At 34.1% G+C, this 72,089-nt stretch overlaps 4 pseudogenes; 2 read left to right on the forward strand and 2 right to left on the reverse strand.

Annotated features, from left to right (window-relative positions):
- Positions 1-28,665: 28,665 nt before the first annotated feature.
- Positions 28,666-29,373, reverse strand: LOC149143325 (calmodulin-like protein 3 pseudogene; annotated as a pseudogene).
- A 906-nt stretch (positions 29,374-30,279) lies between these two features.
- LOC149143326 (uncharacterized) lies at positions 30,280-31,200 on the forward strand (annotated as a pseudogene).
- Positions 31,201-48,129: 16,929 nt separating this feature from the next.
- LOC149143327 (uncharacterized) lies at positions 48,130-49,255 on the reverse strand (annotated as a pseudogene).
- A 175-nt stretch (positions 49,256-49,430) lies between these two features.
- On the forward strand, positions 49,431-55,747 carry LOC149143328 (dehydrodolichyl diphosphate synthase CPT3-like; annotated as a pseudogene).
- Positions 55,748-72,089: the final 16,342 nt, after the last annotated feature.

Genomic DNA, 72,089 nt, shown 5'->3' on the forward strand with positions numbered 1-72,089 from the left:
GAGCTCTTATGCGAAGTTGTCCAAGTTTTTTTGATGTCCAAATGAGGCTCCAACGCATGTAATATATATGTGTATCAACATGGGTGGTGGCTCTCCAGCCGACCCCCAAAACTGTGTTTGCACACCCCTTGTGAACACCATATGTATGTTGGCCCGCCCACACTCGCAAGTCGGCCTCCGCCCATACTTCTCCGCGCTCATCGGGTATAAGTCACCATCGCACTTGCCTTAGTCATTTTTATTATTGTCGCACGCAGCTCGCCTTATCGTCGCATCTCTACCCACACTCCACCCACGTTCAGTCGTGCGCGCCCTCTGTCGCATTACCTGCCCGGGTCATACACTGCGCGCCCATGCTCATTCACCGCATGCCCGCGCTCATTCACCGCGTGACCGCGCTCGTTCACCACGCGCCCGCGCTCGTTCACCACACCCGCGCCCATGTTTACTCCAACCACGTGCCCTGCCCGCTTGTGTGCCCGCGCTCGGTTAAAACTCAAGGAGCTTACACGCTCCATTGCTGGGGAGATGAATCTGTTTGCGCCATCGGGAATGCAGTCGGCAAATATATTGTTCGCAGTGAACTAAAAGAAAATATGCAAGCCTGTGCGCGGATCTGTGTTGAAGTGGACCTTGGCAAAGGCCTCCCGGAAGCCATCAAGCTCAAAGTGGACGACTGGAGCCATATTCAGCAGCTGGATTACGAGCAGATCCCTTTTAAGTGTAAGGTATGTCATGAATACGACCACTTTGCCAATAGATGCACTAAGCTTATCAATGTAGAAAATGGACCACAAGAAGAACAATGGGAAATGGTAAAAAAAAAGAAAATAGCCTCTTCAGTAAAAACTCCCCTTGATGCAGGCCCTTCGGCCTCCTCTGCAGCTCATCCCACCCCTTCCTCCCCTGCCCCCTCTAAGCCTCCTCCCCTCTCCTGTCCTCAAACCCTCCCCTCATCCAACCCCTTCTCAGTTCTTTCCCCCCTTCATCCCCAGGAGTCCCCTCTCCCTGAAATCCAACACCAGGACACCATCAAATCCTCCTTGCCCCTTATCATCTCCTCTCAGCCTCTTCTTGATCCTCCCCTCAACATAATTACTAGGAGCTCCTCCAAAGATCACGGGGGCTCTAGTGAATCCTTCAAGAAACCTGGGCCGGACAGGAAATCTGCCAAGCAGCATCGAGATGAGAGCGCACAAAAAGACATAGCAATAGGAGCGCAGACACCCATAGAAACTTACATTCTGGGGCATCATGACAAAGAAGCAACAAACAAGGACCAAGGGGAGCGAGCCCCCCTTGGTCCTAGGCCCTCGCTATTCCAGAGGCTAGTACACTTGATTTTAATAGATAATTTACCTTTATTGGGTGATGAAAAGCATTGTGGCTAAAGCCTTGGCAACCTCTTTCGTAAATGTGTATATAATTTCATTTTTTGATGGTTGAAGTGGACTGTTCTGTAAATTTTTTTTATTTTTTTTTAATACGATAAGGAAGGTTTGAGGATGGAATTAGTTTTTAGAAATAAATTATTTCCAAAGATTATGATAATAACATTTTATTGATATCTCAGATTTTAAGATTTTATGTTTTTGTGAATCATGATATCAGATTTTATGTTTCTGTGAGTTATGATACAATGTTCAGATTTTTTTTAAGAAATTATATGGAAAATAAAAAGTTGAAACATTTGGAACCTAGATGTGTAAATTATTTCAAATCTGAAATAATTTTGGTTCACATAATTTTGATAATAATATTTTATTATATTTATGGCTGGTTAATTGGCTATAATTTTTTTTTGGTTAAACAAATTTAATTTATCCAAAATTTAATATGGTGAAATAAAATTTATTTTTTAAAATCAATTTATTTTAATAATTGAAATATTTCACTTTTTACTATAATTATTACTGATTTCGATATATTGCATTATTAATTATTACTATATTGTTTACATTCTTTTTATTTTTAAAATAAAATTTAAATTCATTTATCTCAATAATTGAAATATTTCATTTTTTACTGTAATTATAGCAGAAATCTTAATAGGGATGATGGTTGGAAATTGAGTAAATGTTAGATTCCAGCGCTCCCCTCTATCTTCCTACTCTTCCTTCCTTTCTTCTCCTTTCTCCTTTTTAATTTATCTATTTATTTTTTTTTAATTGATTAACTAAACTAAATTACGTATGCACTTAATAATATTTAATGAAGATTAAATAATTTTCTAATCCTTTAACTATAGTTATATAGTTTATCCTGCTTTGATTTTATTTTTTATTTTTATGAAATTTTGAGAGTTTCTCTAAATTTTTTGTTTGTTTGTTTTTTTTATAGAGTTTGTTATAGTATTTCAATTCTAAATAAAGTACTTTATAACAACTAATAAATAATTAAATTTCTAAATGGACATCTAATTTTTTAATATTTTATATTTAGTTTTATTTCTGATAGCTAGTTTTTAACGAAATATATTTTATTATTTTAATAAATAAATATTCGTCTTCAATAATTAATATTATTTTACTTATCTAATTAACTAATTTAACTAATGGACCACATTAGTTCGTTCGTCGACCAAATCCTATCAATGTGATTAATCGAAAATACCTATTCTATAAATTATTAAAATTTAATGTAAAATGAGAGGGCGATCGATGTCGTAACATGTGAAAATGAAAGATTGCTCATTATTGACCGAGTTGTTCATGAATGATGTATTGTTTTTTACAAAAGTGAGAGTACAAAACTTTTGATCTGGACAACCTTCTTTATTTTTTTTAGAAATTAAAAAAAAAAGGTAATGATTAAAAGATCCATAGTTTTTATTTTAGTATATTTTAAAGATTCTATAAATTAGCTTGGGAAATAATAGAAATCCGGATAAGATTATGATAAAATTTGGCAGTTTTAAAATATGAGAAAAGGGTTAAAGATTTTGGATGCCACAAGGTTACACAAGGTTATTAATGGTGATGAATCTATTTCTACCATAAAAACATGATTCAACACTTCAGCGTTATTGTCTAAACAAATTTGTGACATCAATATATCTTAAATCTAAATATTTGTATATTTCATTTAAAACATAAAATAAAATCAATAAAGTAAAATGCATTTAATCTTTACTTTCTATATAATGAAGTCAAATATTAATGAATAAAAATGAAATCCCACAAGACTTACCAACCCATATCCATTTATTGTCCTTCAAAATTTCCTTGGAGTATCAAGAAGGTTAAATTTCAATACCTTATCTAACATTCGAGTCATTTGTATAAGTGACAAATATTAGTGAATAAAAATGAAATCCCACAGGTCTTACCAACCCATATCCGTTTATTGTCATTCAAATTTTTCTTTGAGTATCGAGAATGTTAAATTTCAATACCTTATCTGACATTCGAGTCATTTGTATCAACTGACATTCATTTATTGTTATTCAAAATGATACCAGAAATGATAACGATAGAGTGTTATATAGAAATGATTTAGGGCAATATGTTTAGGACAAAGTGGCTAAGTTAGGAAACTAATTAGACTGAGTATTATATTTATAGAGAAATCAAATTCATATATGATTTAAAATTTATTTTGTAAAATTCATATAATGAAAGACTTAAAGACTTAAAGTATAAGGTTTTGTAAAATTCATATAATGAAATATTTAAAGTATAAGGTCACTGGGAGGGTAAAGGTATGGGATTAATTAATTTAACATGACTCAAAGATCATTAGAATTGATCTAAAATTTATTTCATTGGTTAAATATGAAGCAAATGGGTGTTATTCTGGGTGTTATTTATATTTACATAAATTTCATTTTTTTTTAGAAATATTTTTATTTTTAATTTTATTAAAACCCTCATAATGCATATAGTTACATATATATACATACACTTTATATTTTTTTAGACATCTTTTATCAATTAATTTTTTAATGTAGTGTGCATAACATTGATTATATATAAAAATGATTTTATTACCAATATCAGTTTATATATATATATATTAAAAAAATATTATTGAAATTATTGAATTTAGGTTTCTGTCATACACTTTATTACTAATTAATTTAGTAATATACTTTATTATTAATTAAATTATGTTATATCTAGAAATCATTATTGAAATTAATTTACAATACACCTTATTACCAGTTAGGTTACACCTAGAAAATATTATTTAAATAAATGAATAAATCTTATTTTAAGTTTATTTTATTTATATATTTAAATAACTTAATAATTATAATTATAGAGATTTAAAGTTGTTTTTGATAAATTATGGGTTATGTTTTTTTTATTATAAATAGAAAGGTAAAGGGTCTCAACAAAATATGTATTTTGTTAAAGTGAATATTTTGTTAAAGTGAAACTTTATTTGATAATTATTTTAAATGACATATTTTTTATTAATTGTTTAAGAATTTTTATTTCAATTGAAGGTACATGAGGATTTGTTGAATATATATATATATATATATATATATATATATTAAGGCCATAAATTGATTCTCAGGGGAATAAGTTGAGATAGGTGTAGTTTTAATGTTTATAAAAAACTGTAGTGTATTAAAGAGTTTGTTAGGTTGCATTGACTTTTAATAAATTTAAATATTTATATTTGTGCCACCATGTACGTGGCTTCCCATCCCACTAATTTCCTAGGGATTTGAAATTATTCCAATTCTAATAAGTTCCTCCCTGATAAGCTCCCCATTATTATTTATAACATTCATTTATATATAAACAAATTTTATTTAGCAAAATAGTCCATTACTTTTGATAAATTTAAAAAATTATATTAGTGTGTCAAGTGGCTCCCCACCCACCATTTTTCTAAGGATTTGAGATTATTCCAATTCTAATCAATTCCTCCATGATAAGTTCATCATTATTATTTATAACATTCATTTATAATTCCTTTTTTCTTATGTTAAAATTGATTCATAACCTTTTTATACATGGTTAATCTAGTAAATATATACAATAGTTTTTTTATTATATTTATAAAGACTTCAGCTACCACATTAATAATTAATATGATTGTACTAATTTAAAAATAAATGGCAAAGCCTATTTCCACGACTATTGATCCATTAATGCCCTCCTTAAGAGACTCTAAGGACAGTAAGGACAATCTTGGGAAACGGGTTCTGACATCGAGTAATGTTCGTCACTCACATTTCAACGGGATGTTTGGGTCTGTTTTCTGGTATAGTCATGATACGTCATGATACATATCACGATAGGTAGGCATACCGTGCATGATGCTATTAATCCACACCATAGCAGGCCATGTTTCAAATTAAGCGCCATTCATCCACGCCATATCACACCGTGTTTTCAAATTAAGCGCAGGATAGTGAAATTTTGAAATATAGCGCCCTATTGGATCCACCAATTACGCAGAATCTGCATCGTGCCTTAGAGAAGTCTCTCTTATCGCACACAATGTACAGGAAAGGGAGAAGAAGCGGTCGGCCATAGCCGTCCCTCTGTTTTACAATGTCAGTCCTTCTCAAGTTGAGCACCCGGCGGATCAATCTCATGGTGGTCCATTTGCTGAAGCATTCCAGGGGCATGAGAGCCGTGGGGAATACGGCCCGCAAGAAATCGATGAGTGGAAGGCTGCTCTCTTCGCACTGTCCAATATCTCTAGGTGGTCTAAACATGCAGACCACTGGCCAGCAGTTATTGGTATCATGAGCTTCTACTTTGTTGCTGATGTTTATCAGAGTTCTGGTGCTTTGCTAGGGCTTTCCTAGCATTGCTTAGGAGCAATCTGTGAATAGGGATACTAGAGAACAAACTAGTTGGAGATTCTTACAACGTGCTAATGGCAGAGTCTGGCACTGGCACTGGCAAAGCCCGAAGAAGGATGTCTAAACTTCCCCCAAAGTGCGGAAACATCAAAAGGGAGATATTTTCTTCCATTGGTGCAACATATCGCGCGTCGTTCAGAAAGGTGGTAACAATTTTGGCCAAAAGCGTTCATTCTTCCTGCAATTCCGGCTGCTGCACTGAAAAGATCTATCCAAGGAATTAATACTGGGGCGGTGAGGATATGAATTACAGTGAACATTTCAAAAATTTTGTTAATATATACAGGTTATCAATTTGCTTTTTAATTTTCTTATTATCTGTTGCGCTGCTGTTAAGTTCTTCAGTCAGGGCATTGCCATGGAAATAGCTCAGGTTCAAGAGATTCAAATCAATGTGGAGTTTTTGTGTGAGTGAAGTTGTTTGTCTTCCCAAAAACAGTTGCCCTTTGTTACCAAAGAGCTGTAATAATATCAGTAGTGTTAAAGTAAGCTAATCCGGTAGAAAATATTTTCGATTTTCAAATAATTGGTTGGAATTCAACTTAATTTTTAGGCAGGGTTAGAATTGAATCTTAATGATTCAAGTCTCAGGTTGGAACTTTACCCAGAATGCCGCACTCTGAGCTGACCCAGATTCTCAAAAAATTGATCAAAATTAAACTTTATTGGATCGCAGCATTCTGGCAGAGGACGGAAGATTGCTACCTGGTACTTTATCTCTTTAATGTTTTTTCAACTTTCTCGGATCGCAGGATTATGGCAGGGGACGGAAGATTGCTACCTGATACTTTACCTCTTTAAAGATTATGTTGATGTTTTCCCTCCAAAAATTTGTGGGCGCTGCAAAAAAGTGCCATTGTTTTCAAGTTGACTGTGTTACAACCATGCTTGATTTCTTTTCAAAGAAAATGAAAAATGGTCACTGTTTGTGATACATAAATTTTTGTATAAGTAGACTGATTATTTTTAATATTTGATTCACAGTAGTTTTCGGATATTTTTTTTCAAGAAATTACAAATGGATGGATATCATGACATGCTTGTAAATCTGGTTTGGATTCCCACATTGTTTGACATACCAGAAACTCCTTAAATTCATCGGCATTTAAAGACTAAAATTTTCCCAATGGCATGATTTGTCTTCTCAAACACCAAAATTTGGCAAAATTTGTATCAGAGCAGTGGGTTTAATGATAAAGAGCATGTTTCCTAGTTTTTTCTCTAAAAGTCACAGGTTCAAAACCAAAATGGTAAAATATATATGCCTTAATAGACTTGGTAGACTTAGCAGCCAAATAACTATACGACCCTAATATGTAAAGTTATGTGAATGTTAAAAGTTTTATGTTCAATTCCCACTCACTACCAAAGATAAGGTAGATATACCTAAGGGTGACAATGCGTGAGGTTTATCACCCTAGAAATTCTAGTGATAGAGCACTGTGTTTCTTCCAAAGAATCCTTATCTGATCTTCAAACTCTTCCCTCATGAGTAATCTGTCCCACAATTTGGATTATGATCCTCATTTTTACCTCAACTACATTTGGGTGGCCAGAGCAAACAACATTTCCTAGCAGATATAGATCCAACCATAGATGACTAGACTGTGTCTGTGGTTCGCTTTCCCCAATCATTCTGTTACCACCAACCCCTGCAATCATTCCCTAATGAGCATTTCTAAGAACTTGATCACTCTTGTACATCATCCTGTATACTTTTTTATAAGAACCTGCCCCTTATATAATAAAACTTTCTCCTTGCAAAGATCAGTGGGCATATTTGATATGTTTTAACCAATGAGAACGAAAATTTGCTTCAGTGGTTTTAACAGATTCCAGAAAGCAAGACAATGCCCAAAGTGAATGATACTCAGAATACAACCGAAGGCAAAATGGTGTGTTTTCTCTCAAGAATCCTGTGACATTATCTTCATCAATAAAAGCTGCTACACCCACAATTCCTATTAAGGTCTTTACATATAGATTATTTTGAAACAAGTTTCAGAGAATGGTAGAATTCTTAAAAATACTTGTTTTCCTACTTTATTTCAAAAGAATTAATGTGAATTTCAAAACAAAACATACATTTAGAAAATAGAAAAAAGCATTATATGCACAACAGTGATTAAATATATAATTTTAGGATCAGAAAACACAGAAAAAAACATTACATGTACAATAGTGATTAAATATATAATTTTAGGATCAGAAAACAGAGAAAAAAGCATTACATGTACAACAGTGATTAAAAATATAATTTTAGGATCACAAAACACAGAGAAGTGGAGGTGTCTAATAACACTTTTACTGGGATCTCAGTAGTCACCCGGATCAATTTACTTTGAATCTTTAAGCTTTTAAAAAAACTAAATTTCACATGAATATTATGGGCAAAATTATGAGTTCTCATAAAACTGGAACCTGAAAATTGTTGGTAACTTGACTGAGTCAAGTTTATGAGAACCACCCAAAACACCAAGATGGATCAAATCTCTTGAAATGCAAAGAGATTTGACCCCTCTCCGGGTTTGGAAGATCTTGAATTAAGATGGATCTAAGCTAGTTTAATTCTCCCTTTAAATAGGCTATATTCCACATGAATACCATGGGTCAATACTATGGATTCTCGTAAACTTGAAACTGACCAGTAACTTGACCAAGCAAGTTTACCTTAACTAGCCAACAAAATTTAATAAAAATAAAAATAATAACGCAGATTTTTTATTTTTATTTTTATTTTTTACTGAGAAAAAAACCATAATTTTTATTCATTAAAAATGATAAAAATTACATTTTGTATAGGCGCAAAAAACTGTGTGTATACATGAAAATCTCAAAACAAGAGTTTTCTGTGAGATAAACATTTAGCTAAAATAAACGCATGTAAAGTTTGTAGAGTAAAAAAATAAGATTATCTACTAGAGAATTAGATCTCTATTTATATATCCATATACATATTACAAAATATAAGTGTAAAAAAAAAAATCAAAATAACCATAAATATTGAATTTTTATTTTAATATAAAATTATTTTTATTTTATTTTAACAAATTAAATATTTACGAGACATTACCTTGCAACAATATCTTTACTATAACTACCCCCATCATATATTATATTAAAACACACTGCATCAAAAACGAAAGTGCTCCAAAATGAAAACCCATTAGAATATTTTGGAAATCTAATGAATAAAAACAAAATCAAATAATGGATTTTGCTCTAAACTCTATAATGAAGATAAAGGTAACCCAAAGAATACCGGTTCAACACAGACACTATGCATCAATGTGTTACCAGTTCAACCGCACCGAAGAATACCATGTGCATGTTAGCAGATGAGTTGGATGAAGGAGTTGAACTAATACACTAGTTGCAATGGAGGCAAGAGTTCGCTTCAACAAGATGTCACCATGAAGTGCATGCACACCATCACGGATGACCAAGCTTAGCATCATCTCACCACCTTCACCATCACAAGCATGCCAAAGAGTTGGTGTCATCACAATGGACCAAGTGTCGGTGATTTCTTGTGTGGTTTTCTCGATCCATGTTGTCTCACATGATTACATGTGCATTGTACTGTAACGTCATGTAAAGTGTAATTCAAGTGTCAATAGTTGGATGTAACAGTCATAGAGTAGATGAAGAGTCATGAGGGTAGATGAACTATCACAAAGGGGAATGTCAAGGGTCACCCCACCCTTTTCTATAAATAGTCCCTCATAACTCATTGTAGAGGCTTTTTCTCAGCCAAGCTTCCGATAAGACTATCTTAGAGAGAGCTTGGACAATATTGTAACGCGCCTTGGCTTTTCCACTGCACAAAGCTAGTTCATCTCTTTAGAGGAGAAGGTGGATGTGGTTGTAACGTTCCTCTATTAGCGCTAGCGGTTTATATGGAAGTATTGTATGATTGGAAGTTACACTTCTTTATATAATAAGATCCAGCATGTTTTCATGCATATGTTGTTATTGTAGTTGGATTATTTTGGTTGCTTTAGCAATGTATGCTGTTTAACTTACGTAGTTGTGTATGAATTTTTTTGTATGCAATTATATGAATCTTGTTGCACATGTGTTGTTGGTTTAACCATATCTTTGGATTGTCGGCTGACCTACTTTCCATCTTGTGATGCATCTTCCGTCATGTGTTCCCTTTCCAGCTGAGTACTATTACAGCTTGCCAAGGGGTGCACTCATCTCAACCCCCCTGTGTTAGAACCCCTCATGCACCTTCCTTGACTCACTGCAACGATCACATCCTTGCTACTGGCATAGTTATCTTACTTGTCTCTATGTGAAATCGCAGTCAATGCATTACTATATGACCCACTAGTAGGACTCCTACACCAAATGGTCTAAGGTCTAATTGGGACTTCTTACCGGGGAGATCCCTTTGACATGTTAGCAGGTCTAGCACTATCAACACATTGGAAGTTGGAATCAAATGCACATTGGGAGTCCACCCTAGAACAATGAGTTGGTAATTGTTCACTGAGAGGACAATTGGCCCAGGATTGTAGTGTTGGACATTGGATGCAGCTTTGATTGTGGCAGTGGATTATGGACTTCCTGGGAAGGAGGTGAATCTTGGTACTACTATTTAGGGTGGATATGTGATCCTCTGGATTCCCTTGGTGATTTATATGGGCGTCATATCTTTTTATTTATTGGTTTATTAAATGTTCATATGCGTATATGTGGTTATTATAAATATTATAATGAGTTGTGTTATAAAGCTCTAGTATGTAGTATGTTGCCATGTTGTCATGCTATTTTTCTTTTGATGAGGTCATTCATTGTAAATACTGAAATGAGCTATGTTATAAAGCTCCAGGGGTAGTATGTATTGTTTTCAGTGGTTTTTCTAATTTCCCGGTGTGGTTTAACACTTTCCTCACAATTCATCATGATAACCTAATTGCATATAATTACCTCACAGTTAATGTCTAATGTACCATACATGCATAACCATAATGATGACCATACATACATAACGAATTCATATATACATATAACACATGAATACAAAATCATGTACACATCATTCTTTCTAGAGTCTAGTAATCAATGCGTGACTGTATCAACTACACAAGCCATGGCTATAGCAATGGAGGCAAGAGTTCGCTTCAGCAAGATGTCACCATGAGGTGCATGCACACCATCACGGACGACCAAGCTTTGCATTAGGTCACCACCTTCGCCATCACAAGCATGTCAAAGAGTTGGTCCCATCGCAACGGACCGAGTGTCAGTGATGTCTTGTATGGCTTGCTCAAGCCATGTTGTTTCAATGAATACATGTGCATTGTAATGTTGAGTCATGTCAAATGTAAGTCAAGTGTCAATAGTTGGATGTAGCAATCATAGAGTAGGTGAAGAGTCATGAGGGTAGTTGAACTATCACAAAAGGGAATTTCAAGGGTCACCCCACGCTTTGCTATAAATAGTCCCTCATAACTCATTGTATAGGCTTTTGATCAGCCAAACTTCTGATAAGACTATCTTGGAGAAATCTTGGACAGTAATGTAATGCACCTTGGCTTCTCTAATGCACAGAGCCACTTCATCTCTTTGGAGGAGCAGGAGGATGTGGTTGTAACGTTCCACTATTGGGGCTAGCAGGTTTACATGGACGTACTGTATGATTGGGACTTACACTTCTTTATATAATAAGAGCCAACACATTTTCATGCATATGTTGTTATTGTAGTTGGACTATTCCAGTTGCTTAGCAATGTATGTTCTTTAACATACGTAGTTGTGTATGAACTACTTCATATGTGATTATATGAATCTTGTTTCAGATGTGATGTTGGTTTAACCATCACTTTGGATTTCCGACTGATCTGCTTTTGAGCTTGTGATGCATCTTCACTTGTGTGTTCCCTTCTCAACTGAGTACTCCTACAGGTTACCAAGGGGTGCACACATCTCACCCCCCATATGTTAGAACCTCTCATTTACCTTCCTTGACTCACAGTAGTGGTCACACACTTGCTACTGACATAGTTATCTTACTTTCCTCTGTGCAACATTGCGGTCAAGGCATTAACTTATGACGCATTGTTGGGACTCCTACACCAAATGGTCTGAGGTCTAATTGGGAATTCTTACTGGGGAGATCCCCTTGACATGTTGGCAGGCCCAGCACCATCAACACAACTATAAATATCATGGAATGGATATATTTACATACATAGTATAGATTTTAATCCAAAACAACGATATAAGATCCAAAAAATGGCATTTAAAATTTTGGTCATAATAGAAAATACAAGAAGTAAAGCACAAATTATAATCATTTTACATCTTTGGCTTCAAACTCTAACTACATAAAGAAACTACATTTAAAAGTAAGTGTTTTTCTTTGAAACCCTAGTTATATTTTTGGGGTTCTCAAGCATGCATTATTTTACAAGAAATGATGATAGTCCTAGTATTGAATAATACACAAACAGATTGATTTCGAAATGGAGAAAGAACTAGAAAGTGAGGGTATGTATGAATTTAAAATTCAATAAGGTTTTATAGATGTCGCTTGAGCATGACAATTTATGGACAATTCCAAATGAAGAATATGAAAATGTACTTTTAGATAGATGGTCCCTTTTTGCGACTTGGCATAAAAATAATACAAGGGATTTAACTTCACATGACAACTTCGTATTAAAACACATGGACATATTCAACAGGGGAATGTCATTGTTTCTATTAACCCTAGAAGGAAACATAATTTCACCAATGTTAACTTGACTAAAAGATTACAAGCACATGCAAACAATATATATTCAGGATGGAAATTTTCAAATTTTGAAAGAATTGAAGATTACCATTGAAAAACATGTGTTGCACTTAGATTTTTATGCTATAGATATGGATAATATAGATATTTTTCTAGGTTATACTCATATAATCTCAATTAATACAACTATTATTAATGTGAAAAATAAGTTTTTGAACATTTGGTACAAGAAAAGGAAGATTGTATTGTAGGGTATGTCACTTAGTAATAAAGAAGGGCCCAATGGGCCACATGAAGAAATCACTACATAGAAAATAATTGCAATACCTAATGACACATGAGATGAAGAGTCTGAGGTTTGTCAAAATAAAATATTGCATAAGTGGTCGAAGAAAAGATAATGAAAGAGCATAAAAAGGAAGTTTAAGCTAAACAAATATATCTTGAAGAGCTAAAAGGAAAAATAATCAATAGCTAATATTGTTGTATATCACTATCCACACCACTCAAAGAAAATTCAAAGATAAAGGTAAGGGCATGAGTGTTTGTGATTCGTTGTATGTATGTATGAATTTCAAGAAATAATAGAAAAAACTTTTATGTGTGTATGACTTTCAATCAACATTTTTGTACTTGCAAATTTAAATTCTATTTTGAGCAAGGCTAGTTTTTGGGATCAAAAATAAAATAATTGTGGGGATTTTGCATAAAGGTGAATGACTCATTTTTGTATGAATTTTATGATGCTTATAAATAATATTTTTATGTAAAAATTACATCGTATTTCAGTTGTCGATGTGTTTCAAACCAACAAGTGTGGTTCATAGTCAAGACAAGCTGAAGAACCAAATCATGGCTACAAGTTAAATAGAGAGAGAAGATCATTCAACGACTATGATCAATGTTTACATTCAGTTGTTCAGATATGAAAGTATTCTTTTTTGTCCGCTGTTTGCCCTAGATGTCAAAGGGGGAGAGTGTCTCGGTGTTAGTTTACTTTTGAATATTTTGATTACATGTATCGGTCTTGTAGGTTGATTACAAGAATTGATCAATTATGTTCAACTATATGCATTTAAGCGTATTTGTAATTGGTTAGGCATTGCTTATGCATATTGCCGGTTGCATGTAGTAATGTGTACAATGGAGTAATGGTTGTTGTCATGCATGAGGTCATAGCATATTGTTGATATGGCCTTGCATTAAAGTTTCACATACATGGAGGTTATGTGTATATGCAGAAGTTGCACATATACCTGGAAGATATGTGCATATAGAAAAGTTTCGCATATACAGAGGATATGCTCATATCTTCCATATATGCATAATTTCTGTATATGTAAAATTTCCATATATGGAAGTTGCACATATATGGTAGATGCACATACATAAAAGACGTACATATATGGAAAATATTCACATATAAGAAAGTTAATATCTTCCGTATATGCACAATTTTTTCATATGAAAGTTGCGCATATATGATAGATGCACATATATAAAAGACGTGCATTACGGAAGATATGCACATATAAGAAATTTACGCATATATGGAATATATACACATAAATTGAATATATACACATAAACAGAAGTTGCGCATATACGGTAGATGCACATATACAAAAGATGGACATATACGAAAAATATACGCATATATTGCGTATATGCATAATTTCCATATATGCGCAATTTATGTATGTGAAATTTGCGTATTTATGGTAGATGCACATACACAAAAGACGTGCATATATGGAAGATATGACATATAAGAAAGTTATGTATATACGGAAGATATGCATATATCTTCTGTATAGGCACAATTTCTGTATATGTGTAATCTCTCTATATGGAATTTGTGCATATACGAAATTTATGTATATATGAAAGATATGCACATATCTTCCGTATATGCACAATTTCTGTATATGTGCAATTTCGGTATATGGAATTTGCGCATATACGATGCAGATACATAAACGACATACATATACAGAAGATATGCACATATAAAAAAGTTAGGGAAATACCAAAGATATGCGCATATCTTTTGTATATGCACAATTTCTGTATATGGAAGCTGCGCATATATGAAAATTGTGCATATCTTCTATATATACATAACTTTCTTATATGTGCACATTTCTGTATACGTGCAATTTCTGTATATGGAAGTTGCGCATATACTGTAGATTCACATATATAAAACACATGCATATGCAGAAGATATACACATATGAGAAAGTTGCGCATATACAAAAGATATGTGTATATACAGAAGTTGCGCATATACAAAAGATGCACATATACAAAAGTTATATATACTAAAGTTTCACATACATGGAGGTTATATGTATATACAGAAGTTGCACATATATATGGAAGATATGTACATATAGAAAAATTTCGCATATACAAAAGATATGCACATATCTTCCGTATATGCACAATTTTCGTATATGAAAAAATTTCATATATGGAAGTTGCACATGTACAGTAAATACACATACATAAATGATGTGCATATATGAAAAATAGGTATATATAAGAAAGTTACACATATATGGAAGATATGCACATATCTTCCATATATTCACAATTTCTCTATATGTGCAATTTTTGTATATGGAAGTTGCACATGTACAGTGGATGCACATATATAAAAGACATGCATTTACGAAAGATATGCACATATAAGAAATTTATGCATATACGGAAGATATGCACATATACGGAAATTGCACATATATAAAAGATGCATATATACGGAAGATATGCGCATATATTGTGTATATGCACAATTCCCGTATATGAGCAATTTCTGTATATGGAATTTGCACATATACGAAATTTATGTATATACGGAAGAAATGCGCATATCTTCCGTATATACACAATTTTCATATATGCACAATTTTTGTATATGGAATTTGCACATATACGATGCAGATACATAAATGACGTGCATATATGGAATATATTCACATATAAGAAAATTACGAATATACCGAAGATACGTGCATATCTTTCGTATATGCACAATTTCCATATATGCACAATTTCTGTATATGTAATTTGCGCATATATGATGCAGATACATAAAATATGTGTATATACGGAAGATATGCACATATAAGAAAGTGACAAATATATAGAAGATATGTGCATATCTTCCGTATATGCATAGTTTCCATATATGCACAACAATGCAGCTTTTATATAGACGCAACCTCTGTAGATATGGAAGTTACACATGTACGATAGATACATATACATAAAACATGTACATATATGAAAGATAGACATATAAAAGAAAGTTACACATATATGGAAGATATGCACATATCTTCCGTATTTGCACAATTTTTGTATATGAAGTTGCGCATATACGATAAACGCATATATATAAAAGACATGCATATACGGAAGATATGCACATATAAGAAATTTATGCATATACGGAAGATATGCACATATATATGAAAATTGTGCATATACATAAACAACATGCATATACGAAAGATATTCACATATAAGAAAGCTACGGATACACTGAGGATATGCGCATATCTTCCGTATTTGCACAATTTCCATATGTGCGTAATTTTTGTATATGGAATTTGCGCATATATGATGCAGATACATAAAAGATGTATATATACAGAAGATATACACATATAAGAAAGTGACAGATATATAGAAGATATGTGTATATCTTTTGTATATGCACAGTTTCCATGTATACACAAAAATGCAGCCTCTATATAGGCCCAACCTCTATATATGTGGAAGTTGAATATGTACGATAGATGCACATACATAAAAAAGGTACATATATGAAAGATAGGCATATATAAGAAAGTTACGCATATACGGAAGATATGCACATATCTTTTGTATATGCACAATTTCTGTATATGCGCAATTTTTGTATATGGAAGTTTTGCATATATAATAAATGCACATATATAAAAGGCGTGCATATACAGAAGATATGCGCATATATTGCGTATATGCACAATTTCCGTATATGCGCAATTTCTGTATATAGAATTTGCATATAGACGAAATTTATGTATATATGTAAGATATGCGCATATCTTCCGTATATGCACAATTTCCATATATGCAGAATTTTTGTATATGGAATTTGCGCATATACGATGCATATACATAAACGACGTGCATATATGGAAGATATTCACATATAAGAAAGTTACAGATATACTGAAGATATGCGCATATCTTCTGTATATGCGTAATTTTTGTATATGGAATTTGTGCATATACGATGTAGATACATAAAAGATGTGCATATACAAAACATATGCACATATAAGAAACTAACAGATATACAAAAGACATGTGCATATCTTCCGCATATGCACAATTTCCATATATGCACAAAAATGCAGCCTCTATATAGGAACAACCTCTGTATATATGAAAGTTGCACATGTACGGTATATGCACATACATGAAAGATGTACATATATGAAAGATAGACATATATAAGAAAGTTACGCATATGCAGAAGATATGCACATATCTTCCGTATATGCACAATTTCCGTATATATACAATTTTTGTATATGGTTGTTGTGCATATATAGTAGATGCACATATATAAAAGACATGCATATACAAAATATATACACATATAAGAAATTTATGCATATACGGAAGATATGCGAATATACGGAAGTTGCACATATATAAAAGATGCACATATACTGAAGATATGTGCATATATTGTGTATATGCACAATTTTCATATATGCGCAATTTCTGTATATAGAATTTGCACATATACGAAATTTATGTATATACGGAAGATATGCGCATATATTCCGTATATGCACAATTTTCATATATGCACAATTTATGTATATGGAATTTGCGTATATACGATGCAGATACATAAACGACATGTATATATGGAAGATATTCACATATAAGAAAGTTACGATATACCAAAGATATGCGTATATATTCCGTATATGCACAATTTCTGTATATGTGCAATTTATGTATATGGAATTTGCGCATATACGATGCAGATACATAAAATATGTGTATATACGGAAAATATGCACATATAAGAAAGTGACAGATATATAGAAGATATGCACATATTTTCTGTATATGTACAGTTTCCATATATGCACAAAAATGCAGTCTTTATATAGGTACAACCTCTGTATATATGGAAGTTGCACATGTACGGTAGATGCACATATATAAAAGATGTACAGATATGAAAGATAGGCATATATAAGAAAGTTACGCATATAGATATGCACAATTTTCGTATATGGAAGTTGCACATATACGATAGATGCACATATATAAAAGACATGCATATATAGAAGATAGATGCATATATATAAAAAACATGCATATACAAAAGATATACACATATAAGAAATTTATGCATATACGAAAGATATGCGCATATACGGACATTGCACATATACAAAAGATGCACATATACTGAAAATATGCATATATATTGCGTATATACACAATTTTCGTATATCCGCAATTTCTGTATATGGAATTTGCACATATACGAAATTTATGTATATACGGAAGATATGTATCTTCTATATATGCACAATTTTTGTATATGGAATATGCATATTTTTTGTATATGGAATTTGCACATATACGATGCAAATACATAAACGACGTGCATATACGGAAAATATTTACATATAAGAAAGTTACGGATATACCGAAGATATGTGGATATTTTCTATATATGCACAATTTCCTTATATGCGCAATTTCTATATATGGAATTTGCGCATATATGATGCAGATACATAAAATATGTGTATATACGGAAAATATGCACATATAAAAAAGTGACAGATATATAGAACATATGAGCATATCTTTCGTATATGCACTGTTTCCATATATGCACAAAACTGCAGCCTCTATATAGGCACAACCTCTGTATATATGGAAGTTGCACATGTATGGTAGATGCACATACATAAAAGATGTACATATATGAAAGATAGGCATATATAAGAAAGTTATGCATATACGGAAGATATGCACATATCTTCCGTATATGCACAATTTCCGTATTTGCGCAATTTTTGTATATGGTTGTTGCGTATATATAGTAGATGCACATATATAAAAGACATGCATATACAGAATATATACATATATAAGAAATTTATGCATATACGGAAGATATGTGCATATGCGGAAGTTGCACATATACAAAACATGTACATATATTGAAGATATGCTCATATATTGCGTATATGCACAATTTTCGTATATACACAATTTCTGTATATGGAATTTGCACATATACAAAAATTTATGTATATACGAAAGATATACACTTATCTTTCGTATATGCACAATTTTCATATATGCACAAATTTTTGGATATGGATTTTGCGCATATACGATGCAGATACATAAACGATGTGCATATACGAAATATATTCACATATAAGAAAGTTACGGATATACTGAATATATGCTCATATCTTCCGTATATGCACAATTTCTGTATATGGAATTTGCGCATATACGATGCAGATACATAAAATATGTGTATATACGGAAGATATGCACATATAAGAAAGTGACAGATATATAGAAGATATGCACATATTTTCTGTATATGCACAGTTTCCATATATGCACAAAAATGCAGTCTCTCTATATAGGTACAACCTCTGTATATATGGAAGTTGTACATGTACAGTAGATGCACATACATAAAAGATGTACATATATGAAAGATAGGCATATATAAGAAAGTTACACATATATGCACAATTTCCGTATATCCGCAATTTTTGTATATGGAAGTTGCGCATATATGGTAGATGCACATATATAAAAGACGTGCATATACAGAAGATGTGCACATATAAGAAATGTGTTCATCATGTCTGATGGACGCCCTTTAAAATTTACATTTGTGAAGCCTTGAAGCTTCATTCCCTTTGTCTGTCCATATCACAGACCAAACGGAGTGGTGCCTCTTAGGTATCTCAAAACATGTTTATCTACCTTTCGATATATTTTGGTTGTTTTAACCATTGCTTGACTAAGTTGGTTAATTAAAAAACATATATATGGTCGTTTGTTCATCAAGTACATAAGTGAACCCACAAGATGTCTATATATAGTAGCCTCCACTACATCATCTGAAGTAGCATCTTCCTTCCTCCAATTTCTTTGTAGAGGAGTCTCCATGGATTTTCTTCTCTCCATGTGGAACTTATTCAGTATCTCATTGGCATACTTTCCCCGAGAGACAAATTTCTTCATCTCCTTTCCATACTTCCATACCAAGGAAATAATGCATGAGATCTAGGTCCTTCATCTCAAATTCTCTTACAAGATCCTCTTTGTAAGATTTTTTCGGCTTCTCATCACTTGTTAGAATTAAATCATCGACATATAATACTATAATCAACAATTTACCTTCAACCATAATATGTTAAAGGTTTTCATCTTCTTTACTTTTGGACTTGGTGAAATAATTGTTGATCTTGGTGTACCAAGCACGAGGTGCTTGTTTCAATCCATACAACACTCACTTGAGTATGAACACATGCAAATTTTTGTTGGAGGTTTCAAATCCTTTGACTACCCAATGTACACCTCTTCCTCAATCACACCATTGATCAGGAATGTTGTCTTCACATCCATCTGATGTATCTTCTATCCCATCCGCACTGAAAGTGCTAGAATATATCTAATTGAAGAGTACCTTACTATTGGAGAACAGACATCCTCATAATCAATTCCCTCCACCTGAGAGAACCCTCTGGCCACAAATTTGGCCTTTTGTTTCTCAACACTCCCATCTACTGCTTGCTTTACCTTTTTAATCCATATGGAACTCACCATTGACTTGTATGTTGGTCTTGGGACCACTTCCCAAACATTGTTTCTGATAATGGATTCATACTTCTCTACCGTGCCATCAACCCATATTAGCTTTTACATTTATTCCTTGAATGAGGATGGCTCAATCTCTATACCCTCGCTCATCATCGCCATGTAGCCAGTGTACCGGTCTGGTGACCTCGTCTACCTGCGTTATGATGCGGGTGTTTCCACATTCTCTCTAGCATCATGCATTAATCTGTCAACCTCTCTGGTGGGCTTCCTTCCATCTCTAAAACTCTCTGCATGAGTGGGTTCTTCCACTTTCTGCTTCTCTACATGTGGTTATTCCACATCATCCTAAGGTTTTTCCTTTGGAGCTAAAAGCTCCTCATCTTCATTTAACTAAATCTCCCTCTTAATGGAACATCTCATGGCCTTCTCTTCATTGAAATTCACATCTCTACAAAACACTGTCATCCTGTGAGATGACAGGTACACCCGATAGTTGTGAAGTGTATCAGTGTACCCCACAAATATGCCCAACTCAACTGTTGGTTCTAGCTTTTTCCTTGCATTCTTGGTAATATGATAGTAAATTGATGAACCAAATATCCTAAAGTGTGCCACATTTGGTTTCTTACCTAAAAAATCTTTTTCTAGTGTACTTATCCAGAGAATATAATGGGGACTTCTATTCTACAAATATACAATTGTGTTGCATGCTTCAACCCACAAGTGCAACAATAGGCCCCGATCATGTAACATTTCTCGTGCAGCTCCCACAATACTTTTTTTCTTCCTTTCAACCACCCCATTCTGTTGTGGGTTATGGGGTACTATTAACTCTCGTTGAATGCCTTCTGATGAACATAAGTTCTTAAATTCATTCGACACATATTATCCAATGTTATTGCTTCTGAGAACCTTCACTTTCATTCCAATGACTTTCTCAATAAGTGCTTTAAATTCACAAAATTTAGAGAACATTTGATCTTTCTTCTTCATCAATAAAATCCAGCACTTACGTGAGAAATCATCTACAAATATTACATAATACCTGTGATTGGTCATGGAGGCTGTGGATAATGGTCCACACACATCTGAGTGAACTCTTTCAAGGATCGCTTGCACTTGATTGTCCTTATCATGAAATTGGATTTGGTGTACTTTCCTAATGTACACCCTTTGCATGTATCTCTTTATTCTAGTGCACCCTTAGGAAGTCCTATAGAAATATGTTGCATGATCTTCAAAGCTCCATGGTGTAAATGGCCCAATCTTCTATGCCACAACTCACTGATGTCTTGGCTTTGAACCTTCTCTAGTTCTGTGCTCAAAGTAGCACAATATTATATAACCAATTTATATAGGTTCTTCAACGAAACCCTGATCCTCGTCACTTGCCCTGGTGCTATGTGACGAATGAAAGTATTTCCTTTTCTAAATATCACATCGTAGCCACGTTCCTCCAACATATCAATTGAAACCAAATTATTCTTCAGACCCGAAACATACATGACATCTTTTAATGTTAAAGGAGAACTAGACTCCCTCTAAAAAGTAACAGTACCAATGTCGATCGTGCTATAACTTCCATCATCTCCCATTTCGATGTGCATCTGGAGGTCCTTCTCCTCCAAGTCACTAAATAATTCTTTGTTTATGGTCATATGGAATGAGGCTCCATTATCCAGATACCACACACTACCCATCACTGATGTCACCATGCAAGCAATGAGGGTGAAATCCAACTCGAACTGTGAAGAAAGAGATTCACTTGCGCTCCTCCTGAGGGATTCTTGCTGAACTTATTGTGTGAACACTTTGTGGCATAATGTACCAACTCATGACGGTGAAAACATTTAATCCTTGAAAATTCCTTCTTCTTTCTTCCCTGACTGGAATCTGATTTGGAATGGGATAACTTCCCTTTCCCTTTCTTTTCTTTTCCAGCTAAGGAAAAATTCTACTCTGCTTGGATGAGGATCCATATATGGTGTTCCACTGAATCTCTTCTTACACCAAGTCAGACCACAAATGCTCGCACTCTGGTAGCTTCTCCCTCCCATTTACCGAATCCTGATAGTTGTGTCAGCTCTTAGGAATGCCTAGAAGTGCTAGGCTGACCAAATCATCTTCAACCACTGTAAGACCAACACTTCCAAGCTCATCTTGACATTGGGTGAACTTGGTCAAGTACTTTGGTATTTTTTCACCCTTCTCCATCCTTATTTTCTTGAGCTTGTCCTTTAGTGCCAACTTCCCGTGGTCATAGTTGTTTTGAAATAGGTCTGTTAAGGCCTTCCACATTGCATATGGAGTTTCCTTACAGTGGATGTTCGAGACAATATGATCTCAAAATCCTTCTAGGATAATCATTCTCGCCTTTGCAAGACATTTTCCCCACTGTGGAAAATCTTGAGCATCAGTTGCTGGAGGCTCCGAAATATATTTTCTATGAATTCCTTAAGACCGTTGTCTTCCAACAATGCCTCCATCGTGTCCTTTGGGGTAATATCGTTTGAACTACCCTAAAGGGAATATTCAAGTCTCAATCCATAGAACGACATCCTACTTACTTTGAAGAATGATATTGCAAATTTCATTTCACCTGCAAAAGAAAAACTCATATTCTCCTCTTCTAGAGTGATTTCTTCTCTTATACCATGTAGAAATTCCTTATAGATTCAAACTTCTAATTGTAATTCACTAAAAAAAATAGACTTGAATCTACTCTACTCATAAGCGGAAATAATTAAATGATCGTGAAACCATGAAGCATACAAGAGAAAAAATTCGATCAACACATTACATAATGATTTCTTGGGGGAAGCCACAACTAAAAATCCCTGCTATATGTACATTTCATTAGTCAGAAAATAGAGGGTAGCGCATGGAAGATGCCAATCCCAACCACGCCTAGCAAGGGGATGGGGTCGCATAAATACCTCACGCCTAATTCGGGAAAGCAACACAATCCTACCATGAAAAACTCATCCTCAGATTCGACAATTAATTTCAGGATGGGAGTCCGACTTAAACCAACAAGCTGAAAAAACTGAATTGGATATGGAATAATGGGGAGATTTTATCCTAGGCCCTCGCTATTCCAGAGGCCAGTACACTCTATTTTAATAGATAATTTACCTTTATTGGGTGATGAAAAGCATTGTGGCTAAAGCCTTTGCAACCTCTTTTGTTGGAACATCGAAGACAAATATTGAATTTTCAACTTATTGAATAAGGAGTTTCAACTTATTCGATCACAGATTCAACAATAAAGCCCCACCTCAATCGCATATAGAAGCATATTCGATACCTTCCCCAAACTGAGCTGCCAGGGTCCAGTGCAAAAGATCTAGCACCTATTAACTTGTTTGATGAGTAGCAATGTGATTTGCATGGTTTGGTTTTCAAAATTTTGATATGTATGAATGACTAAATTGTAGACTTCGATACGTTGTTAAAGATATATAGTCATTAGGATAATTAAATACAATCAGGTACATATAGTCTTGTTAGATAGTGTCAAACCCTTTCATTTTTGGATGGCATATAAGGCAGTAAGGTGGCCAAAAAGCTTGGCTCTGAGTGGTTAGGTTGAGGCCACTTGACCGAGTTGAACATGGATGTAAAACCTGCCTATTTTTTGAAATGAATAGAAAGGAACCGCGAGGCTTACAAAAAAAATAACAATGTTAATATATATATATATATATATATATATATATATATATATATATATATATATATATATATATAATTGTAGTGGACATAACTATTATAACATGTGTTTCCTTCGAGAGATTAAAGGTTTAATTTTAAAGTAGTTAGAGTATGTACACCTATGTAGATTTTATTAGTCAAATCCATTTTTCCACAAACAAGGGGATCTCACACACCAATTTGACAATTTAGTTGTTAAAGGAATTCAATGAATAATCATAAAGCTATTGGACATGGATAAGAATTTATAGATTCTTTATTATATTGAAACCTCTTTGGGTTAGATCTAAAATACATGATTTCACATGGGATTACCTTCTTTAGGGTTTTGAGGAAAAAAATGATTGCTAATTGTGTTACTTGTTTCCATTGGGTGTTATATTAGAGAATAGTGGGCTAGACAAGTAGTTGTGTGGGGTACAAAAAATAGTTCATAAATTAAATTTTATAAATTATCCATGTTGGTGTAGCAAGTGGGCTATAAATCATGCATTTATAGATCAATAAGAAGAAGCATAGTTGATAGGGTAGGCAATTCTCCTTTTCTACATTGTCATTCATCTATTTTTTACTTTGAAATCGTAAAATTGCATTTGGAACTAATTCATATTTTTTTTGTTCATATTTCTTATTTTAAAATAATTGATTTAGGGTTTACTTTGAAGTTGAAATGGAGGTTAAATCCCCTCCACATATAGATTAGACTTGTAATATATTATTTTATTTTAATTACTTTGATTAAGTAGCATTATCTTGAGATAACCCAAAACTAATTTACTTTTTTACATTTCATAGTTTTATATCATACTCAAATTAGTCGTAGAACTATCTTTAATCATCTTAACAAATCGTTAGTTTTCCACGTTTAGCTTGCAACAAACTATACCTATACTTTCAATTGAAATAAAAATTCTTAAACAATTAACAAAAAAATGTCATTTAAAATAATTATCAAATAAAGTTTCACTTTAACAAAATACACATTTTGTTGAGACCTTTACCTTTCTATTTATAATCCAAAAAACAAAACCCATACTTTATCCAAAAAACAACTTTAAATCTTTATAATTATAATTATTAAGTTATTTAAATATATAAATAAAATAAACTTAAAATAAGATTTATTCACTTATTTAAATAATGTTTTCTAGGTGTAACCTAATTGGTAATAAGGTGTATTGTAAATTAATTTCAATAATGATTTCTAGATATGACATAACATTATTTCTAGATATAACATAATTTAATTAGTAATAAAGTATATTACTAAATTAATTAGTAATAAAGTGTATAACAGAAACCTAAATTCAATAATTTTAATAATATATATATATATATATAAATTTAAATTTTATTTAAATTTAATTAATAAGTATATAAAAACTGATATTGGTAATAAATTTTTTTATATATATAATCAATGTTATGCACACTACATTAAAATATTAATTTATAAAATATGTCTAAAAAATATAAAGTGTGTATATATGTGTGTGTGAGGGTTTTAATAAAATTAAAAATAAGAATATTTCTAAAAAAAGTGAAATTTATGTAAGTATAAATAACATTACTAAAAATTAATACAGATCTATCTTAACTCTAAATTTACCAAGGGCTTAGAGGAATCAAATCTTTTGAGCTGCAAACATTTTATCAAGTTTTACACTCAAAAGAGATTTGCATCTTAAGAAATTTTATTAATTTGAAAACTTATTTTACTTGCATAATAACACCCATTTACTTCATATTTAACCAATGAAATAAGTTTTAGATCAATTCTAATGATCTTTGAGTCATGTTAAATTAATTAGTCCTATACCTTTACCCTCCTGATGACCTTATACTTTAAATCTTTCATTATATGAATTTTACAAAACCTTATACTTCAAGTCTTTCATTATATAATTTTTACGAAAGAAATTTTAAATCATATATAAATTTGATTACTCTATAAATATAATACTCAATCTAATTAGTTTCCTAACTTAGCCACTTTATCCTAAACATTTTGCCCTAAATCATTTCTATATCATTTTGAATAACAATAAATGAATGTGAGTGGATACAAATGACTCGAATGTTAGATAAGGTATTGAAATTTAACATTCTCGATACTCAAAGAAAATTTTGAATGACAATAAACGGATATGGGTTGGTAAGACCTGTGGGATTTCAGTTTTATTCACTAACATTGGTCACTTATACAAATGACTCGAATGTCAGATAAGGTATTGAAATTTAACATTCTTGATACTCAAAGGAAATTTTGAATGACAAGCCAGAGAAGCAGGAGGAGATACATTGCCAGTAGCAGCTTATCTAGCAGCAGAGACAGCATCTCGTCCAGATACAGATCCACCAAATCGAGATAGAGTAGTGGGTACAGAAGTCTATCCTGTCGATCACTACCAATAGCATTTGAACCAGTAGAAGAAGCTGTTGATCCCGTCAGTGAAGCCGTTGCTACTTAAGTTTAAGCAGTTGAGACGGGTGATTCAGGAGATGAATATGGGTTGGTAAGTCCCGTGGGATTTCATTTTTATTCATTAACATTTGACTTCATTATGTAGAAAGTAAAGATTAAAAGCATTTTACTTTATTGATTTTATTTTAGGTTTTAAATGAAATATATAAATATTTAGATTTAAGATACACTGATGTCACAAATTTGTTTAGACGATAATGTTGAAGTGTTGAATTATGTTTTTATGGTAGAAATAGATTCATCACCATCAACAATCTTGTGGCATCCAAAATCTTTAACCCTTTGCTTATATTTTAAAACTGCCAAATTTTATCATAATCTTATTCGAATTTCTATTATTTCCCAAGCTAATTTATAGAATCTTTAAAATATGATAAAATAAAAACTATGGATCTTTTAATCATCACCTTTTTTTATAATTTCTAAAAAAAATCAAGAAAATTGTCAAGATCAAAAGTTTTGTACTCTTACTTTTATAAAAAACAATACATCATTCATGAACAACTCGGTCAATAATGAACAATCTTTCATTTTCACGTGTTACGACGTAGATCATCCTCTCATTTTACATTAAATTTTAATAATTTATAGAATAGGTATTTTGGATTAATCACATTGATAGGATTTGGTCGACCAACGAACTAATGTGGTCCATTAGTTAAATTAGTCAATTAGATAAGTAAAATAATATTAATTATTAAAGACGAATATTTATTTATTAAAATAATAAAATATATTTCGTTAAAAACTAGCTATTAGAAATAAAAATAAATATAAAATATTAAAAGATTATATGTTCATTTAGAAACTAGCTATTAGGAATAAATAATTATTATATTAAATTTAAATATTTATTAGTTGTTATAAAGTACTTTATTTAGAATTGAAATACTATAGCAAACTCTATTAAAAAAAACAAAAAATTTAGAGAGACTCAAAATTTCATAAAAATAAAAAAGAAAATCAAAAGGAGATAAATTATATAACTATAGTTAAAGGATTATAAAATTATTTAATCTTCATTAAATATTATTAAGTGCATACATAATTTAGTTGAGTTAATTAATTTTTTAAAAATGAATAAATAAATTAAAAAGGAGAAAGTAGAAGAAAGGAAGGAAGAGTAGGAAGATAGAGGGAAGAGCTAGAATCTAACATTTACTCAATTTCCAACCATAATCCCTATTAAGATTTCTGTTATAATTATAGTAAAAATGAAATATTTCAATTATTAAAATAAATGAATTTAAATTTTATTTTAAAAATAAAAAGAATGTAAACAATATAGTAATAATCAATAATGCAATATATTGAAATCAGTAATAATTATAATAAAAAGTGAAATATTTCAATTATTAAAATAAATTGATTTTAAACAATAAATTTTATTTCACCAGATTAAATTTTAGATAAATTAAATGTATTTAAGCAAAAAAAATTATAACCAATTAACCACCCATAAATATAATAAAATATTATTATCAAATTATATAAACCAAAATTATTTCAGATTTGAAATAATTTACACATCTAAGTTCCAAATGTTTCAACTTTTCATTTTCTATATAATTTCCTAAAAAAAATCTAAACATTGTATCATAACTCACATAAACATACAATCTGATATCATGATTCACAAAAACATAAAATCTGAGATATCAATAAAACATACAATCTGATATCATGATTCACAAAAACATAAAATCTGAGATATCAATAAAATGTTATTATGATAATCTTTGGAAATAATTTATTTTTAAAAACTAATTCCATCCTCAAACATGATAATCTTTGGAAATAATTTATTTCTAAAAACTAATTCCATCCTCAAACCTTCCTTTTGGTATTAAAAAAAATAAAAAATTATTTACAGAACACTCCACTTCAACCATCCAAAAAACATGAAATTATATACTCATTTGTGAAACAATGCGCTGCAACTATACAATCTGCAGCGCCTAGCAAAACCAAGGAATTCAATTCATTCAGAGACTTTCAATGAAATCTGACGGCTAGATTCTCCCAAGCCCTGCCACTCATCATCTCTTTAAACTCCATATAATTGACCATCCCATCGCCATCTTTATCAACCTTCTGTATCATTTTCTTGCAATCCCCAACCGTTCGGCCTTCCTTGAGACCCAGCGACCTGCGCACGGACTGGAGTTCTCCTACCGTTATCAAACCATCTCCATTCTCATCAAAAACACCGAACGCCTCAGCCAGATCTGCGTCTCCATCCATATGATCCGCCCTAGCTTCTTTTTTTTCACCTCCTTCACCACTCATCGATTCATACAGCGCCACGAGCTCATCGAAATCCACATACCCGTCGCCATTGACGTCCACGGTTCGAATCGTGTGGAGCAATTCCTCTTCGCCAATGCAGAGCCTTAGCTTTTCAAAAGACTCTTTCATCTCCTGTTGGCTGATTAGCCCGTCGCCGTTCTTATCAAAGGTCGAGAAAGCCCTCCTCAGCTCCTCTCCGCCGACCGCATCGTCAGAAACCCTCACGATTTTATTATCCGCCATTAAAGCTTTTTCAAAAAGCTTTGCTTTGCTGTCGAAACAGGGCTTAAATTTCATCGGGAAAACATATCGAAACAGCGAAGTGAAAAGCCCGTAGAGAAAAACGGTCCTTAGTATCAAGCTTAACATGCTTTGATCCACTGGAAAGCCGAGAAACCCTCTGATTTCCGCCATTAAATCTGTATTCTTGAACCCCATGGAAAAATAATCAACATATACGATCGCAGCAGGCTATAATTCGTACTGCAAATAACAAACTGCAGTCTGCACCACGCAGCTTCCACGATAAGGGAGACTTCTCTGAGGCACGATGCAGATTCTGCGTAATTGGTGGATCGAACAGGGCGCTATATTTCAAATTTTCACTGTCCCGCGCTTAATTTGAAAACACGGTGTGCTATGGCGTGGATGAATGGCGCTTAATTTGAAACATGGCGTGGTATGGTGTGGATTAACAGCATCATGCATGGTATGCCTATCTATCATGACTATACCGGAAAACAGACCCAAACATCCCGTTGAAATGTGAGTGACGGACATTACCCGAGGTCAGAACCCGTCTCCCAAGACTGTCCTCACTGTCTTGAGAGTCTCTTAAAGAGGGTATTAATGGATGAATAGTCGGGGAAATAGCGCTTGTCAAGGGGAAGGTGCCATGCGGGCAAGTGCTATTTCATGGACTATAGCATCATTAATGCACCAGATTATTTCATGGACTATAGCATCATTAATGCACCAGATTACCGTCACCCGGAGAGCCCATCGCATGGATGGATGCATGGATGCACATCTCATCACTCAGCGGCGGCAATGCCCGTTCCTGCCCGCATGTACATGCATTTCCCGGCAGCTCCGTCACTCCAACTCCGGGAGGCTCCACGGTTCAGTGTAATCAATGCCAGTTAGTGCGCTCCGATGTACTGATAGTAATCACGGCATTAATGTTATTCAAATAACTAGCCCATTTGAATTCGAATTCAAATTTGAATTTAAGCGCCCAAAATTCAGCGCTAAAACCTCCCCTTGCATGAATCTAAGGTTTCCTGTCAACCAGAACAGTCCAAATATACTGTATAGATTTTGTAGATCTTCTCTTCAGCTTTCTCACGTTGCCAGCCGCTTCTGTTATCAAATTACTTTGGCGTTGAAAAGTAGAAAGGATGTGGGTTGCCTCACGAACCTTTACAACAGCGTAGACAAGCTCCACTGTGTGTTATTGAATACCAAGAAATCCCATTTACTGGAGCCAAAGGTTATGTTAGCCCATTTTAGGCACTGTCAATCCTGTTTCCTAGGTACATCGCCAGCTAGGGTTTGGGGTCAGTTTATGTTATGTGTCGCACCAGGTTCGACCTGCAGACCTGTGACATTTAATTTCCAACATTTCTATTTTATCACACATGGCCGATTTCGCTGGCGCGCCCTGTAACTACGGATACTATGGAGTTATGGAGTACCAGAACCTCGGATATTGAGAGCTGGACGCGGGACTAACGAAAAATGTAGTGGACAAGCTTGTGGCGTGGCTGAAGGTCCAGTGAATTTGTTCTTTGCAGATTGATTTCGGCAAAATTGCGAGGGATGTGATCTCTTCCCCGGGCTGTAATGACAGTGTAAATGATTACTGCGAGTTTGTTTTAGATCAAGCGGTTGCTTACATTCCAGAACTGAAAGCAGCCATGTTTATACCTGGAGCAAGGCATCAGCTCTTAAATTTGATGAAAGGTATGGTAAAGGAGTCGCTGGTTTTGCTTCTGGTTGGGAGCGGGGAAGACTATAAAGAAGCCAAAGCATTCGTGGATCTGTATGTTTCGGATACAGTTTAGACAGAGAAGGGAGGGTTACGGGGTCTGGTAAGGCTCAGAGTAATTGCTGCTACGGGCTGGTGGTTAAAGCGAATGAAAGAGGGCCGAAACGGACTAGCAGATGGATAGTGTACTTTAACTGTACAGAAGCTAATCATCTGTGTTTGTGCATTTGAAGTTAATGGTAGAGGAGCACTGTAACCTGTATGCCTGTATGTGAGTCCAAAGATTTTATCTATACATTAGCTATCCATATCTATTTGCTCGTCTCTGGTGACCGAATTTTGGGTTGGTTTCTGCAAATGGGATACATAGCAATGGTTTCTGTTTTGGTTTTTTTGTTGGTAACCGGAAAAATTACAAATTTCAGCTGTTGAAATTACTATGTAAATTTGTTCTATGAAAAATTGGTATGCAAATCCATTGCAGGGAGGCCGCCTTACTCAAAAAAATCATCCCATAATTTAGAAGTATAGTAGAGATCGGATGGAAAGTCAACTTAATGAAGATTGTTTGTGTTTTTTTAGTGAATACTTAATTGTTAGAAGTAGAAACTTGAAATATTTTTGTCTATGATCAATGATATATAAACGTAAATGTGATAAATGATATTAGAGATATTTTCAATTTTGTTTCTAAAAGGTATAGGTTTAAATTTTGGAAAATAATATTATAAATATTTTAGTAATCAAATTATTATTGGGAGAAGAATTTTTGTCAAATTAATATTAATTTTTATTATAAAAATTATAAATTCAAATCTTAAACATCAATTTTATACCTAATAAATTTTACTAATCAAATTATTATATTAAAAATCAATTATTATTATTATTATTTTTTTTATCAATTTAATATCTATCTTATATAAAAATTTTAAATTTATATTTTTATTATATTTATCACTATTAAATAATTTTTCCTAAATTAAACCTAACACAACTTCATAGTTCTTGCTCTGATGCAATAACGTCAGAGTACTTGCCAGGGAATTTTCACTGATTTCATATAACACATTTTGCCTTAATTAGTAAATTGATAATTTAATTTGGAAGACTAACACTGGATTATATGGTGATAGACAAATGACTGTGAAGATAATGATGAACAATTCAATTCATTTATCTAAATTAAAATTTAGATGATAATAAAATATTACTCTAATTTGAAGATTGTTTAATAGTTTAAGAAAATTTGAATTTTGTTCTAATTTGAAGGTTTAATAGTTTAAGAAAATTTTGATTTTTACTATGTAAAGGTCGTAATTTAAATAATTTGTAAATTTGCTTTGAAAATTATAGAAGTTTTGGTAAGATTTTAATAAAATTTGGTAGGAATTTTTGGCAATCAAACTTCAAGATTTTGAGTACTCCAAAAGTTTTTGATGGTGCTAAATCCATTTCCACCATCAAAAAAACATGATTCAAATACTGCTACTTTTGATGGTGCTGAATCCATTTCCACCATTTCAAACACTGCTACTGTGAAATATTTTGAAATTTTTTTGGCTAGATTTCGGTCACTTTTGACTATTCCAACAATTCCTCCCCAATACATCAAAAAAAATTATAAACTCAAAATTACATCTAAACCTCTGCAAGTTCAAACTTGTAAAAATGAAATCAAACTAGTAATAAAGAAATTGACCAGAATTAAAATATTATAGTATTTAAAAAAATTAAAATACCATCCCATAAAAAGTTCAAATACTAAACACATTTCCATTTTAGAGTTGAAACATATAAGAATGAAAATCAAACTACTAAAAGGGATTCAATGAACACCATGATTGGATATAAATTTCAGCAGAGGTAAATAAAAAATCTCATTTGTTATAAATTTGTAAAATATAAAAAAAAGAAGTTAAATTTCATTTTATTTTTATTTTATGGTTTTATAAATTAGGTGTATTTAAAATTTTAATATCTAATTATCAAAAACTATTTAGAAAGATGTAGTATAATCATGTAGAGTGAGTGAATTTAGATTTATTGATTTAACTTGAGAAAAATGGAAACTAGAAGTTATTAATGTGAAACTAAATTGTAAGAAAGTTTGGATTAAGATTATTTATATGTCAGTAGTTGTCATAATAATGTTACATAATATTTTTAATTTTTTTTTAAATTTAGTAATTTTTTTAATTTTAATAAAAACAAAGTTATATAGACAGATTTACATAAATTCCAATTGGATAACTATGTAGGCTAAGTGAGTTTAGAACTATTGGATAAAGTTGGGAAGAGGGAAATTGCCAATGATTATTATTGTGAAAAGGATTTACATAAATTCCTATTGGGTAACTATGTACACTAAGTGAGTTTAGAACTATTGGATAAAGTTGGGGAGAGGGAAATTGCCAATGATTATTATTGTGAAAAGATGTTGTAGAAAAGTTTGGATTAAGGTTATTTATATATTGGTAGTGGTCATAATATTGTATAAAACATTTTTAATTTTTTTTATTAATAAAAATAACATTTGCAAGTGGTAGTGATATGATGCATTGTCATAATATTGTATAAAATATTTTTAATTATTAATGAAAATAACATTTGCAAAGGGTAGTGATTTGATGTATTTTTGATGTGCCAATCTTCACAACCATCATGTTGTAATGGATTATGTTTTGAAAATTTGAATGCACAATTAATATCTTTTATTTCTCTTTTAGAAACATTGTTTCTAATAGTAGTTTGGAGCATAGACAAATATGATTCAATTTGGAGGCTCATTCCAAGTATTTGGTTAACTTGTGTTAGTAGTTTCAAGTGTAGACAAATATTTCCAAGTTGGGATTTATTTTAAGTATTTAGTTAGTGCACATCTCTTGGTTTTCATTGTATTATATTGAAGCCTTCATTGTTAGGGCTCGCCCACATAAGTTTGGCATCCATTTTCTTTTATTCTATTAAAATTGTGTTCTTGTTCAACTTTCCCTACCTATTTAGAAACAACATTTCAACCATAGTGAAACTTACAATCTTTGTCTTTAGCTAGGGAGCTCGATGATATCATTTCACTTCTGTTTCTGAATATCTAAATGCCTCGATTTGGTTTGCAATCACCAACGTTTGTTTTATCTAAACATGTCACTGTAGATGTTAACGTAGAGCACAATTTGTGTCTCCATTCTAGGGGCTTGTGTATCTCTATTTTCACCATCCCTTGTTGAGCATAATTTAGGGAAGAAACTATCATAGTCGGTAATACGTAAATACGAATATGTTTCTCATGCATTTTTAACTAGCTACATATTAGCTTTGGGGTAAATATACAATGTTGATATGCCATTATTTCAACATTTACATGTCAAAATTAGTGTTTTCAAAAAATTAACTTTTTCAATTTTATTTAAACATTGTCATAATCTTTTAAACATTGATATATCAAGATCCTTGATAATCATTGATATATCTACATTTTTTATGTTAAGTATGTTGATGGGTTTATGATTTTTTTCTCCCACTGAAAAATTGTAATTTGACTTTAAAAAGATATAAAATTACATTTTTTAGATGCATATCATTGTACGCATTCTCATATACATATGATGATCAAACAATATAGATGGCTTTAAGCTAGTTACGCTTAGGGAGATTTCCACAAGCTTCCAAGCTTACATTTTTCTTTTACAAGTGACAATGTTATTTTTAAAATACATCATTGTTCTATATAAACACTAAGCAGAAAACTAAGAAATATGTGCCCATAAAAGCCTTCAAAAATGATTTTAGACTGGATCATATTGAGGAAACAATGGGTCAACCTCTATGTATGATGAATGGTAAAATTTGTAGTGTTCTTCTCTTGTTTCGATGAAGTGCCACTGCCCAAAATGCAGTCGAATACCTTCTTTAGACAATGTATCTATAGACTTGTTATGTTCCCTGTAAACATGGAAACAACTAAAATGATCAAAGGTATCTTTGATATGGAGAACTTACTCCAAAGAGGTAAAAGTTGTTCATTGTGACACCTATGTGCCCCTTTTACCTAGTTAATGACAAGCATTGAGTCGCCAAAAATCTATATGGATCCACATCCTTTTTCTTTTGCAAAGAGTAAGAGTAGTTTCATAGTCATAAGTTCAACAAAATTATTTTTTCCTATTTCCAAACCCATATTTATAGAGAAAAAATGTGTCCCACAAAAGTGAAAGATAACACTCCCATCACATATATTTTACTCACCTTGAGAGGCCCCATCAGAAAAGGCCCAAGGCCGAGTTTTGTCAATGTCATCAAGAGAGATAATTCGATTGGCATGAGTCTTATCCTTGAGAGGGAGAAGGGAGGATATTTCTAGACTTTGAGTATTAGTTCTTTAAGTGGAAGAAGAGGAATCTTAAAAATTTACTTTATTACAGGCTAACCAAATGCCTAAAAAAATTAAGAATAGTAGATTCCTATACCTTCTTACGTATCGGTTATCAAACCGTGAATGATAAGCTTCCTCCATACTCCCCCTTGCAAACCAATCATTAATCCTAATTAGGCTCGACAAGTTGTCCAGATACATTTTGTAAACACATAATCAATAAATACATGGTCCTCTAGAGTCCTCGTTTTAGATGGCATATTCTAAAATAGTAGATTGAGACCCATGTTCATCTCATTGAGTCCTTTCCAACGATATAAAATTTTCCTCAATCCGACTTACGAATTGAAATATATGACCAAAGTTAGGCACATTATAAACTTGCCACAACATCAAAGTTTCCCACATGCCAACCTGGTAACAACTTGCGTGGTGCCTTACGTGGTTGTTATGCCAACATGGACAACTCCACGTGCATAGACACACCCCTCTAGGTAGTCAAAGGACAACCTAATCGACAAATCCACAAAACTTAACTCTAACTAGGGCCCCAACCTCGACTTGGCCGACCGACCTGAACCCCAACTTGGAGGTCCCACCCAACCAAACCTCCGGGGCTACCTAAGTACCATACCTTGATTGGTCCAACTCCTGACTAGCGATCCTACCCTACTACTCGGCCTGCACACCTTTTGATCAGGCATGAACTCATCCTAAGTTTAACCTTTTCCACTGACTTGTGTTAACCCTGATCCGGTGGGTCCCACAAGTGAATTTAACTTGTCTTTATAAGTCTTCTACAATTAGAAACTTTTTCCGATTTCCTTTTGAAATCGCCTAGACATGAAGCCTTCACAACTCTATCGCCTTGTTAAACTTTAACTTCATGAGATCGGGGATGAAGATACAAGATCTTTCAACTCTCTTCTAACGCACCATGGCCATGGAGACCATGAACCAACATGTTCGTATGCATCAATTGCACTTTGATGAATTAAACAAAATAATTGCTCTCAAAATCCATGTGAATGAGTATAAACTCAACCATTAAATTTCATGGTAAAAATACATAGAGAACATTCATCTAAGTGCACTTCTCAAACCCATAGGAAAATCAATCTAGTTTCCCAACCACAACATAATCAAGCATTTCTTTCCCTGCAACAAAACTCACATACACAGACTGATTAATAAAATCAATATAATTACATCCTAACCAACAAATTCATCAAGTCAAGGAAATAAACATAGAGATTTACCATCTCCTAATGAATTTATACAAGGAATCAACATCCCACTTCCACACATGAATCCACATTCCCTATCAACAACATAGCATGTAACCAATACAATAACATGAACATTTTATTCAAATATAAGAAGCATATACGGAAACTGGGCATATACGGAAACTGGGCATATACGGAAGATGTGCGCATTTACGGAAAATGGGCATATACGGAAGATGTGCGCATTTACGGAAACTGGGCATATACGGAAGATGTGCGCATATACAGAAACTGGGCATATACGGAAGATGTGCGCATATACGGAAACTGGGCATATACGGAAGATGTGCGGATGTACGGAAACTGGGCATAGATGGAAACTATGCATAGACGGAAGACACGCGCATATCTTCCATATATGCCCAGTTTCCGTATATGCGCACATCTTCCGTATATGCCCAGTTTCCGTATATGCACAGTTTCAATAAAGGTTAAAGAGGTTAAATAACAAGTACATGTTTATTAAATGGGTTGATTCTCACATGTAAAATCTATGGAATATGAACATAAACCATAAACTATAATTCATATGTAAAGAAATAAATGAATATTCTAGGGTCGAGGATGTGAAAATATATTTAAGCTGTCATATTTTTTCGATATATATTTTGTTTATACTTAAGAGTCGTTATTGTATGGTAGCTTATGATAAAAATATCTATGGTTACATATTTGTTAAGAGACTTTGTAAGAATATTTTTAAAGTGATATTGGATTGTAATGTGTGGTTATTTTTTTTTATCTAGTATCAAGTTAGAAAGGCATATGTATTTTTAGACAGATTAATCTTGAGGTGCGAGGTATAAGTCTTAAGATTACATTTTAAACATCAAATAAGATATAAATATATAAGTAACTTAACTTATAAACTTGATAATTTGTAAATAATAAACGAAAAATCTATTACAACTATTCATCAAAAGTAATGTAACATTGATAGAATATAACATCGCATCCACATAAGGATTTAAAATTCAATGAAGATGTTGTCATCAACACAAGTATAAATTTATGTATTTTTATTCAAAATAGGTCCAACTATACATGTTTCTTTTTTACAAAATAGAACATCATTTCCAACATAAATAATGGAATCTCATGCCCATAAATGACATAATGGAAAAACAACATCATGATCGATCTAAAGTATGGATCTATAAGTCACCCTCATCCCTCTTGGCACTCCCAGGTGGATTTCCAAATTGATATCTCTGCAAAAAATTACAATAATAAATTAGTTGTAAAAATTGAAAGGAATATAATCAATTTCATTAATTCACGATGATATTTTGATCAAATACTCGTTCTCACCGTGAGGATTTGAGGCAATGGAGAAGACAGCCCTTCCTGGGTAGATGGCGGAGCACTTGGTGACAAATATAGGCATGGTTCATGGGTGCTAGATAAAGGCATGGTGGATGTGAAATAGGGAAAAGGTAGTGGGTGTGGGCGACAATACACCCCCACCGGTTGTACGATAGTGGGAATCACTGTAGGCCGGGGGATTAACCTAGGGGGGGAAATTGGAATGTTAAGGGTGGACGATTGAAAAAATGAGAATGGTTGATGACTGAAGGGTAGGGGTGAGCATTGGGAAGGTATTACAGAGGTGGTTATAGGCATGGAAGAATTTATGGAGGAAAAATGTGCGCATATACGGAAACTGGGCATATACGGAAGATGTGCGCATATACGGAAACTGGGCATATACGGAAGATGTGCGCATATACGGAAACTGGGAAACTGGGCATATACAGAAGATGTGCGCATATACGGAAACTGTGCATATACGGAAGATGTGTGCATATACGGAAACTGGGCATATACGGAAGATGTGCGCATATACGGAAACTGTGCATATACGGAAGATGTGCGCATATACGGAAACTGGGCATATACGGAAGATGCGCGCATATACGGAAACTGTGCATATACGGAAGATGTGCGCATATACAGAAACTGGGCATATGTGCGCATATACGGAAACTGTGCATATACGGAAAATGTGCGCATATACGGAAACTGGGCATATACAGAAGATGTGCGCATATACGGAAACTGGGCATATACGGAAGATGTGCGCATATACGAAAACTGGGAAACTGGGCATATACGGAAGATGTGTGCATATACGGAAACTGGGCATATAAGGAAGATGTGCGCATATACGGAAACTGGGCATATACGGAAGATGTGCGCATATACGGAAACTGGGCATATACGGAAGATGTGCGCATATACGGAAACTGGGCATATATGGAAGATGTGTGCATATACGGAAGATGTGTGCATATACGGAAACTGGGCATATACGGAAGATGTGCGCATATACGGAAACTAGGAATATACGGAAGATGTGTGCATATACGGAAACTGGGCATATACAGAAGATGTGCGCATATACGGAAACTGGGCATATACGGAAGATGTGTAATATGTATATATTTGACATTGAAATATATACTTCATAAGTTCATTAAAATATTTGTTATAAATTCTATTTTCCATGTCAAAATGTTTTTGCAATCTTGATTATTAGTAAATAATTTTTGAAATAAACATCAAATCACTCAACTCTCCATATTGAAATATTTAATTTATAACCTATATATATATATATATATATATATATATATATATATTGGTTGTGTTATCAATATTTTTTAAATGCCAGAAATTTAAAATTAAAAAAAATACATAGATCTCTAATTATTCTAGGAAATAACTATATGCGCACGTCTTCCGTATATGCCCAGTTTCCCAGTTTCCGTATATGCGCACATCTTCCGTATATGCCCAGTTTCCGTATATGCGCACGTCTTCCGTATATGCCCAGTTTCCGTATATGCGCACATCTTCCGTAGATGCCCAGATTTCGTATATGCGCACATCTTCCGTATATGCCCAGTTTCCGTATATGCACACATCTTCCGTATATGCCTAGTTTCCCAGTTTTCGTATATGCGCACATCTTCTGTATATGCCCAGTTTCCGTATATGCGCACATCTTCCGTATATGCACAGTTTCCGTATATGCGCACATCTTCCGTATATGCCCAGTTTCCGTATATGCGCACATCTTTCGTATATGCCCAGTTTCCTTATATGCGCACATCTTCCGTATATGCCCAGTTTCCGTATATGCACACATCTTCCGTATATGCCCAGTTTCCGTATATGCGCACATCTTCCGTATATGCCCAGTTTCCGTATATGCGCACATCTTCCGTATATGCCCAGTTTCCGTATATGCACACATCTTCCGTATATGCACAGTTTCCGTATATGCACACATCTTCCGCATATTCCCAGTTTCCGAGTTTCCGTATATGCGCACATCTTCCATATATGCCCAGTTTCCGTATATGCGCACATCTTCCGTATATGCCCAGTTTCCGTATATGCGCACATCTTCCGTATATGCCCAGTTTCCCAGCTTCCGTATATGCACACATCTTCCGTATATGCACAGTTTCCGTATATGCACACATCTTCCGTATATGCCCAGTTTCCGTATATGCGCACATCTTCCGTATATGCCCAGTTTTCGTATATGCACACATCTTCCGTATATGCCCAGTTTCCGTATATGCCCAGTTTCCGTATATGCGCACATCTTCCGTATATGCCCAGTTTCCGTATATGCGCACATCTTCCGTATATGCCCAGTTTCCGTATATGTGCACATCTTCCGTATATGCCCAGTTTCCGTATATGTGCACATCTTCAGTATATGCCCAGTTTCCGTATATGCGCACATCTTCCGTATATGCACAGTTTCCGTATATGCGCACATCTTCCGTATATGCCCAGTTTCCGTATATGCACACATCTTCCGTATATGCACAGTTTCCGTATATGCGCACATCTTCTGTATATGACCAGTTTCCGTATATGCGCATTTTTTGTATATGCACACATCTTCCGTATATGCCCAGTTTCCGTATATGTGCACATCTTCCGTATATGCCCAGTTTCCATATATGCGCATAGTTTCCATATTTGCGCATATACGGAAACGTTGAATCCCTAGTCTTCATTTTCATTGTGTTATCCAATCCCATTTGGATCTAACAATATGTTTTTGGAGGTGTGTAGAAATCATTTCTTTGAATTAGATATTGAGTGTTTGGGGATGTATTCAGTTGAACCAACCAACTCTCAAGCATAGAAGTGAATGAATCCATATTAATATATTCCAAAGGCTTATAAAAAATGGGCTTCTTATAGGAATATTATAAAATAATAGTGGAAATAATAAAATAATATTAGATTAACTCATCAAGTTTTGGAGGGAAAAAAACTATTTTTTCAACTTATCTCCATATGATTTTACTCAAATTTGGCCAGGAGTACTCTTTGGATGCATAATCTAATTGTACATCCAAGGAATACTCATGTTGCATACTTTTGATGGACCCTACTACAAAAAAAAAATGTGAGATACAAGAAAAAACATCATTGCAATCATGTTTTTCATGTTTTTCATGCATTTCACGTTTTAAGAAATTCCCATTTCCTCTTGTCTTTGTCTCTTCTCCATAAGAAATTCCTTTGGATCACCCTTATCTTTTGCCAAAACCCTTTGGGAGCCAAGAGTATTGATAACATATCCCTTGGAATCGCTTGCAATACCGCTTTAGTCAAAACTAGCCTTCTAGGTAAGTTTAAGGCGCTATAGGTCCAACATTTAACTCTATCTTCCAGATTTGACACAACCTTCTCCCAATTGGATTTCTTTCAAGCCCTGACTGTGAGAGGGATGCCCATATATTTTGAAGGAAGACTCTTCCTTTGGAACCCTAAGATGGCTGTAAAATTCCTCTGTATAGCAATATGCATATTAGAAAATAAAATCATGGATTTAGATTGGTTGATCTCCATACTTGAGGCTTCAACGAAAGTGCCCAGGATAGTCTTGAATGTTCTGGCCTTCTTCACTATAGGAATACCATGTAACATGGTATCGTCTACAAATTGTTGGTGTGTTGTCGCTAGGCACCCTTCGTGCGGTTACGTGCCCTTAATATCCCCTTCATTGGCAGCGACGTTCATCGCTCTCCCTAGACCTTCCATTATTATAAGAAACAAAAAAGGGGACACATGGTCCCCTTAACGAATTCCTCGAGAAGGAATAAAGGGTTTAGCAAGAGCTCCATTTACTAAAATTGAAAAACTAGGGGAGGTGACCAAGGACATGATCCAACTGATCCACCAATTATCAAAACCAAAGGCATTTAAAATTACTTCCATATACTCCCAACTGACCTTATCATATGCCTTAGATAGGTCTAGTTGTATTATCATTCCTGCCTTCCCCATACTTTTAAGTGAATGGGCTATCTCATGGGCATGGATAACATTATCCAATATTTTCCTGCCTTCAACAGAGCCAGACTGTTCTTTTGAGATCAGGATAGGAAGAACCATTTTAATGTGGTTGGCTACAAATTTCGATATAATATTATATACAACATTACATATGGCTATCGGTCATAACTTGTCTGGAGTACTATATTTTTCCTCCTTCAGGATTAGAGAGATAAATTTGGAGTTTAGAGATTTAAGGATAGTGGTTGAGTCATGATAGTCTTCCACAACTTCAAAAACAACTTGTTTGACCACTTCCCAAAAGGATTTAAAAAAATCAATGGTACAACCATCTGGGCTAGGTGCCTTACCATTAGGCATCTCTTGGACATCCTAAGCAACTTCCTCCATGGAGATAGGTTTATTTAGATTTTGATTATGCTCCTTTGTAATTAGTCTTGGAATATGCCTAACAATCTTTTGGATGAATTTTGATCTATCAATCAGGGGCTCCTCTGTTATCTTCTAGAAGTGTTGCACAACACCTCCTCGATGTCCTGGTGAGCTTCTTAAGATTGACTAGATACATCCCTAATCATGAGAATTCTATTTGAGTTTTTGTGCTCGATTGTATACCTATGAAATAATTTGGTATTCTTTTCTACTTCCTGGAGCCACAAGATTCTCGATTTATGTTTCCATAATATTTCCTCTTGTAAGCATCTTTCCTCCCATTTATTCGACAACTCCAATTCCTCCTTCCTTCTCACCTCTATATACCCCTTTTCCATCAACGATTTTTGTAATCCTTCCATCTTAAACTCCAATTCTTTTTTTGCTTGGAAGATGTTACTGAAATATGTTTTATTCCAATGCCTTAGTTGGGTTTTAATATATATCAGCCTAGCCTTCATTTTAAACGTGTTGGTGCCCCAGATTGGGGGAGGATCCTTCCACCATTTCTTTATGTTCCCCATAAAGAACCGATGATCTATCCAAAGGCCTCGAATTTGAATGGTCTATTTTTAGGATTTCCTAACATTTCAACTGTTAACACCAACAACCAATGGTCATACCCCCTACAGGGGAGGATATTTGCCTCTATGTCCAACACTTACAGTAGCAGATCCTCAGAAATTAGGAATTTGTCTAATCTAGAGGCTACTTGATGCCCCCCTCCTCATTTATTACTCCAGGTAAAAATTCCATTACTTGTCTCTATATTTGTCAAAATTTCCTCCCCATTAAAACTCTTAAAGGTCTTAGAGCCTCTATCTATTTGTCTCAAACCACCCTTATTTTCTGCCAATGAGGTGAGCATATTAAAATACCCCCCTATAATCCAAGGGAGATTCTGCTTTCTTCCCCTAAGGTCCTTCAAGGCCTGAATGAAGCCTAGTTAGTCATTAATCCTCTGCGATACATAGAAATTTGTAAATATAATGGACCCATGAACACTTATTATTGGCATCTCCAAAGAGAGGAAAATTCTAGTGGCTTCTACAACTAGTAGGTGCATTACTTGTTGATTCCACCATGTGACAAGTCCTCCTGCACTACTTTGAACTTCAACATCTAAGTAACTAAGACTTCTACCTAACTTCCTATCGACTTCCTTAATCTTATCTATTGTACACTTCATTTCTTGTAAGAACATCAAATCTAGTTTTCCATTTTAATCTTCTTCTTCAACAGTATTTGTTTCTTGAGGCTATTCATGCCTCTTGCATTCTAGGTTATAATTTTCATATTTGACTAAGGGGATTAGGGGGAGAGCTTAGAGCTCTCATCTTACCTAATTTTATTAGCAATGGACGAAGATCCTCAAGGGCCACATTGTTCGACTTCCTTCCCCATTTACTTCTGGTTTGCTTCGGTAATGAGGGGATTTGGGATTTTGAAACCTTGATACCCATCTCCCTAATTTTCCCATGTGATCGCTTCAGCCCATGAAGTTTTGCATCCTCCCGCATTACGTAAGGGTATTGGATCTTATCCACCTGCTCAACTGGAATTGCATCCATACCCTTCTTTCTCCATTGTTCTACCATATTTTGCAGGTTGATTCCCTCCCTTTCCACTATTTCTTGAAGATTGAGGTCATCATTGCCTACCTCACTTGAACGGAGGAACCCAATGTGTACCACGCCAAGTGGAGCCCTCACACTACTCACTGCCTCTTTTCCTTGTTTAAATATGAACACAGTGGTAGTGATGACCTTGGGAGGCATGACCTAGACTTGGGGGTGATCCCCCTCCTTAATGAATTGTAGGGTGATGTGGAGGCCACATGGGTGTCACATGACCTTACTACCACCCACCACCCACTGTTAGAGGTTTGTGTGTGTAGTATCGGGTATGAAAAGTAGGGCCAAGAACACCTTATTTGTATGTTTAAAAAGGAATTATATGAACTTAAACAAGAACCTAAGTAGCCATACATGAAAATTGATACCTTCTTCTTTCAAAAAGATTTTATTAAAAGTCAAGGTGATCCAAACCTTTATATGAAGAAGGATGAAAATAGTCATATTACTTTGATTTCTTTATATGTTGATGATCTAATGATAATAGGAAATTCTAATGAGTTAATTGAAGAAATAAAAACATAATTGATTATTCGAAGACATTTTCAGAAGAAATCACATTAGTAAAATTAGGTCGACACGTTTCGAACCAACTAGTGTGATTCATCATTAAGAGAAGATGAACAATCAGATCATAGCTCCAAGTTAAATAGGGAGTCGGGACCATGTAACAGCTAAAAAACGGCTAACTTTTAACAGCTATATGGAAACAACTAAAAAACGGCTATTTTTTACTCGATAGGAAAATGGGACAAATTATTATTATTTATTATTAATTAATGATAAAATAATAAATCAAATATAGTATATAATTATAAATCATCAACATGACCATTATAAGTAAAAAAAAAATTATTATTCAAATAAAATAATAATTAAGTCAAATGAACTAAATGAAATAGAAATAATATTAAATTATTTAAGTCGAATAATATTAAATAGATATATTATTTAGTTATAAATTAATAATCTTGGTATAAATGAGATTTGTTTATGTCATAAGTTTATTTATAGTTATATATATTATAATTATAGATAAATAACCAACATGACCCTTATAAGTAAAAAAAAAACAACAACTACTACTATTTAAATAAAACAATAATTAAGTCAAATGAATTAAATGTAATAGAAATAATATTAAATTATTTAAGTCAAATAATGTTAAATAGATATATTATTTAGTTATAAATAAATTATCTTGGTATAAATGAAATTAAGAAAATTAAAATTAAAAAAAAAATGATTAATTATGAATTAAATTTGAATGTATTTTAATTATTTTTTATTTTATTATTTCATAGATTATAGTTGTCTATTTTTTATTTCATAGGTAGTAGTTATAAATGTAATTTGATTAAATAAATTAATGTATTCCAATATTAATTATTTTTCATTTCTTTTGTTCTTGTAAAAAAAAACAAAAAAACAAAAACAAATAAGCAAACCTCAGGGGGAGAAAAACCGAAAAGAGGAAAAAGAGACAAGAAAGGGAAGGGACTAAGAGGAAAGGGCTGGAATCCAACAACTGCTGATTTTCCAACCCTCGTCTCTATTAAGGTTATTGGGCCTCCTCTCAATTTCAATGGCTTCCCTAAATTTACGGTGATGAAATTGAGAAATGTTAGCAATGACCCTAGCCTCTTCAATGCATATCTAATGCTTGGTCTTCTCAGCATGCTCTGCTAAGGCCGAAGAGTGGGTCCTTCCATGATTAATATCGGCAGCGTGTTCCTTAATCCTTTGATTAATAGAACGGCCTGTTTCACCAATGTATGAAGTTCCACATGAGCATGGGATGACATAAACACCCTTCATATCCTTGGGGTCCACAGGGTCTTTTGTCGATTTCAAGGAACTTTTAAGGTGTTAAGGGGTCGAAATGTCGAGGGAATGTTGTGCTTTCTTAGGATTCTCGAAATCCTGTTAGTCGTCCCTTGGATGAAAGGGAAGTTAACTCCAGAACTACGATCCTTAGGGTCTGTCTTAACCTTAGGACTTTTGCTGGCTTTGAGGAAGGCTTTAAGGCCTTGTTTCTTACTATAACAATTATTAGCAAAAACCATCAAGAGATGGGATTTATCTATGGAAAAATGGTCAACATCAGAAAACTTCATAGCACGGGTAGCAAGAGTGCAGAGAACACCCAATTTTTGTGCTGGGAAGTGATGGGACCTCGCATGAGGAAATTGCTCTGTATGAATTTTCTTCCGAAACACCTGATGGGAAAACGAGCCATCCTCTTTCTTAGAAATGAGGACATCAAGGAAAGGGAGGCAACCATTGATTTATTTCTCCATGGTAAACTTAATGGAGCTAGATTGATTATTAAGGTGTTGAAAGAAGAGATCTAACTTATCCAGACCATGCTACCAAATAGAGCAGGTATCGTCTACAAATATTTTCCAAGCTTAGGTTTAAAAATAGCTGAGGCCAAAGCTCTGGATTCAAAATCCTCCATGAACAGGTTCGCAGCAATAGGGGATAGGGGTGAGCCCATGGCTACACTGCAGGTTTTTTCATAGAACTCACCTTTGAAACAAAAGAAAGTGGAAATACTGCCTTGATGTATAGAAAGAAGATGGCAAAACACTAATCACAAAAAGAAAGTATACAATGGAGTGTAAGAAGTTTACTATGTGTGAATGTAAACAATTGTTTATTCCATTAGGACAAAATGTTAATCTCAGTAGTGATGGTGAAACAAAAGAAGTGAATGGTACTTTATATTCATATTTGTTGGGAAGTATGAATTATCTCACTACAACTAGGTCAGATATTGCATAATTGGGTAGTACGCTTAGTCAATTAATAGCCAAGCCTCATTTTAGTCACTGGAAAGTAGAAAAGTGAGTCCTATAATTGAAATAGATTGTTAATTTTGATATTATGATTTTAAAGTTGAGTAGATAGGTCATCCAAATTCAAATTAGGAAGGAGATCTTGATTATAGAAATTCAACCATAGGCTATGCGTTCGGAATAGGATCTGAGATCTTGATGATAGAAATTCAACCATAGGCTATGCATTTGGAATAGGATCTGAAATTGTGTCATGGAGAAATAAGAAGGAAACAATTATTTCTTTGTCATCCATTGAAGCTGAGTAGAAAGCGTTATGAAATGCCACCTATGAGATAGTTTGGTTGATGCAAATTCTTGAAGATTTGGGAGCAAAGCACATAGTACAAATAATTATAAAATATGATAACCAAAATTCAATCAAAGTGGCATAAAACCCAGTATATGTCAAAGTATATTGAGACAGTACATCATTTTATAAGAAAGAAGAGGAAATTGAATTAATCTATTGTAATACAAATAATATTTACTAAACCATTTGAAAAAACAAATTTTGATATTTATAAAAGTAAGATATATACGGAAAAAAACATATTCTATATAAAAAAATAATGTGTAATAAAATGAGTATCAATTAAATATTTCTATTATTAAATTCAAATCCAAAATTCAAAAAGTCTCTTGAACCATATTTCCTATAAACTTATTATAAAATATAAATTTTTACATTTCTAAACAATAAAATTCAAAAAATGTGCGTGAGAATTCCTATCTCGCTTCTCGTGATCTCGAATTGGAATTTTGTTAATAGGTTCAAGGGAAACTACAATGAACTCATTAAAAGCACAGGGAAAATGTAAATTTTACAAGGAGATAAACCAATTTCCCTGGGGGATTTAGTGATAGATAAAAACTTATTAAAAATACAATGTAAATGTAGGTTTTATAAGAAGAGATAACGGTAGATTTTATTAAAAGAGAGAACCAAATTGTTTTAGGGGATTAGTGTTAGATCAAAACTTAATGGAAACACAAAGCAAATGTAGATTTGAGAAGAAAGACGAGTAATGTTGACTATGCAACTTATAATTACTATGGTATGATAATCTAGAAAATAATTTGAATTCACTACACACCATGACAATTTGCACATGGACAAACATAATCCAAATAGTTATGGCATATAAATATATTTATAATATTGAGAATGACATAAGTTGTATCTTCCAAAAATGCCAATATGAACATCAAATTTGAATTCCATCATACATTCAAGTGTCTAATTGAATTTGATTTTATTAGCTAAATTTGGAAAAGCTTAACCTCTCAGAAGAAGAGCACGGGCCAGAGCCTCCAACTCTTCACTATCTTCTCGAGTTTTGTCAAGATTTCTGCATCTTTAGAGGACCTCCATTTGTGCCGACGAATTATCACTGGGAGGCATGGAAAATTTAGTCCATGGAATTAGCGAAACCACAGGCGTTCTCCTCCTTCACACCAAGGACTCGAGGGTTATATGGCTGGGGGATCATATGGTAGGGTGCAGGGATTTGATGCGGATGCTGACTGTATGATGAAGCAGACATGACATGATAAATCGCGGAGTCTGACGCTGATCCGGATGACACGCAGTTCGCCAGCTGTGCTTGCGTGAAAACCAACTCCGCCTGCAAACTTGCAACTTGTAATACATTCATGACACATATCTTGAGTCCGGAGATACCTGCAGAATCGATTTTTAAAATTATAAAGAAGAAAATTTCTGCAAAAGTAAAGAACAAAAAATTCATCTGCAAGAAAATTTCTGCAAATATAAAAAACAAAAAATGCTTCTGCAGAGGCTATCGACATATACACATTGTATAAACGTTCTCAAGATGCGGTGAACATTTAAGTTACCTATTGCTGCAAGGCGTAAATGTGTGCAACGAAGCCATAGACGGGATGTCGGAATCGTGCCTCTGTCTCATACGATATGGTGACTACTGCGTGGCAACATTCTTGCATGGGAATATGCAGTAAAACCTTGAATACATTGCTAGCTCCTAAGATTTTATGAACTGCGACAAAATAAGTGGGGCCTTATTCAGAGCCGAAGTAGGGAGCAAACAGGTTCGCAGGGAAAAAATGAATACAATTTTTTTTTTGTCTCTGAAAGAATGAAATAATGCAGAAGCAACCTTAATTCACCATGAGTTGTCCAGTGGAGAGGAAATCAGCGAAGCTCGTATCGATGGCCCTCGGCGTGTGTGGCTGTGTTTCCATTTTCCCACTTATAATCTCTTCAACCATTCTGCTACCCATCTTCTTTCTATCTTCCAATCTCATTTGAAATTGTGTATGGTTCTCGTTTCATCTGCCTCTAGTTTAACAGGAAAAGCCGCTTCTTTCTTGATCTTCGTTGGTGTAGAATCAGAAACAAAGTGATCTGTGGCCTCTTCCATGATTTTCATACCAAACTTGTTCAGAGGGCGGGACTGGCCGCCTTTCGCTGCACCCTCCTGGCATCACCATAACAATGGAAGAAAGAACATCAGCTACCGGTTATGGTTATAGAAATTAAAAAAAAAAATTGGGCGGGATTTTAAATTCAAGCTCAAAATTCAAATTCAAATCCGCATGCCATTAAATGCGTACGTTGTATATTGCATCCTAACGGAGGCGGGCAGGGACACCGGCGCCGGACGCGGGCAGGAACGGGCATTGCCGCAGCTGAGTGGTGAGATGTGCATCCATGCATCCATGCATGCGATGGGCTCTCCGGGTGACGGTAATCTGGTGCATTAATGATGCTATAGTCCATGAAATAGCACTTGCCAGGTCCCATCTCTCAAGGAGTCAAGCGCCCCAGCGTGGAGAAACTGGAAGCCTTGATAGAGAAGGGAAGTATTTTGGCAATATTGGATTCCGGTGCAGATACTCGGAGAGCTAAACCTTCTCTCCCTGAGCGTGTGAGGAGAGCGACAAAGAAAGCCATGGCTGTAACCAAAGAAAACGACAGAGTCGTTCTGAAAATTTGCGCTCAAAACACTTCTACTCGCGAAATTTTCAGAGCCGTGGAAGATGTCTGCGATGAAGTCATTGTTAGAAATCTGCAGTTTCTAAATCTTAATGTGACCCGATTAATTAAGTCATAAATAAATCATTCTATAATTGAAGCATTAAAGCGTTGAATTGGTATATGATGGAAGTACCAGATTAAGAGTTAAAATATATATATATATAAAGGATTGGGTCCTCTCTCTCCCACACAAGAGTTGTATTCTTCTCCATCAAGAAACACATAAGGAAGTGAGGGCAAGAGGAGAGAAACCGAATTCTGAGAAGAAGACAGAAGACAGAAGACAGAAGATGGCAGCCATTACATCTTCCGCTGTTAGTCAAGGTATGTCATCTTAAACAACATATTAAGTTCTGATTGTGAAATATTTGGTATTGATGATCTTTGGGCTGTCAGTTAAGATTTTTACATTTGGTATCGGAGCCACAATCAATAACTGAATATTTCCTATGATGTTAATCAAGTCCTGCGCATGCTTCACAATAATAGATTTTGTGCTTTACTCATGATGTTAATCAAGATTCGTGATCCGATTTATCATATCCCCTGGTTTGATTCTTGAGTTCCCCTCACTCCCAAAGCGTGTGAGTGATAATTTTGCTCAGTGAATCGCTGCATGCAAAACGAAGTTGAATCTTCTTTGTTGCGAACTTCAGCATGCCACGGGCTTTCTCTCTCCATGACAAACCCGTCCATTGATCGTTCTGTGACAATCATTTCATGTCAATTATTTTAAAATTTTAATAGATTGGTGATAATGCCCCAATGTTGTGTAAAGAAGAGGAGGAATTTGAAAACTGTGTGTTTGATTGAGAGACTTACAAACAGTTTGACAAATTCGCTTTCGCCTCCACCACATGATCATTCATTCTCCAGTCTTAATCATCTAGAAATTCCCCTTGAAATTAGTATGAAAAATTTGTCTTGTTTATTTAAGACTCGAAACAGAGAAGTCAAAATACCCGACACAGCCTGGTCGCTGGTAGAGGGCAAATGAATGAAATCAGGTGTCGAAGCTTTTCGACTTTCAAGGAAAATAATGGAACGAAATAAGAAGGATATGATTCTCCTGGAACGAGAAGCTGTTATTAAGACTATGAAGTCAAAGATCATCGCGAGATTGGCTTCCCTTGTAGGTAAGTCTATCGCTTTCCTTAAACAGAAAAGAAATTATGTATTCAACGAGGAAAACGTATGCAACTCGCTTATCAATTAAAGAGGTCTTATCTTATTTTCTCTAAATTTGATGGAAGTCTTGTGTGAAACTAGCTCACCGTACAGGCAGGTGTCTTGTTTTCTCTGAAGTTAAAGAAAGTAATGTATGATTTACCTTTTGAGGGCCTTAAATTTTTCTATAAATTTACGAGAAACACACGAGACTTTAATACTGTGCTACTGCTTTAAAAATCTACAGAACTCCTGTAGGAAAGCTACAGTTTCGATTGACGTTTGAAATTTGGGCATAAAAGTAATTGTTCTGTGACTGATTGTTTTGCATAAAGTATGTGTTATAAATCATTTATGCACATGAGATTTATGATTTTGTTAATCACCAAAGTGGTCAAAATCAGAATAATCATTTAGTGCATAAGTGACATAATGATTATTGATAGAAATTGCCAGATATAATAATACCAATTAGAACTGGCGTCACTAATGATAGAACCTGAGAACTTACCCAAAGGAAAGTCTTGTTCTATAACTAGTTGACATGATGAGGTTTAATAGATATTTTGATTAAATAAATATTGATCATCCAAAGATGTCAGTTCTATTTGATTGAATATATTTATTACCTGCTTATGTTTTGGTATTTAATTATTTTAAGTATAAGATAGTGTCTACCCAAAGGAGTGCTATATTATACTATTATGTCTACATCTGAATCACGTTAGTTATGAGCTTATAGATATTTCATTTTTAATTTGCAGGAGTTACCATGAATACACATGCTTCATCTGTTACATTGTTCACTGGTGTTAATTTTTCTGAATGGAAAGAACAAGTCAATTTCCATTTAGGTATTCAGGATCTTGACTTGGCACTCCTTGTGGATAAACCTGCTGCTCTTACAAGAGATAGTACTGAGGCAGAAAAATCACACCATAAAGCATGGGAACGCAGTAACAGATTGAGCCTTATGTTTATTAAGATGACTGTTGCTAACAACATCAAGTCAACAATTCCACAAACAGAAAGTGCTAAGGAATATATGCAGTCTGTGGAAGAGCGTTTTCGTTCAGCTGATAAGTCACTCGCTGGTACTCTTATGGCAGAACTCACGACCATGAAGTTTGATGGGTCGCGAACTATGCAAAAGCACATTATAGAGATGACTAATATTGCAGCAAGGTTAAACTCCCTGGGACTTACAGTAGAGGATTCTTTTCTTGTCCAGTTCATTCTGAACTCGCTACCTTCTGAATATGGACCTTTTCAGATTAACTATAACACTATAAAGGATAAGTGGAATGTTAATGAATTGGCCAGTAGACTTGTTCAGGAAGAAGGACATTTGAAAAATCAAGTGAATCACTCAGTAAGTTTTGTGAGTAATAAAGCTGGTAAAGAAAAGAAAGGAAAATCAAGTCATTTCAAGAAGAAAAAGGCACCTGCTAAGAATGGGCAGGATGAGGAAAAGAAGGAACTAAAGAGTGTTCAATGTCGTATCTGTAAAAAGAGACTTATCGTCTAATTCTAGAAAGTGGATATGTATTAAACTTATACAGTACCCTTTATGTACCTTAATTATCTAGAAACCTTATTTCCGCAAGTAAATTGGATATTTCTGGTTTTAGATGTATGATTGGATCTGGTTGTTTTGATTTATATAAGAATGCTGATAATGTTGGTTCTGGTATTCTAATTGATGGTTTATATAAATTGAAACTGAATGACACTTATACGAATTCCTTGTTGAATGTAGTAAATAATGTTGGATGAAAACGTAGCATGTTGAATGAAAATTCTGCTTTCTTGTGGCATAAACGACTAGGTTATATATCCAAAGAAAGAATGATGAGATTAGTAAGTAATGAAATTTTGTCAAATTTGGACTTTAGTGATCTAGAATTATGTGTGGATTGTATTAAAGGTAAACAAACCAAACATAATAACATAATAAGAAAGGAGCCACTAGAAGCAGCCAGCTTCTTGAACTAATACACACTGATATTTGTGAATGTCCTTGAGACGTTTGTAAATGAAGTTGAGAGGCAATTAGAAACTGGTAATGCAAGATTCATTGAGAATGGTGAAGTCAGTGGGAGTACTAGAAGAGAAATAGTAGAAATAAAGGAAACAAGGGTAAATGTTACATTACCTAGAATAGTTCCTCCATCTACTATTACTCCAAATGTTGTTCCAGCTGTTGTATAACAGCATGATGATAATGAACAACATATAAATGAAGAAGTACTTCCTGAAGGAAATGACTTACATAATGCTGATATGCATGAACCACAACAAGTAGCATTAAGAAGACCTCAAAGAAATCGTAGGTCAACTATTTCTAATGATTATGTGGTTTATATGCAAGAATCAGATTATGATATTGGAATCAATAAGGATCCAGTTTCGTTTTCACATGCTGTAGAAAGTAAAGAGTCAAAAGAATGGATTAATGCCATGAAAGAAGAACTGAAATCCATGCAACAGAATGAAGTTTGGGATCTCGTTGAGTTACCACATGGCTGTAAAAGAGTTGGATGCAAATGGGTTTTTAAAACCAAACACGACTCTAGTGGTAATATCGAACGGTATAAAGCTAGACTTGTTGCTAAGGGTTACACTCAGAAAGATGGTGTTGATTACAAGGAGACATTTTCTCCTGTTTCGAAAAAGGACTCACTAAGAATAATAATGGCATTAGTAGCTCATTATGATTTGGAGTTGCATCAAATGGATGTGAAAACAACTTTTCTGAATGGAGATCTTGATGAGGATGTTTATATGGATCAACCTGAGGGTTTTTCTGTAGAAGGTAAAGAACAATTGGTGTGTAAACTTAAGAAGTCAATATATGGGCTTAAACAAGCATCCCGACAGTGGTATATTAAGTTCAATACCATTATTACATCTTTTGGTTATAAGGAAAATACGGTTGATCACTGTATATATCGAAAGATCAGTGGGAGCAAGTTTATTTATCTGGTCCTTTATGTTGATGACGTCTTGCTTGCTGCAAATAATTTAAGTATATTGCATGAGACTAAAGAATTTCTCTCAACGAAAGATTACATGCTCATGTATAGAAGATCCAATGAATCGGAAGTGATTGGATATAGCGATTCAGATTTTGCTGGATGCATCGATACTAGAAAATCGACTTTTGGTTACCTGTTTATGTTTGCTCAAGGTGCCATATCATGGAAAAGTGCGAAACAGACTATCGTTGCTTCATCCACTATGGAGGCAGAATTTGTGACATGTTATGAAGCCACAATTCATGCATTATGGTTGCAGAACTTTATTTCAGGACTTGCGGTTGTCGACACCATTAGCAAGCCGCTGAAAATTTATTGTGATAACTCTGCAACAGTATTTTTCTCAAAGAACGACAAGTACTCTAAAGGTGCCAAACATATAGAACTGAAGTATCTTGTTGTGAAAGATGAGGTTCAGAAACAAAGAGTGTCAATCATGCACATCAGGACAGAACTTATGATTACAGACCCTTTGACGAAAGGGTTACAACCAAGACAATTTAAGGAACATGTTCAAAGAATGGGTCTTGGTTGTATTAATGATAATTGATGTGTGACATTCTGAGCTCTTTTATGTGTTTCTGATATACAATTATGTGTCTCTTGTTTTAATGTAGTAGTACGTATTTTATGTAATTTTAAACAAGAAAGAGTCTTATAAAGATATTATGTTTAATCATTATGATATAAGACATTATGTGGACCATTATGCTGTTTTATATAAATTATGAGTATGAATTGATGGATTGCTGGTATTGTAGTATATGGAAGGGAATGCATTGAATTAATAGTGCACAACCGCCATAACTCTCAGCAATTTATCATAGTATGATGTTCAATGCTTAATATTATGAATAGTCGGGTCAAGTGGGAGAATGTTAGAAATCTGCAGTTTCTAAATCTTAATGTGACCCGATTAATTAAGTCATAAATAAATCATTCTATAATTGAAGCATTAAAGCGTTAAAAGCATTAAAGCATTAAAGCATGCATTAAAGCATTAAAGCGTTGAATTGGTATATGATGGACGTACCAGATTAAGAGTTAAAATATATATATATAAAGGATTGGGTCCTCTCTCTCCCACACAAGAGTTGTATTCTTCTCCATCAAGAAACACATAAGGAAGTGAGGGCAAGAGGAGAGAAACCGAATTCTGAGAAGAAGACAGAAGACAGAAGACAGAAGATGGCAGCCATTACATCTTCCGCTGTTAGTCAAGGTATGTCATCTTAAACAACATATTAAGTTCTGATTGTGAAATATTTGGTATTGATGATCTTGGGCTGTTAATGGAAATTTTTTCAGTCATAACTGCAAAGAAACTTTAAGATACTAAAAATTGCCAATTTTCTAATAATTGTGAGGGCGCGGCCTCCGAAGAAATTCATGAGCTTTAGTCATTAATTACAGCAGAGGAGATTGAGCGCCATCTGTACACGGAAAACTGTCAAGAACCCCAACTGTTGATCAGGACATCTGGGGAGATAAGGTTGAGAAACATTTTGTTCTGGCAATATTCCTTCTCGTTGCTGTATGTGACACCCATTATGTGGCCTGAGTTCAGATTCTGTCATTTGTTGAGGGCCATTGTGGAATATCAAAAAGCCTATCCTTTGCTCCAGGAAAAGAAAAGGCAGCTAAAATGGCTGAGAAAAAGTGCTACATAATTATGCTTCATTAGTTCTCGTGTTCTTCCAACTAGAGCAGTGGATGATTTGCAGGCTCATAGTACATAATCTATTATCAACTAAACTGCAGTAAATATGAAATATTTCTTCTTTTGTTAATTAAGCTTCAAGGAATACGCAATGTTCGATGTTTTTCTTCTTTTTACCTCGAATTGTTTGTGTCATGATGGCAGGAAGCAGGAATAGTTGAGGTGTGTCTGCTTTTCACCTATAACTGTTTGTGCCATAATAGCAGGAGTAGTTGAGGTGGGCCGTAATACCAAAATTGGTAGGAATTAATCAATTCCCAAAAGCCTAGTTTAATAGCTGAATTTTTTCTTGGATAATGTTGGTTTTTTTTGGGGTAGATTTAGTTTTTTGGTTAAATCCAGTGGGAATTAAAAAAAACAAAAACAAACCAACAAGGTCTAAGTGCTTCAGGTTTTTTTTGATGATGCTGAATTTATTTTTAGAATTAAAATTGTGACTGAAACACTAAAAATTTATGAATTTGTAATCCAAAAATTGTGGAGGCATTGTCACCTTGGTAAACAAAGCCATTTCCAAATCTTTAAGTGGGTCATTAGTTCCATGTTTCCAGAGTGGCTGTTAATTCACCTGATTGATTATCCATAGATGTTAAGTTAGTACAACACCCCAACTTATTATACCAAGTTGAGGTTTCCCATTATACCAAAAAGTGCACTAATTAATAAATTTTCAAACCCTAGGGCAGTTAATTCCATATTCCTAGGGTGGTGGTTAGTCCACGTGATCTATTCCAATGATACAACAATTAGTGAAGGCTAAGATTCAAATTTGAGGACATCATTGTCTACTAAATTGAGTAGTCGATGTTTTTGCAAGCATTTCTCTTTAGCAAATTTTTCTATCAACTAGAATTTAGTCACAAATCCAAGAACATTTCGATTTAGGATGTTAAGCACAGTGCAATAATCCAATGATAACTTTAATATTTTTCTTTTTAATTTTGTTCATTAAATATAGTATTATGATAACTTTATTGTTTTTGTTTTTAAATAATATCTTCAAATACCAACAACAACAAAAAGAAGTCGCCAATTCCTTGTTGAGAGACGTGAAATTTTGATCCTCAAATACTAACAACAACAACAACCAAAAATTCCAGCAAAAGAGACCAATTCCTTGATTGATGTGGAATTCTTATCTTAACATCATAATTGACCAGATGACTAAGTGACAAAGCCATAAAGTAATTGGTTGACCATGATTATGTGGGGTTAATCTAATCAAATACATATATTTGAAGTGAAATATCGATTCGAATTTATCTAAACAAACCAGCATTGGAATAGTTATTAGATACTTAAATTAAGGTTCACATATGAATAACGTAAATACAAATTCATAAATATTTATTGTTAGTTTAAGTAGTTTTTTAAATTTTTTTCTCCTTATTAATTTTGTTTAATTTTTTCTAAAGTTTTTTTGGAATAATAAGTTTTACCTATATAATTTGTAATTGAAATACTTAAAGATTTTTTAAAAATACTTAATTATTTATAATTTTAAATAACTAAACTTTTCAACATTATTAAAATTATATAATCATGTTTTTGAAAATAACCAAAACTAAACGAAACTCTCTATATTTATAATTAAAAAATATTATATTTTAGATAAACCCTTTAGATAAATTTTTGAACATAGGCATTATTTGGATAATGTATCATGCTCAACTTATATTTCAGAATAGAATGTACATAAATAAGGCAAAAAAAACTAGTGTTCATATTCAATTCCAAAATTTTCTGAGGATGACTTTGATAACCATAGAGTAAAAAATATAACCATCGGATCAATCATGTTTAGAGTCGTTGTACAAATTAGCTTTAGGGAGATAAATTTAGAAATGTTCAAAATGCATCGTGAATGTACCTTTATATGTTTATAAGTTATAACAATGTGCATTTTCATGGATAGCGTTTTATTAATTTATAATTAGAGAAAAATATTCATTTAAAGCGGAGTATCATGTTATTTTATCTAACATCTTATTCAAGAGGTCTGTACTAGGATTTCTAGGGGCGCTGTACTAGGATTTATGTGGCGAGGTCATGAATGATGCTATTTTTGGTGTTGTCTCATTATTATATGTGAATAAATTTATAAAAAATTTCCAATTCAAATTTATAATTCCTTATATCAAAATTTGAATAAATTTAATGAAAAATATAAACAAAAAATTTCAAAGAAAAACAACTGCCTACCTTAACTGGGTAGTGATAAAGATTTGTGTGAGTTCTCTCTTCCGGTGTCTTTCTTTCACTATACTTGATAGCTAAGCGCCCCATTTCCCTTTTCATTCAAGCAATACATAAAAAGAAAAAAGAGGGCTCTTTTATGTTTTTCACCCTGAATTGTTTATGCATAATAGTATGGATTAAGCTTTGATGTCCTTCATTTCATGTTAAATTTTGTAGTTTATATCTATACAAAATCTCTTCCACAGGTTTCCGTTTATTTAAATTTAAACAAAAGTCCAAGGATGCCTCGATACAGGAGGTGCAAAATCATTATTGGACATCGAAATAGAAAATTGCTCCTTCATGACTCTTTCCATCTAGTGATATTATCCAAAAAAAATAGTGAAGTCCAGAGATGCTCAGACCCAGGGTTGGGAAAATCCTTATTTTTCTAACGCATGTGGTATTTATTTCATTCTTGAGAAATTAAACACATAAACCAAATTCCACTAAATTCCTCTCACCATTCTCGCCCCACGATTTCTACATGGAAATCATGTCATGTGATCCTTTTTCCATCATTTACGGGACTGGAACACTAGTTAATAGTAGATACCTAGGTAATTTTTTTCCCTACCTTATGAAATGTTATTTACAATCCCTTCTTATTCTCTCAAGGATTTGATTTGGCTTTTTCAAGGAACGACCACTCACCGTGACTAGTTAGGAGTCAGTAGTTTCACCGACTACTAAACCGTTGAGAGGTGTTATATGACAGCACGAGTCGGAGAGTCAAACCGACATGGAGTCGACTTGCCTTCTCTCCCTGTCGTCCACTATACACTAAATTTCCAACTGCCCGCTAATGGAGCTAACGAGATTTTTCTAGAAACCAAATATTAATAAACACACAGATGTCCCATACAAAGGACATGTCGACTAAGAGTAAAGAAAGAAAACTAGCATAGTCCTCCCTCCAGAGACACATAAGCAAAACTAACTATGAGATATTTACAGAGTTTGGTGCCAACAGAGTGCAGTGATACTCCTGTCCCAAATTCCCTCGAAATAAAAGATTTCATAGACTCGTGTCCATGAAATCTACAACAATGTTTCCATGTTGCAGAATTTTTTCTTCGCTCATTCAAACTGCCTCTTCAGCAGGAAGACCTTTCCACTTGACCAAATACTCATAATAATTTTTATTCTTGATTGTTTTAATGAGATTTTAGTCAAGAATCACTTCTATCTATAACTTCTGTGCAGTGGGTAGTTGTGTCTTGCACTGACTCTGTTTTTCTTCATTTTGCGTCTGTTCTCCAGGCTCCCAATACAAACACAGGTCTGTAACACTAAATATAGGAGAAATCCCTATATTTGGAGGCAATTTGTTAGGTCCCTATAATACTAGTGATTACCCCATTACTATTGTAATTGTATCCTTTATTAATATTATTGTGCCCCTATTGTCCACATATTGTTATTACTGTACCCCATAGAATCCCTCTATTGTTATTTTTGTGCCTTTATATTATTATTGTTAGGTTGGTTGGGTTATATTGTGACTCCTTAGACTCCTATATATAGAAAGGAGGTTTTGTCATTTGAATCATAAAAGAATCATTCTTTTGTGTAATGTAAAGGAGGTTTACCCCTCGAAGAGGTTGAATTCTAAGGTGTTGATCTATCTTTTCTATCTTTTTGTAAGCTGGTTTCATAACATTTGGTATCAGAGCTTTGAATTCTAGGGTTTCGCTACTCCAAACAGGTCATCGTGTCATTTGTGCTATAACTTTTTTTCTGTGACGTTTCAGACACTAAAAAAAAAACCCATTTTGGCCGAAATCATTTTGAATTGCAGGTCTGAATTTTAGAGCTTTTCCCGCTATATTTGCGGAGATATGATCTGAGGAAATTGGAATTTTTGCAAACTCCCGAATTACATTCCAAATAGGTGACCTGGAGAAAATATTCATAACTTTTGTTTTGAGCATCAGATGGAAATTTCGTAAGAAGTTACAGAAAGAATACGGACTGTAGTTTCATGTGTATACTTTTTAGATCCTAAGGTCGAAACAGTGACACGTGGCACTTCCTACAAGTTCGCTCTTCTGAAAAGGTCTATAATGAGGTCATCTTGGGAGATTGTGCATAACTCTGCCTTCGAGAATCTAAATTTGATCAGATTGGTGGCATTGGAAAGAGGACACAGAGGGCTACTGCAGGTCACATTTTCAAAACTGGATGATCTGAAATTACAGAGATACATCAGAGGCAATATCGAGCTCCTACAAAGTGAAAAAATGTGTGTAGATTTTTTTAAATTTTGCTTAAGCTTGGTTTGAAAAATTATTTTGAAGGAATTCAAAGGGCATAGTAGAGCATTATTATCGGTAGCTAATGCCCCAAGGAAAGAAAATGCAAACACCTAGTAAGCAACTTGAAAGCTCTAGCATGACTTATGAAGAAGAGGAAGAAATGCAACATGATATATCAAAATTACGAGACCAAGTACAATAAATGTAACTCGCACAAAAAGTAACAGAATCTAAGATGGATGGTTTAAAGAAAGATGTAGAAGCTAAGATGAATGACGTGAAAGCTAAGATGGACGATTTGAAGATAGATTTGAAGACAGGCATGACAGATTTGAAGACAGATTTGAAAAATTTTCTACAAGAAATACTTACTAATGGTGAAAGGGTAGTAAAGGAAACTCATGATGAGAACAAAAGAAATGTTAATCATGATTTCATAGACTCTAATGTTGGATCGAAGACCCACCATATTCCAAAAATTGATATGAGGAAGTTTGATGGCAAGGATCCCGCAACATGGATATTACAGATGGAGCAATTTTTCGATCTCAATAATTTGCAAAACACACAAAAGGTACGTATTGCAACTTTATATTTGGAACCAAATCAGTTTGTATGGTATCAATGGCTTTGCTCTCGTAAACAAATTATCACTTGGGAAATTTTTACAGAAGAATTGATAGCACATTATGAGGATACAAAAAGCAACACTTTTTTTAGCCAATTGATAAGTCTCAAACAAAAGGGTTCAATAATGGAGCACATTGAGGAGTTCCAAAAATTGAACATAAGGGTAAAAAATATTCCAGAGGAGCATAGGATTGATGTATTCATAGGGACTTTAAAGGATAATATCCAACATAATGTTTGCCTTTGGGAACCTGATTCATTAGAGAAGGCATTCAGGTTAGCAAGAAAAATGGAAAGCAAAATTATGGCAACCAGGAAGCATACCACTCACAACTATAAAGATGGAAGTGTTGTTGCCCCTAGGCTTCCACAACCTATAAGGTTGACACCACAACAATTGGAAGAAAAAAGAGCAAAAGGGCTTTGTTACAGTTGTGATAGCAAATACACTAAAGGTCATAAGTGTGCTGAGAAGAAATTATTCTACATAGATTGTGAAGAGGAAGAAGAAAAGGAGCAAGAAAGGTCAAAAGAAGAGGATATACTCCAGGAACAAAGCCTAGATAAAAAAGAAATGAATCTGACCATATCTTGTAATGCATTGGCTGGAATTACCACTCCTCAAACCATCAAGATAGAAAGACAAATCAAGAAGAGAAAGGTAATAGTGTTGATTGATTCAGGAAGTACCCACAATTTTATTCATTGTAAGATAGCAAAAAAATTGAATTGTTTTCTATATCCAACACCACAGTGTCAAGTGATGGTTGCAAATGGAGGAAAGATAAATTGCTCTGGAAAGTGACATAATATCAAGCTATCCATGGGAGAACATGTATTGACTAGCCCAATGCTTTCCATTCCAATGGGAGGTGTTGATGTTGTACTAGGAGTCCAATGGCTACAATCCTTGGGTACAATAGCTTTTAATTTTCAAGAACTTTTCATGAAATTTTCTGCGGAAGGAAAGGAAGCTGAATTAAGGGGTATTGCAGGGAAACCAGGAAAGATAATAAGCTCTAATGATATGACAAAGCTTCTAAAAAAGGAACAAAGAGGTGTAATTGCACAATTATGTTCGCTAGATGTTTCCACATCAAAATCATCTATTTCTCTAGATCTCCAAAAAGCCTTGGACACTCATTCCAAGGTATTTGAGACTCCCAAAGGTCTCCCACCTATTCGTGATCATGATCATGCTATTCATTTGATTCCAGGAAGTGTTCCTCCAAACATCAGGCCATACAGATATCCCTATGCCCAAAAGAGTGAAATTGAACATATGGTTGCAGAAATGCTAGAGGCTGGTATAATTCAACCTAGTCAAAGTTCTTTCTCTACTCCAGTAGTATTGGTGCATAAGAAGGATGGATCATGGCGCATGTGTCCGGATTATAGGGAGCTCAACAAGCTCACTATTAAAGATAAGTTTCCCATTCTTGTCATTGATGAATTACTGGATGAATTTCATGGATCAATTTACTTCACCAAGTTGGATCTTCGTTCAGGATATCATCAAATCAGAATGAAGACTAAAGACATTCCGAAAAAAACATTTAGAACTCATGAGGGTCATTATGAATTTTTGGTCATGCATTTTGGCCTTACCAACACACCTTCTACATTTCAAGGTTTGATGAATTCCATTTTCAAACCCTTCCTTAGAAAATTTGTGTTAGTATTTTTTGATGATATACTAATCTACAGCAAGTCTTGGAAGGATCATGTTGAACATGTTGATAGGGTGCCACAACTATTGGAGGAGAAACAATTATATGCAAAAAGATCCAAATGTTTCTTTGGAGTACAAGAGGTGGAATATCTGGGTCATATTGTATCTCATGAAGGAGTTAAGGTAGACCCTAGCAAAATTAAAGCCATTAAGGAATGGAAAATCCCCACATCCATAAAGCATCTGTAAGGATTTCTCAGGTTGACAGGGTATTATCGCAAGTTTGTTAAGAATTATGGGAGAATAACAACACCTCTAACAACATTATTGAAGAAAGATGTATTTTCATGGACTCCAGAAGCAACAACGGAGTTTGAACATCTTAAAGAGGGAATGTGCCAAGCACTAGTTTTAGCTACACTAGACTTCACAAAAAACTTTATTGTGGAATGTGATTCTTCAGGAAATGGAATTGGTGCTGTTTTAATGCAAGATGAAAGGCCCATTGATTTTGAAAGTTGTCCAATCAAGGGAAAGTTTTTACACAAGCTATTTATGAGAAGGAAATGTTGGCAATACTACATGCACTTAAGAAATGGTGACCCTACCTAATGGGAAGACACTTCAAGGTAAAAACAAATCATGATAGCCTTAAATACTTTTTAGAACAAAGATTTTCCTCTGAAGAGAAACAAAAGTGGGTCACAAAGATGTTGGGTTATGACTTTGAAATCATATACAAAAAAGGGAAGCAAAATGTGGTGGCAGATGCACTCTCAAGAAAGGATGAGGATGTGGAAGCATTGTTGTGCGCCATTTCTATTATCCAACCAGATTGGATAAACAAAGAAAGGGAGGAATAGAAGAATGATGAAGAAGTGTGGGCACTTATTCGAAAGTTACAACAAGATTCCAGTACATCTGATACATTTAGCTGGCAAAATGATTCATTATGGTACAAAGATCGCTTATACCTTTGTAAGAATTCCCAACTCAAACAAAAGATTCTTATGGAATTGCACACTTCTCCCTTAGGAGGGCACTTAGGATTTTTAAAAACTTACCACAGGGTTAAGAAGGAATTTTTTTGGGATGGCCTTAAATCGGATATTCAAAAGTTTGTGGCGAAATGTTTGGTTTTCCAACAAAATAAAGTTGAAACAATTAAGACCCCGGGTCTATACAACCTTTATCCATTCCAAGCCAACGTTGGGAGGAGGTTTCAATGGATTTTATCACAGGTTTACCTAAGTCTAAAGGAAAGAGTGTCATCATGGTGGTAGTTGACAGAATTACCAAGTATGCACACTTTTGTGCATTATCACATCCATTTAAAGCCAATACAGTTTCTACTGCATTTATGGAAACAATTCAAAAGCTACATGGAAACCCAAAGATTATTGTAAGTGACAGAGATCCCATTTTCACTGGAAATTTTTGGACAAAATTATTTTCTTGTCTTGGTACTCAGTTAGCTCATAGCTCATATTATCATCCTCAATCTAATGGGCAACCTGAGATAGTAAACAAATGTTTGGAAGGATATCTTTTTTGCTTTGTATCTGATAAACAGACACAATGGGTCAAATGGTTGCCTCTGGCTGAATGGTGGTATAGCACTTCCTTCCATACAGCAACAAAAATGACCCCATTTATGGCACTTTATCGATATCAGCCACCATCCATCACATCATATTTAAGAGAAAATTCTAAGGTTCAAGCAGTGGAACATCACATCGAGCATCAACAACAAGTCCTCCAACTCTTAAAGGATAACCTCGTGTTGGCACAAAATAGAATGAAACAACAGGCAAATCAACATTGCAGCGAAATAAGTTTTGATGTAGGTGATTGGGTATTCCTACTGCTACAACCATATAAACAAATGTCCCTCAAGCAAGCTAAGAAGGATAATAAATTATCACCAAAGTATTATGGTCCGTACAAGGTGTTGCAAAATATTGGAACTATGGAATACAAATTGGAGCTTCTTGCAGCTTCTCGAGTGCACCTAGTTTTCAATGTTTCATGTTTAAAGAAGTTTATAGGCGACAAGCTCCCAGTTCAAACAATAGTGCCAGAACTTGACAAGGAAGGGAAAATTATATTGGAACCGGAAGCAATCACAGAAACAAGAACTCGACAGCTATGAAATCGATCAATTTCGGAGTATCTCATCAAGTGGAAGAACTTATCCGCTAAAGATTCCACATGGGAGGATGAGAATTTTATACAGAAGCATTCAAAACTACTCAAGCGTTGAGGACAACACTTTTTTGAAGGAGAGGGGCATGTTAGGTCCCTATAATACTAGTGATTACCCCATTAATATTGTAGTTGTATCCCTAATTAATATTGTTGTGCCCCTATTGTCCCCATATTGTTATCACTCTACCCCATAGAATCTCTCTATTGTTATTTTTGTGCTTTTATATTATTATTGTTAGTTCGGCTGGGTTATATTGTGACTCCTTAGACTCCTATATATAGAAAGGAGGTTTTGTCATGTGAATCATAAAAGAATCATTCATTTGTGTAATGTAAAGGAGGTTGCCCCCTCGAAGAGGCTGAATTCTAAGGCGTTGATCTATCTTTTCTATCTTTTTGTGAGTTGGTTTCATAACACAATTCAATCTCATAAGCATTCACTAAAAACATCCTCAACAGTTTACAATGTCTAATCTTTTTCAACTTCAACTTATTGTATTTACACTTGGGTAACCTTTCCTCCCTTAAATGTGCTAAAGCTAGATCCCCAACATCAAAATTTACCTCTCTTCGTCTGAATCCTTTATTCATTTGGCTATTTAAATTTAGAAAGAACCAAAATGGGTTTTTTTTTACAGTGTTGGATCCATTGGAGACATTAGTTTTGTTGTTTGAGATTTGTAGATCCATGTAAACACACTTTTGAGCACTTAATGAAAGAGGCCCTGAATTGGAAGTTGGATTAGGAGATGTAGCCCAGGAGAGGGGTGAAATCCTCTATCATTTTTTTGTATTGTGTTTCACATATGGTTATTTGTCTTTGTTTAGCAGTAAAATTTGGTTAAAATTCACTTGTTTTATGTATTTGGTAAATTGATCTTCTACCCAAAACACATGTAATTTTCACTTGCAAATTGTTAAAAATCTTCAAATTTACATATTTAGATCATGTTGGTACCAGAGCACAGGTTATTATGAAGATTTGATTTGTTTGCAAGTGTTTTTATGATGCTTATAAGGTTGAAGCTCAAAAGAGGAGAATGATAACTTGTGGAGCCAAGATCTCAAATAGTTTCAAGGAGAAAAAACATGTCTCAACCTTCAATGGTCATGGCACATGAAGGTCCTGAAGGGACGTCTGAGGATGAGAAAACTTTCAAAAAATAATTCCTTGAGATAGATGAGATGGTTAAGGTTCTTTATGAGGAGAGGAATTTCATATTGTATGGAGAGAGCTCAAAGCCTCCAAAAGGAGATGGAGGAAAAGGAGGCAAGCCTCCAAAAGGGAATTCAGGGAATGGTGACAAACCACCACCTTCACCTCCATCCTCATCCTCATCTTCAACCTCTTATACCCTTTCGTAAACACCTCCAAATTCCCCAAGGGGTCATGGTAAAACTCCTTTGTTCAAGTTTGATATTAAGTTTGAATTGTCTATGTACAATGGAGAGGTAGATGCTGAGAAATCAAATAATTGGGTTCATGATAAGGGCCTCTATTGTGGTATGTATAAAGATAAACTAAGTGATAATGATCTGAATATGTAAACTTGAATATTTTTAAAAATTTTCAAATGAAAATTATATGTGTCTTGGGTAGAGGATCAATTTTACTAAATAGATAAAATAGGTGAATTTCACCAAATTTTACAGCCAAATAGAAACAAAATAATCATAACTAAAACACTCAATACAAAAAATGATAAAGGAGTTCACCCCTCTCGTGGGCTACATCTCTTGGTCCAACTTCCAATGTAGGGCCTATTTCATTAAGTGTTCAAAAGTGTGTTTACATAATTTTACATAGCCCAAAAAACAAAACAGATATCTCAAATGGATCCATCATTGTCAAAAACCCCCATTTTGGTTATTTTTCCACCTCACTTGGCCAAAAATTGAGTAAGTTATGCCTATTTCAAGTTTTTTCTCAATTTTACAGCTAATCGTCCTCCAATTCAGCCTAAACTTGTCTTGAGCACCCCAAACCTGGAATCGATGCAGAATTATGGCTTATAATCCCACCCAAAGTATGAAATTGTAGAACGGTTAGTCCGCTCACTAAACCCATAGTTTCGAATCTTGGTCACATGCCATGCATATGACCGGGTTTAGGGCCGAGATTCTAGGGCCTATGTGCTAACAGTTTTAGTCTTCTGGTTGGTGCACGCTCCTAGTCATATAGGGTCCTAGTGACCTTGGGATGGCCCCCTTTATTTGTGCACTCCCGCTTCTGTGGCCCTCATATGGACTTGGGGATGGCCCCTCCGCATTCTTCCGCACTCTTGGTCACATGGCCACCTTGTGACCTAGGGTTGGCCCCCTTACCCTCTGCCTTTGATTTTGACTTGGGCTTTAATTATGTGTTAGCTTCAAGGCTATGGCCATGGGCTAGGCTAACGCCTCGCCCCTTGTCAATTACGACTACCTCTCATGGAAACGGTCATAGATGAATGATTTACTTAACGCAGTTGAATCCCAAAAATGATATCTAATATAATGCACTATGGAAACCCCCAATACTTAATTCAAAAGAGTGAAGAGAACTTTACTTGAATGGTTTATGAGGCACAATACTTGCTAAGGTTTTGCAAAAGGGGTAGTAAGCTAAGTGGGTTTGATTGTGGGGAAAACTCCACAGTGAAGTGCGCTTGAGTCAGAGGCGATCTGAGATGGGTGACAACCTAGGAAGTCCTGGGTGCTAGGTGCAAGCCCCGGAAGTGATGATTGACACTATGTGATTCATTTCACTTCTTCACCCCACACTTATTCAAAAATCATGAGGATTGACGCTATGTGATTTATTTCACTAGTTTCAATCTCACTTCTTCACCCATGTGAGCATCACCCGATGCAATGAGTGTTAAGTGGACTATTCAAAAATCATGTGGATTGACACTATGTGATTCATTTCACTAGTATGAGTGTTAAGTGGACTATTAAAAAATCATGAGGATTGACGCTATGTGATTCATTTCAATAGTTTCAATCCCACTTCTTCACCCCTGTGAGCATCACTTGATGCAATGAGTGTTAAGTAGAATATTCAAAAATCATGAGGATTGACGCTATCTGATTCATTTCACTAGTTTCAATCCCACTTCTTCACCCCTGTGCTGATGCAATGAGTAGCTAGCTCACACCCGATGCAATGAGTGTTAAGTGGACTATTCAAAAATCATGAGGATTGACGCTATGTGATTCATGATGCAATGAGTGCTAGCTCACACCCGATGCAATGAGTGTTAAGTGGACTATTCAAAAATCACGAGGATTGACGCTATCTGATTCATTTCACTAGTTTCAATCCCACTTCTTCACCCCTGTGCCGATGCAATGAGTGCTAGCTCACACCCGATGCAATGAGTGTTAAGTGGACTATTCAAAATCATGAGAATTGACGCTATGTGATTCATGTCACTAGTTTCAATCCCACTTCTTCACCCCTGTGAACATCACCCAATGCAATGAGTGCTAAGTGGAATATTAAAAAATCATGAGGATTGACGCTATGTGATTCATTTCACTAGTTTCAATCCCACTTCTTCACCCCTGTGAGCATCACCCGATGCAATGAGTGCTAAGTGGACTATTCAAAAATCATGAGGATTGACGCTATGTGATTCATTTCACTAGTTTCAAAATGAGTGTTAAGTGGACTATTCAAAAATCATAAAGATTGATGCTATGTGATTCATTTCACTAGTTTCAATCCCACTTCTTCACCCTTGTGAGCATCACGCGATGCAATGAGTGTTAAATAGACTATTCAAAAATCATAAGAAATTAGTTACGAAATAATCATAAATAAATGACTTACTTAACATTAAATTTGTTTATATATTAAAAATATAATTTAATAATTAAAAATGCATTTTTATTAAAACAAAAATACAAACATAAAACAACAATCAAACTACAATGAAATAATAAACAAAATTATAAAAAAATAAATATACTTAAAAATGGCCATTATTTGACAAAGGCAGCGCTCCCATTTTTAAACCCTGTACACAGCTAAAAGACGAATGCTGCCAGCTTTTTGAGACCTCACTCACTCACATTTTAACTCAACACGGTTTTTACGGTTCAGATTTCGAAAGTTGCTAAAATTACCAACAGGATCAGGACGAAAGGACCGTTCGAAATAAAGCACGGGGCAACTCTTGTCATATTTCAAAAAGCTTTTGGTGATCCTGTGTTTTCTGAAAAATATATACCGGTATACAAATTTGTATATATGAAAAATATACCGGTATACAAATTTGTATATATGAAAAATATATTAATATCAACGTGACCCTCACTTCAAAGAAAGTTGCTTGGAAAGAGGTTTAGCATAAACTTCAGTGTATACTGATTTTTAATTTGAATTTTCATGATACAGTTCATGCAGAGAACCTCGCCCATAAATGAAAAATTAATGAAGGCATGCTCGTTTATAAATTTGCTACAATGGCAGAGCTAATACTACAGTCACATTCGTTGTTTCTTATACTGTGAACCCAATCAAAAAGCAAATAGCTAGAATTCCTAAATTTTTCCATGAGTTGTATTCATCAACTCAAAGTCTCTATTACTCCAACAACCAAAAATTCCAATGTGTTTGTTAGATATTTCAATTTTTTTAATGATTTATATGATGTTTTTTAACGAATTTTTTTTTAATATTTATATTTTTTTTAATAATTTATATGATATATTTTAACCAATTTTTTTTTATATTTACATTAAAAAACTTATTTTAATTTTTTTAGACCATTGAGATTTAATCTCACAATCAAACCCATTTTTTGTGTGTTATTACCTTGCTGCAACCGGAAATAATAAATGTATAAACTAGTAAATATTAATTACCCACATAAACCGACATGCCTACCATGCAAAGCTACGGGATAAGAGAAGGATCCTATTTAACTAAAACGATAAATATATTTTAAAGTATAATTATTGGATACCTGAAAAGCCAGAATGATTAATTATCATCGAAAATAACAGAAATTATTCAATGGCTTACCTATAGTCTCAACAATATTGTCTTAGTCATTGACACTGATTATGGACAAAACGCGTATCTCACTGCCGTAATATTCCATGGATACATTTGAATTTAAAAGCAAAAACCCCAACAACATACCATGTTTATGATAAATTTTGGATTTGGAACTAATAAAATTTAAAAAACTATAGTGGGCATTATTCTTAATTTGTATAAGCATTAAACAAGCTGAGCAAATATGAAGAGGCACTACTAAACAAAAAATCGCCGGTTGATAATTAGATGCAGTTTTTCTTACATGATGCAACTAATAAATAATCAATTATACTTTTCAAAGTAACCAAAAATGCTAAAATTTTATTTTATATTGACATAATAAATAATCAATTATACTTTTCAAAGTAACCAAAAATGCTAAAATTTTATTTTATATTGACATCATTGCAGTGCGGACTGCAATGAGGGAACTTTTTCTTTGCTGTGTAAATATCTGATTTTCTGTATGATATAAGAAATATATTCTAATAAAAGAATAAGATGCAATTAGTTTGCAAGAAGCCAGTCTGATCAGCTAAGACGAGTTACCATGGTCATCTCTTATGGCATTACATTTAATCCCCAAACAGTGAATGCATAATCAAAAGAGAAAACAAGAACCAAAAAAATGTTCAATCTTCAGCATAAATGGAAATAGTTTGCATATTTTACTTTTTTCGTTTTTTCATGTCTTTAGGCCGAGGGTAATCCGGTTTATTGTCATGTTTTCTTCACACATATATATATATATTCTTTTCTTTTCTTTTCGTTTCATGTCATTAAGCTGAGATTAGCTCAGTTTATGGGATAGAAAAAGATCAATCTATTGGATAGAAAAAGACTAATCTAATGTGACATATTATAAAATTGTCTCTGATCTAACAATCATGGAATAAAATTTCCTCTTATAAAGCAAGGGCAAACTGTTTACATGCCATTACACCAGCAATCATAGAAGTCCTAAACAGCAATTTCATCTAATTCTAAAGGGCAAACTGTTTACATGCCATTACACCAGCAATCATAGAAGTCCTCAACAGCAATTTCATCTAATTTTAGGTTGTTATATAACCTTTAAAATCAAACGGTCAATAATAGCACTTTTCACTTTTCATTCTGGCAATAGAACAGCCATTTCAATATTAACTAAATTCTTCATAACCTGTACACATCGAACCCTTGAGTGTTTAAACATCAGAAATCTCTCTCTATACATAAACAAACACATATATATCATGATAAAACCAAAGATACATTTATGAAGTGCCAGCTTCAGCACTCTCAAAAAGCAAAAAAATGTTTACTGTTTAAGCAAACTGCTTCACTCATTTTCCCCTTTATCCCATCATTGTTTATAGTCAGGCTTTAGGTCTCTTCACACTCTTCATACAAAGCTGCGTTTAGAACACAGATACAAAAGAAATTAAAACAACACTTATCTACTAAACAGTTGTTGTATTCAACATAATGAGAAATGTATCGTGTTAAAAATATATTTCGCGAATTTGATTTTAGTTTTTGCGGAGGGGAGAAGCAGGGAGTTGTGATTTTCGCGAAGCTATTTTCGATAAACTAGGTTCGCACCGCAAGGCAGATTTCACAGAGCTATTTTTGCGCACTGCGAGACTATTTTCCAAGGTTGAATATTGCACAACCGCTCAACTATTTCAGAGACTTATGAATTATATTTGCTCACAACAAAATGAAGAAGTAGGTTTTGGAGCAAAACAATAAACTTAGTATTGAATTCTAAAACATGAAATACATTTACATGAGACTGCGGCTTGTTGAGCTTTTATGTTTCACAAAATAGGCAAAAATCTCTAATGTGTGACAACAATAGGAATTTGTTGCTAGATTAGCTCCAGGTAGTTGGAAAGAGTTAATGTATCCTATATTTGATGTGAGAGGATTTATGAGGCAGTTAGATTCTCCTAGCTATAAAACAGGTATCCATATGGATTGTTTTTGTGTGAGAGTTTGTGAGGAAAATATTATTTTGTAATCTCCTGTTTGATAATAAAGAATTGTCGATGCCTATGTTTGGTGGATGTAGCCCAGATTGGTTGGGTGAACCACGTTAATCTGCTGTGTCTCCTGTGCATGATTTTATTTGCTGTGTATATTGTTTATTTGATTGTTGCACACCTTTTGCCTCTAACAAATGGTATCAGAGCAATGTTGGAGGTGAATCGCCAGCGCGCAGACCAGAGAACATTGCTGCGTGGAGGTCGTTTGTTCCACCTGCGTGGAG

Source organism: Pinus tabuliformis, chromosome X (genome assembly GCF_031772625.1).
Source record: "Pinus tabuliformis cultivar Carrire ecotype Pingquan chromosome X, CPIR1, whole genome shotgun sequence".
Classification (NCBI taxonomy): domain Eukaryota; kingdom Viridiplantae; phylum Streptophyta; class Pinopsida; order Pinales; family Pinaceae; genus Pinus; species Pinus tabuliformis.